Source organism: Nicotiana tabacum, chromosome 23 (assembly GCF_000715075.1).
Source record: "Nicotiana tabacum cultivar K326 chromosome 23, ASM71507v2, whole genome shotgun sequence".
NCBI lineage: Eukaryota > Viridiplantae > Streptophyta > Magnoliopsida > Solanales > Solanaceae > Nicotiana > Nicotiana tabacum.
In genome coordinates this window covers 15,663,981-15,736,069 of record NC_134102.1, presented here as the reverse complement: position 1 = coordinate 15,736,069, position 72,089 = coordinate 15,663,981, and the positions used below count along the sequence as shown (strand labels likewise).

At 39.4% G+C, this 72,089-nt stretch overlaps 2 protein-coding genes across 2 annotated transcripts; both read left to right on the top strand.

Annotated features, from left to right (window-relative positions):
• Nucleotides 1–21,927: 21,927 nt before the first annotated feature.
• Nucleotides 21,928–43,548, top strand: LOC107770294 (MAP3K epsilon protein kinase 1). Its single transcript, XM_016589588.2, has 24 exons — nt 21,928–22,350; nt 23,410–23,544; nt 25,651–25,671; nt 25,826–25,899; nt 25,986–26,076; nt 26,158–26,241; nt 26,791–26,892; nt 28,122–28,253; nt 28,432–28,503; nt 29,038–29,141; nt 29,484–29,574; nt 29,649–30,038; nt 30,826–31,152; nt 31,257–31,301; nt 33,622–33,801; nt 33,914–33,997; nt 34,500–34,591; nt 34,673–34,756; nt 38,505–39,301; nt 39,481–39,869; nt 39,994–40,128; nt 41,266–41,672; nt 42,486–42,600; nt 43,071–43,548. The coding sequence occupies exons 1-24, from the start codon at nt 22,291–22,293 to the stop codon at nt 43,245–43,247; spliced, it is 4,188 nt and encodes a 1,395-aa protein (XP_016445074.2). The 5' UTR covers nt 21,928–22,290; the 3' UTR covers nt 43,248–43,548.
• A 1,674-nt stretch (nt 43,549–45,222) lies between these two features.
• Nucleotides 45,223–52,661, top strand: LOC107770285 (eukaryotic initiation factor 4A-3). Its single transcript, XM_016589579.2, has 8 exons — nt 45,223–45,632; nt 47,795–48,035; nt 48,155–48,235; nt 48,896–49,003; nt 49,146–49,265; nt 50,096–50,263; nt 51,095–51,181; nt 52,201–52,661. Exons 1-8 carry the CDS (start codon nt 45,322–45,324, stop codon nt 52,312–52,314), a joined length of 1,230 nt encoding a protein of 409 aa, XP_016445065.1. The 5' UTR covers nt 45,223–45,321; the 3' UTR covers nt 52,315–52,661.
• Nucleotides 52,662–72,089: the final 19,428 nt, after the last annotated feature.

Genomic DNA, 72,089 nt, shown 5'->3' with positions numbered 1-72,089 from the left:
ATCTATTTTAGTATTAATTTGAAAGTTGCGTGTTTGTTTTCTTACTCCTTTTACTTTCTTTTCTTTATTTCTCGAAAAAATAAATAAAGGTCGAGTTTACGGGCTTGGAGTACAATCATCCTCCAGTCGTCCAGCAATATTATTCGCTAGTGCATCAGTTTCCCAAGAAGACATGGAAGCCATGCATCAAAGAATGGATCAAATGTCGCAAGAATGGGACGCAACTCAGGCTTTGATCCAAACATTGCTAAAAATGAAAAGCAAGAAAGGCAGTCAATCCACAATGGAGTCTGAGTCTGATGAGGAGACTGAGTCTAACTAGGATTAGCTATTTGAATGTGCATGTTATATTTTAGAGTTGAAGTTAGAGACATGTTTAATTTATGAATTTGAATTAGCATTTTGATAATTCGTTGATTATAATTAAATTTGTTTGATTAGTTGGTTGGATTGTCATAAATATTACTATTCGATTGGATTGTTATTAATATTGAATTTGAATTTTTATACTAGGTGTTTGGTTGGTTGTTAGGTGTTTGGTTATCTGTTTTATTTGGCACGTGGTGTAATTGAAAATACAACAGAATTCTGCTAAAAATTTGCACATTAAGGACTGATTTGCAACCAAATCAGTCACAAATATCACCAAATATTACCCACATTTGCGACTGATTCAGTCACAAATCTTGAATTTCTGATTTTTTTTTAATTAATTTTTACTCAATACGTACGATTGTTTCGGTCGGAATATTTAATTAAATATTAATTTTATTGTTTAAATTTTTGACTGAATCAGTCAATTATTTTTTATTAGCAACAGAATCAGTCGCAAATTTACCGACCAATTCGGTCGCAAGATTTTAAATTCAAATGCGTCCTTATTTTTCAGTTTGCGACTACGTGTTTTCCAATCGACCTTTTTCGGTCGGAAATCCCTCGGAAAAACTCAATTTTTGACTGATTTTTCGACCGATTTGACGGTCGGAAGTTAGCCTTTTTATAGTAGTGGATTTTTAGATAACATATATGCCATCTATGATTTCACTGGGATCTCACTTTATAAAAGATTAATCCTGAAAATAACTAATAGGCGATCAATCTGAGATCACTTGAGCTATCATAAATAATACATGGACAATTTCTAGGTAATATATATGTGATATATGATTTTATCTCTCACTTTATATAAAAATGATAATGGTAAATACTAATAAGCGATCAACCGGAGATATCTTAGACTATCATAATTAGTACATGAGAGACTTATAGATAACGCATAGGCTGTAACGACCCCATCGGTCATTTTGAAAATTAGCATCCCATTTGGTGGCTTAAGGTCTCGAGTAACTTCGTATTATGTACTATGACTTGCGTGTGTGGTTGAATTTAGATTTCAGATGATTTGGGATCAATTTGGAAGAAGGATTCTCGGTTTAGAAGCTTAAGCGGTAAGAATTGACTGGAGTTTGACTTTTGTGTAGATGATTCCGAAATGGCATTTTGACATTCCAATAATCTTGTATGGTGATTTTGGACTTAGGCGTGCATCCGGATTTGGATTTGGAGGTTCGTAGGATAATTTGAAGCATTTTGGCAAAAATTGAAAAGTTGAAGTTTGGGAGGTTGAGAGGTTTGACGGGAGTTGATTTGGTTTATATCGGGATCGGATTTTGATTCGGAGAGTTGGATTAGCTCTGTTAGGTCATTTTCGAATTGCATGCAAAATTTGAGATTATTCCGGATTGATTTGATATGTTTCGACGCGAGTATAGGATTTAAAAATTCATAGGTTCTTTAAGTTCGATTCGAGGTGCGATTCGTAGTTTCATTGTTGTTTAATGTGATTTAAGACCTCGAGTAGGTCCGTGTTATGTTATAGGACTTGTTGATATGTCAAGACCCAATTTCACCTATAGGTCGTGATGTCGCCCAACACTACAGCTAGGCAAGCCAAATTAATAAATTAAGCATATATTGACAAAATTTAAAACCAAGAAAAATAAAAAAAATCCAAATTCTACCAATGTGTGTGCCAAGACCTGGTGTCACAAGTGTATGAGCATCGAGTAGATTATACAAAACCTCAAATACTGTCTGAAATAAAAATAGACAGAATGAAAAAAAATACAAAATGAGACACTAGTAGCTGCAGAACGGATCAGAGAAGCAGCTCACCACTATGCCCCTGGATAACGTGGGTGTAAGACGATAGGTCCCCCACTAGTACTCGCCTCAGTTCCTGCACAAAAAGTACAGCAAGTGTAGTATGAGTACGTAAACAACGTGTAGCCAGTAAGTATTAAGCCTAAACTCGAAGTGGTAGAGACAAGATGGCCGACTTTGACACTCACTATGGGTCAATAATAATAATTGAAATACAACTAGGATATTTAAATCAGCATGATTTACAGAATTTAAAATAATTTATTTAATCAACGAAAATAATCAAATTCCTTCAAATCCAACAATTCTCAATATATTAATTAAATTCCTTCAATTCAAATAATTTTCAATTTATCAATTAATCTCATTTACATGAATAACAATTAATTCCTCGACAAGCAGGCATAATAATTTATTAATTTCCAAGGATTTTTCAATTTATCCATTAACTTCGCAAGCTGAAATAAATTATTAAAGTATCGTGTGATTATTATTATTAAGCACGATTTCTGCCGAGGACGTACGGCCCGATCCAGAGTGTCGTATACACTGCCGAGGGACGTGCGGCGCAATCCATAGATGCATCTATCCTGCCGAGGCATTCGGCCCGCTCCACAAGAAAGGAGGATATTTTTCTTATGTACCTCCAGAAGGAGAGTATATTTATTATAAGATAAATTCGGGAGAAAGAAAAATTTCTTTTAACAATTAATTAATTTAAACAGAAAATCAAGTATATGAGATTTTCATCCTTTAATATTTTTATCTAACAATTCACAATATATGTATATATCAAATAATATTAATTAAATAAAGAATATAATTTACATAAGTAATTCATGCTTTGAGTTCTAAACTACCCGAATTTTAGCATTAATAGTAGCTACACACGGACTCTCGTCACCTCGTGCGTACGTAGCCCCCACAATTAGCAATAATTATTAAATTTTAATCACTTTTGAGGTAATTTCCTCCTCACAAGATTAGACAAGTGACTTACCTCGTCTTGCTCCAATTTAATCCACTATAAGGCCTTTTTCACGATTATCCAACTCTGTATGGCTCGAATCTAGCCAAAATAATTCGATACAATCACTAAAAATTATAGGATCAATTCTATAAGAAAATACTACATTTTAAATAAAAATTCCGAAATTAATTAAAAATTCATTCATGGGGCCCACGTCTCGGAATCCGGCAAAAGTTATGAAATCCGACAACCCATTCAATTATGAGTCCAACCATACCAGTTTCACTCAAATCTGACTACGAATCGATACTGAAATCTCAAAAATTCGTTTCTATGAGATTTCTAAAATTTTTCAAATTTCAATCTCAAAACACTAATTAAATGATGAGAACAATGATATATTTATATTTCTAGACCAAATACAAGTTAGAATCATTTACCCCAATGTTTTTTCCTTGAAAATCTATCAAAATCGCCTCTGCTCAAGCTCCAATTTGTTAAAAATAGCGAATGGGACGAATGCCCTCTGTTTTTATAACTTACAGATCTGTCCAGTTCGATCAAGGAGCTCGATCAGGGGAGCTCAATCTCGGGAGCTCGATCTCAGGGAGCTTGATCTCAGGGAGCTCGATCTTGGGAGCTCGATCATGGGAGCTTGATCTTGGGAGCTCGATCTTAGGGACCTCGATCTTGGGAGCTCGATCATGGGAGCTCGATCTCGGGAGCTCGATCAGGGGAGCTCGATCTCAGGAGCTCGATCTCGGGAGCTCGATCTCAGGGAGCTCGATTCTCCGGTATCAAAAAGTCAACTCATCGGTTAAACTTGCAAACTTAAATTCTTATTTTTAGCCATTTCAAGCCTAATTTAACTACGGACTTCCAAATAAAATTCCGAACACGCTCCTAAGTCCAAAATCACCATATGGAGCTGTTGGAATCATCAAAATTCTATTTTGGGGTCGTTTTCTCAAAATGTTGACCGAAGTCAAATTAGCACTTTAAGGCCAACTTAAGGAACCAAGTGTTCTGGTTTCACCCCAAACACTTCCAAATCCCAAACCAACCATCCCTGCAAGTCATAAATCATTACAAATACATACGGAAAGTTTTATTTTAGGAAACGGGGTTTTAAAAGTTAAAATGACTGGTTGGGTCATTACATGGTATATTCAGAAGGGGTCCTGAGGAGCTCGGGTGAGTTTCGGATGTGGTTCAGATAATTTTTGGTTATGTTGGCTGTTCTGGTGTTGGTTCTTCGCACTTGTGCAAATTAGGCCGCAGATGCTGACGCGCTTATGCGATAGATACTTCGCTTATACGAAGGGGAGGTGTTGTGGCTAGTTCCACTTTTGCGGAGGGAGATGCGCAAGCGCTCCTGCGGGGACTCGATCGCTTCTGCGAGTCTGAGTGCGAAATGTGCATCCGTTTCTACGGTGGGGCAGGCGCTTCTGCGGAGTTGCAAGTGCGACAAATGCTCTGTAGGTGCGGTCATTGGTCCTTTGTGTGATAGTTGCAAATGCGACTTTTGGGCTCGCAAAAGCGAGGCCGCAAGTGCGCCATTTTGTCCACAAATGCGAAGAATGCTGGGCAGAAAGGTTATAATCGAGGGTTTTCCATTTTTACCATATTTTGAGTTATAGACATCGGATTCGAGCAATTTTTGAGAGGTTCTTCACATGTTCGATTGGGGGAAGTGTTCTATATCCAAAATTGAATACATTTCAGGATTTAATACTTATTTATATCATTAAATTAGTGAATTGAATGAAAAAAAATGGGAAATTTTGTAAAAATCTTTCAAAATGTAAAATGAGGATTTGAAGGGCGATTCGATGTCGGAAATTGATAAATTTGGTATGGTTGAACTCGTATCGGAATGGGTGTACGGATTTTGTGAGTTTTATTGGGTTCTGAGGTGTGGGCTCGGGGTTGACTTTTGGGTTGACTTTTTAGTTTTTGTTAAAGATTGAAGATTTACTATCCATGATTGTTTCCTATGAGTTTTATTTATGATTTGAAGTTATTTTGGCTAGATTTGAGCCGTACGGAGGCTGTTTCACTCGAGAAGGTCATTTTAGAGTAACGATCTAGCTTCTTTGAGATAAGTATCTTGCCTAACTTTGTAGGGGGAAGGGGAACTACCCCTTAGGATTTGAGTCATTTGTGCTAATTGTGTCAAGGGAAGGCCGTGTACATGAGGCGACGAGTACGTACTCGGGATTATTTGTAGAAATTTGACCATTTAGGGCTTTTAGGTTCTTATGTTCATTAGATGTGAAGTTGTTTTAGCATGTTAAATTCTCCATTTACTAAATCCACCCTTTCGTGTATTATTTGGAATTGATTGATTCATGTTCTAGCCTTGTTGCCAATTAAAATATTATGTGCCTTAATTGAAGTTGTTGCTTCTTTATTGCCTTGTTGTCTTTTCCGTAATTGTTTAACCTTAATTGAAGTTAATATTATGTCTTTCGTAATTGCTTAAAATTAATTGAAGTTATTATTATTTCTTTCGTAGTTACCTAACCTTAATTAAAGTTATTACTATTCCTTTCACAGTTGCTTAGCCTTAATTGAAGTTTTGTTATCCCGTTGACATATTCTTAATTGGGGTCATGACAAATTGGTATCAGAGCTCTAGGTTCATAGGTGCTACGGGTCATAAGCGAGTTTAGTAGAGTCTTGCGGATCGGTACAGAGACATCTGTACTTATCTTCGATAGGCTACAGAACTATTAGGATAGTTTCACTTCTTTCATTCCTATTGTGTGAGTTTATTGATCTCGGAGTTTGAGCCTTTGTCATTCTATTCCCTCACAGATGGTGAGGACACGAGCTGCAGTTACAGAAGACGCTGCCTCCAGAGCCGATATTGCTAGGGGACGGGGTAGAGGTAGAGGCAGATGAGGAGCACGTGCGATAGCTAGAGCACATGTCAAAGCAGCAGTTGAGAAGCCGCCAGTAGCTCCGGTTGGGGGACAGGTACCGGAGGCGCCTGTTGCTATCCCGGGACTTCAGGAGACTTTAGCATAGTTCCCGAGCATGTTTGACATATTGACTCAGGAGGGATTGATTCTGGTTGCGCTAGCTACTTCACAGACCGGGAGATGATCTCAAATTCCCGCTGCCCGTACTCCAGATCAGTGAGTCCATATTGGTCAGGTTCCAGGTGTCATGCCAACACAACCTATTGTTCCAGTTCAACCCATGGTTAGGGCAGCAACATATGAGGAAGAATAGCTTATACTTATGAAGTTCAAGAAATAATACCCTCCTACCTTCAGTGGTTTGGCTTCAGAGGATGCACATGGGTTCCTAGAAGAGTATCACCATATTATCTGCACTATGGGTATTGTGGAGATGAGTGGGGTTGCTTTTACTACATTCCAGCTTAACGGAGCGGCATATCAGTGGTGGCGAGCGTACGAGTTGGGTAGCCCGGCCAACGCAGCTTCACTTTCATGGACTCAATTCTCAGCTATGTTCTTGAGAGAGTTTGTTCCCCAGACTCTTGGGTATGCATGGTACGCAGAGTTTGAGCAGTTGCGTCAGGGCACTATGTCAGTGTCAGAGTATGCCGTTAGATTCCGTGATTTGTCCAGAGATGCACCTGCTTTGGTTTCTACAGTTAGAGAGCGAGTCTGTAGGTTTATCGAGGGGGTCAGTCATGATATCCGGTTCAGCATGGCTTGGGAGTTGGAGGCGAATGTTCCATTTCAGCAGGTGGTAGAGATGGCTCGCCAATTAGAGGGCATCCGGGACCAGGAAAGAGTGGAAATGCGGGGCCAGAAGAGAGAGGACAGGGAGGCCAAGGAGACTCGTGGACCGGAAGGATATACTAGTCCCTATTTTGGAGGCAAGGTACGCCATGGTAGAGGTTTTATGGGTTAGCCTATTTAGTTTGCACTTCAGGCTTCGCGCGATGCTTCAGATATACATGGGTCTCAAAGTGCCCATGTCCGACAGCTTCCACAACCACGATAGTGGAGAGGTTACTTTGAGTGTGGAGATACCAGCCACGTGGTGAGAGATTATCCTAGACTCCGGACAGATGTGTCATAGCGGGGTATTTAAGCTATGAGTTCTGCTCCAGTTGTTGATATCCCTACACTGCCAGCTTGGGGCGCATGTCAGGCGAGTAGAGGGGGCCCAAGAAGGGGAGACCCTACTCGTTGATGTGCTTTCCACGGTAGGTTGAGGCAGTTGCACTAGATGGTGTCGTTACAGGTATGGTTTCGACTGTTATAGAGGAGCATTATTTTTATTTTGACTTGGTTCTGCTTATCAAGGTGATTCCTCTTACCTTGCTTCATATATGTGTGAGTTTAGTGATTGGTACTCTGCTTATGTGTTTGTCCATGTTGGAAGATTCTATAGTGGTAGCCCGTATCTATCGTGTTGTTTTAATTCATTATTAAGAGCTTTGAGACTATAAGTGACTTCTTGTTACCCATTACGGTAGGTTTTGATGTGATTTCTGGATAGTTGGTTACGATTTGTGATTTAGATGCTCTACCGGTGTGGGGGTTTAGTATGTGTTGTGAGTTCGATAGCGGAATTGAATTAGTGGAAGGTTCGGTTCGTATGATGTGTATACTACTTGTGATTTAGAGCTGAGGATGGGGTCCTCGCATTTACATGCAGTTTGATATGTTTGAACCAGGTTGCGGGCCGCGATGGAGTCAAATTAGGATGGGATTCTTGTGATTAATTCATAATCCTTAATCCTCCCTTGTGGAATTGATTCGTAGTATGGTACTGATAGGGAGTTATGCATGTCGGGCTTGTTCGATAGTTCTCTCATGTGTTTCACTTTGCATACTCAGTCATTTTCGCGTTGTGCTTATTGGGTTTAGCTTGCGAGGTGTGTGCCCAGGCGACATCGGGTGTGACTTGTTAATTTGAGTGAGTAGTCATGGTATCTTCATGTTTCTTGCATCGTTGTCAGTGTCGTGGAGGTTTGGAATAGGGCTCTAGCCAATATGGGGTTAATTGCCAATGCTAGATTTAATTAGGGGCAGATCTTGTGACTAGAGATGTTGTTATGGGCATATGTGTGATGTGTTACGTTGAGTGGTTGTACCTGGTGGGTATAGGCATGAGTTCTATAACGGTTTGAGGCTGATACCTTGTGTTGATGTGGGGATCGGGACTTTTAGAAATGATCGGATGGTGAGAAATTAGGTTCTAAGGTTTATCAGTGTGGATGGTAGGAATAATCTTCAATGGATATGGTGTTGTCGGGCTTATTTTGATTGGGGTAACGTGGGATCAACCGTGGTTGTATGCATGGTAAGTTCACTCAGTAATTTGATGACTTCGGAATGGTTCTTGGCACGTTCGAGGATGAACATTTGTTTAAGAAGGGGAGAATGTAATGACCCGACCGATCGTTTTGAGAATTAGCGTCACGTTCGGTGGTTTAAAGTCTTGAGCAGCTTCGTATTATGTGTTATGACTTGCGTGTGTGGTCGAGTTCGGATTTCGGATGATTTGGGATCAATTTGGAAGAAGGATTCTCGTTTTAGAAGCTTAAGCGGTAAGAGTTGACCGGAGTTTAACTTTTAGGTAGACTACTCCGAAAATGGCGTGTTGATGATTCCAATAGTTTTGTATGGTGATTTTGGACTTAGGCGTGCGTCCGGATTTGGCGGTCCGTAGGATAATTTGAAGCATTTTGGCAAAAACTAGAAAGTTAAAGTTTGGGAGGTTGAGAGGTTTGACCGAGAGTTGACTTGGTTGGTATCAGGATTGGATTTCGATTCCCAGAGTTGGATTAGCTCCGTTAGGTCATTTGGGATTTGCATGCAAAATTTGAGATTATTCCGGATTGATTTGATATGTTTCGACGCGAGTTATAGGATTTGAAAATTCATAAGTTCTTTAAGTTTGATTCAAGGTATGATTCATAGATTCGATATTGTTTGATGTGATTTGAGGCCTCGAGTAGGTACGTGTTATATTATAGGACATGTTGGTATATTTGGAATGAGTCCCGAGGGGCTCGGGTGAGTTTCGGACGTGGTTCAGATCATTTTTGGTCATGTTGGCAGTTCTAGTGCTAGTTCTTTGCACCTGCACAAATTTGGCCACGGGTGCGGATGCGCTTATGCGATGGATGCTTCGCTTCTACGAAGGGGAGGTGTTGTGGCGAGTTCCGCTTCTGCGGAGGGAGGTGCGCAGATGTGCAAGCGCTCGTGCGGGGACTCGATCGCTTCTGCGAGTCTGAGAGCGAACTGTGCGTCCGTTTCTGCGGTGGGGGCAAGCGCTTCTGCGGTGTCGCATGTGCGGAAGATGCTCCGCAGATGCGGTCTTCGGTCCTTTGAGTGATAGTCACAGATGTGACATTTAGATCGCAAATTCGAGGCCGCAGGTTCGGCATTTTGTCCACAAATGTGAAGTATGCTGGGCAGAAAGGTTATATTCGAGGGTTTGCCATTTTTACCTTATTTTGATTTGTAGACCTCGGATTTGAGCGATTTTTCAGGGGTTCTTCACGTGTTCGCTTTGGGTAAGTGTTCTATATCCAAAATTGATTACATTATGATTTTATACTTATTTATATCATTAAATTAGTGAATTGAATAGAAGAAAATGGGTAATTTTGTAAAAATCTTTCAAAATGTAAAATGAGGATTTGAATGGCGATTCGATGTCGGAAATTGATAATTTTGGAATGGTTGAACTCGTATCGTAATTGGTGTCCGGATTTTGTGAATTTTTTCGGATTCCGAGGTGCGGGCCCGGGGTTGACTTTTTAGTTTTTTAAAGATTGAAGCTTTATTATCCGAAATTGTTTCCTATGAGTTTTATTTATGATTCAAAGTTATTTTGGCTAGATTTGAGTAGTCCGAAGGTTTTTTCACTCGAGAAGGTAATTTTAGAGTAACGGTCTAGCTTTTTTGAGGTAAGTATCTTGCCTAACTTTGTGTGAGGGAACTACCCCTTAGGATTTGAGTCATTTGTGCTAATTGTGTCATGGAAGGTCGTGTACGTGAGGTGACGAGTACGTACCCGGGCTTATTTGCAAAAATTTGACCAGTTAGGGCTCTTAGGTTCTTATGTTCATTAGATTTGAAGTTGTTTTAGCATGTTAAATCCTCCATTTACTAAATTCACCCTTACGTGTCTTATTTGGAATTAATTGATTCATGTTCTACCCTTGTTGCCAATTAAACTCTTATGTACCTTAATTGATGTTGTTGCTTCTTTATTGCCTTGTTTTCTTTCCCGTAATTGCTTAACCTTAATTGAAGTTATTATTATTTATTCTGTAATTTCTTAACCTTAATTGAATTTATTATTATTATTTCACTTAACCTTAATTGAAGTTATTATTATTCCTTCCGTAATTGCTTAGCCTTAATTGAAGTTTTGTTATCCCGTTTATTGTTGACATATTCTTAATTGGGGTCGTGACTATATACGAGTGAAACCGGATCCATGAGACGACTCGGTTTCCGATAAAATAAATTGAGTAAGGGACGTGATGACATGGAGCCAGAGTAGAGGTAAGGGACTCATCGATACAGGTTCCGGGGGCAGGACGCTCACCCTCGAGAATATCAGGGGAGTGACCCCTGTATCGGTCCAAATCTTAGAAGACTTCAGAGAGCATTATCGGGCAACCGAACATGATTAACAAGAGGCCGTGATATCCGTGACTGGCCAGATATCGCGGCGTGGATCTCGACACGTACCAGCGGAATCCGGTGATTAGTTAAACGGAAGATTTTTTACCTTTTATAGAATTGTACCTAGAGTAGGACTCCCCTACTATATAAATGGGGGTCTCATTATTCATTGAGTACATTGTAACACGCATACAAAGGCAATATACTATTATCTTTCTGTTATTCAGAGCTCTTACGTTTGTTGATAAGTGTTTCATTATTATAAGCCCGGGATCAAAGACATATACCTCATCGAGGCTGCCCTCGAGTCCAGAATCACCCCCATTTATTTTCAAGCGGTTTGATAATTTATTACATCTCTTATCTATTCATTCTAGCAATCTTTATCGTTTGTATTAAATAAATTCACGTATCCTTAAAACCATTTACAAATTTAATTGTTACCCATTTTTTAGGGTAAACAGTTTGGTGCCCACAGTGGGGCTAAGGATAATAGTGGCAATTTGATACAAATTTCCATAACATACCCTATTTTACACTTGTTCTTGAAGTGTTTTTAATTTCAGGTCAAAGTTTAAAATGTCGAACTCCCAATATGCCCCTCTAAATGTAGATGCTGAGTCCCGTCACCATGGCGAGAACAACAATATGGCACCCAGTAACGAGGTGCCCCCTTTCGATCCCAATGGAGTTCCGGCCGCGGACCTAATCGACACCAACTCACATGTGGCCATCAATGCGAATTTTGCCTGCCGATCCTGAGAACAACATTTGCGGGGGAGTCCGATCGCTAACCCAAAATACACACGATGGTGAAAGAGATGGTATTAACTTGCGAGTGATCTTCGATATGTTATAGGCTCAACATGCAATGATAGCCCAGCCGCAGAACCAAAGTCGCGCCCCCAACAGAGTTGAGCCCGAGCCGTCCCGAAAAATCACTCGCATAATTGAATTGGTCACGGAGAGGGCAAGTGAAGCTGAACCCGGGATTAACTCCGAGATTATAAAATGCTCGAGGAACTGACAAAATGGGTAGAATCGGGAGAAAAGAAAATCGAAGCCAATGACAAAAAACTGGAACCTATAATTCCAGGGTCGGCTAAATCCCAGGAGCACCGCCGATATTGAAGGGCCTGGATTCCAAGAAGTTTGTTCAAAAACCTTTTCCTCCGAGCGCAGCTCCAAAGCCAATCCCAAAGAAGTTACACATGCCCGAGATTCCTAAGTACAATGGAACAACTGACCTAATGAGCACGTGACCTCCTACATGTGCGCTATCAAAAGGAACGACTTGGAGGATGATGAGATCGAGTCCGTCCTGCTAAAAATGTTTGGGGAAACTTTGTCAAAGGGAGCTATGATATGCTATGCTTGTAGACTCCTTCGTGAAAGTACACGCCGGGGCCATCAAGGTCGAAACCAGGAAGTCAAACCTTTTCAAAGTGAAATAGAGAGATAATGAGATGCTTAGGGAATTCGTGTCCAGTTTCCAAATAGAAAGAATGGACTTGCCTCCGGTGGCGGGCGATTGGGCTGTTCAGGCCTTCACCCAAGGACTTAATACTCGAAGCTCGTTCGCTTCACAGCAGTTGAAGCAAAATCTAATAGAATATCCGGTTGTAACTTGGGCCGACGTACATAACCGATATCAATCAAAAATTAGGGTCAAAGATGATTAGCTTGGAGCCCCTTGCGGGTCCATTTATCCCGTCAGATATATTGACAGATCCAAAAGAGACTTTGATCATGAACCAAGATCAAATAGGGACCGATATCAACCATACAATAGAGACCAAATAGGTAATGGGTCGGGGTGAAAACCTGTGAGAAGTGAAAGGGGAAGCGATCGAGGACAAATAATCGGGGACTCATGAGCAAAAACGGTTTTGATAGGCCCATCGGGCCTAAGGAAAAACCGAATTTATCAGAGTACAACTTCAATGCCAATGCTGATGCCATCGTATCTACCATCGGACGCATCAAAGACACCAAGTGGCATCAGCCTTTACAGTCCGATCCAGCCCAAAGGGAACCCAATATAATGTGTATATATCATGGCACACGCGACCACATAATTGAAGATTGCCGACAATTGAGAGAGGAAATAGCTCGACTATTCAACAACGGACATCTCCAAGAATTCCTGAGCGATCGAGCCAAAAACCATTTCAAAAATAGGGACTCTACTAAGCAGATCGAGCAGGGAGAACCTCAGCACGTCATTAACATGATCATCGGTGGAGTCGACTTCCCCTAGGGTTCGATATTAAAGCGCACCAAAGTTTCCATAACATGGGAAATATGGACTCGAGATTATGTGCCAGAAGGGAACCTTATCTTTCAAAGATGAGTATGTTGAAGGCATCGTATAGCTACATAACGATGCACTGGTAATATCTGTACTCATAAATACATGTCGAGTTAAACGTGTGTTTATTAATTCAGGTAGCTCGGCCAATTTCATCAAATCGAAAGTCGTAGAGCAGTTGGGTCTACAAGACCAAATTATGCATGCAGTTCGAGTCCTAAACGGATTCAACATGGCATGTGAGACTACTAAAGGAGAGATAACACTGCCGGTGAACATCGCAAGAACCATTCAGGAAGTAAATTTCTATGTGATTGAAAGAGATATGTGATATAATGCTCTGTTTGGGAGGCCGTGAATTCACAACATGAGGGAAGTGCCCTCGACACTGCACCAGGTGTTGAAATTACCAATTCCAAGAGGAATTAAAACAATTTACGGAGAACAACCGGACGCGAATGTTCGCGATCGATGAGGTGATCCTGATATCCACACTTTCGACACTAAAGGATCTGAATTCGGTCACCAAGGAAGAGACCAAATAGCAATCACCGACGTCGGTCCCGACCGAACCAAAAAGACAGGGGACATGTGAGGATGACGACTACGGAGTTCCCATGTATTTCATAGCCCCCGACGATTTTGACGCCACCAAATCAACGGTCGAGGAACTGGATCAAGTCATATTGATCGAGCACCTGCCCGATTGCAAGGTATATCTGGGCACGAGGTTAAGTCCCAAGCTCAGGAAAAAACTCATTAGGTTCCTTATAGCTAACATAGATTATTTCGCTTGGTCCCACCTTGACATGACAGGGATCCCGTCGGAAATAACTACTCACAAGTTGAGCTTGGATCCGAAGTTCCACCCTGTCAAATAGAAAAGGAGGCCTCAATCCAAAGTCAAGCATGCATTCATCAAAGACGAGGTATCGAAACTCCTTAAAATAGGATCCATTCGGGAGATTAAATACCCGGATTGGTTAGCAAATGTAGTGGTGGTCCCTAAAAAGGGGAATAAATTAAAAATGTGTGTAGAATACAAAGACTTGAATAAGGCATGTCCCAAGGACTCTTTCCCTCTGCCCAACATCGATCACATGATCGATGCCACAGTCGGCCACAAGATCCTCAGTTTTCTCGATGCCTATTCCAGGCACAACCAAATTCGGATGAACCCGTGCGACCAGGAATAAACATCCTCCATCACTAAGTACGACACCTATTGTTATAACGTAATGTCATTCTGACTAAAATAAATATCGGTGCCACTTACCAACACCTAGAAAATCAGATGTTAGAAGAGCAAATAGGAAAATCAATGGAGGTTTACATTGACGGTATGTTAGTTAAGTTCTTGTGAGCAGAGGACCATTTGAAACATTTGCAGGAAACCTTCGGCATATTAAAGAAATATAATATGAAATTGAACCCGAAGAAATGCGCATTCAGAGTCGGGTCCGGGAGATTTTTCGGATTCATGATGTCTAGTCGGGGAATCGAGATCAATCCCGATAAAATCAAGGCCATAAAGGACATTACCATGGTGGAAAATGTCAAGGCCGTCCAAAGGTTAACCGAGTGCATAGTCGCTTTGGACCGATTCATTTCAAGGTTCCCCGACAAGAGCCATCGGTTCTTCTCGTTATTGAAGAAGAAGAATAATTTCTCATGGACCCCGAAGTGTCAACAAGCCTTGGAAGAACTCAAGCGGTTCCTTTCGAGCCCACATTTTCTTCATACTTCGAAGGAAAATGAACAATTGTACTATACTTAGCGGTATCCGAGATAGCAGTAAGTGGAGTCCTAATCCGGGAAAAGGGAGGTACGCAATTTCCTATCTACTATGTTAGCAGGACTCTAGGCGAGGCCGAAACAAGGTATCCTCACCTGGAAAAATTGGCACTCGCCTTGCTAAGCGCCTCTAGGAAGTTAAAACTGTATTTTTAATGCCATCCCATATGTGTCATGACTACTTACCCATTGAGGAACATAATGCATAAGCCTGAGCCCTCGAGACGATTGGCCAAATGTGCTGTGGAAATCAACGGGTACGATATCAAATATCGACCCTGAACCGCCATCAAATCTCAAATTTTGGCGTACTTTGTGGCCAACTTCACGCCGGCCCTAATACCTGAGGTTGAGAAGGAATTGTTGTTAAACTCAGGGACCTCCTACGTAATTTGGACCCTCTTTACGGATGGTGCCTCGAACGTAAAGGGGTCCGGACTTGGCATTGTGTTAAAGCCACCGACGGGTAATATAGTTAGGCAATCTATTAGAACTGTAAAATTGATTAACAACGAGGCCGAGTACGAGGCCATGATTGTAGGTCTTGAACTGGCTAAAAGCCAGGGGGCGAGGTAATTGAAGCTAAGTGCGATTCCCTCATTGTGGTGAACTAAGTCAATGGAACGTTCAAATTCAAAGAAGAACGAATGCGAAGGTACCTGGATAAACTACATATGATGTTACATCGGTTCAAAGAATGGACTTTGCAAGATGTACCTCAGGATTAAAACAGTGAAGCCGATGCTCTTGCTAACTTAGGATCGTCGGTTGATGACGATGAATTCAACTCGGAAACGGTCGTACAACTAATGAAAATGGCAGTGGAAGAAGGCCATGTCGAGATTAACTCAACAAGCTTAACATGGGACTAGAGAAACAAGTATATAGATTACCTGAAGACATGAAAACTGCCTTCAGATCCTAAAGAATCGAGAGCTCTGCGCACAAAGGCAGCCAAGTTCAGCTTGTCTGAGGACAACACCTTATTCAGGAGAACGTTCAATGGCCCGCTCGCTATATGTTTGGGACCAGAAGATACCAAATATGTTTTGAGGAACCATTCGGGGGCCGAATCGTTGGTACGTAAGATAATCAGAGTTGGCTACTACTGGATCGACATTGAGAAAGACACAAAAGAGTTCGTGCGAAAATGCAACGGATGTCAGAGGCATGCACCGATGATTCATTAGCCCGGGGAGCTACTACATTCGGTCCTGTCACCCTGGACATTCATGAAATAGGGAATGGACATCATTGATCCCTTGCCACGGGCACTTGTAAGGCTCAATTTATATTATTTATGACTGACTATTTTTCTAAATGGGTGGAATCCCAGGCATTTGACAAAGTCAGGCAGAAAGAAGTTATTGATTTCATTTGGGACCACATAATATGCCGGTTCAAAATGCCGGCCGAGATCGTGTGCGACAATGGGAAGCAGTTCATCAGCAGTAAAGTGAGTAATATTTTTGAGGACCATAAGATCAAAAGGTTCCTATAGACACCCTATCACCCTAGGGGGAAAGGGCAGGCGAAATCTACGAACAAAACCATACTCCAAAATCTCAAGAAGAGATTGACCAACGCCAAAGGAAAATGGAAAGAAATTTTGCCCGAAGTACCGTGGGCATATCGTACAACCTCAAAATCTAGTACATAGGCCACCCTGTTCTCGTTGGTCTATGGTGTCGAAGCGGTAATACCGATCGATGTAGGATAACTGAGTACCGGGTTCTAATATGCGACCAAAGAGTCAAACGGTGAGTCCATGAGCACGAGCCTTGAATTGTTGGACGAGAGGCGCAAGGCCGCCCTCGTCCGGTTGGCCGCACAAAAACAACGGATCGAAAGGTATTACAACCGAAGAGCCAACCTCCGATACTTTAATATCGGGGAGTTGATGTTAATAAAAATGACACTAAATACCCAAAACCCGAACGAAGGTAAGCTGGGACCGAATTGGGAAGGTCCGTATCGAATTATCGCGATCCCCGGCAAATGATCATACAAACTCAAAGCAGGAAACAATGAGCGATTACTGAACAACTGGAACGTGACCAACTTAAGATGGTACTACTGGTAAGGTATGGCCCAATTCATTATTTTCTCTACATATATTACGAATCGAACTAACACTTGCAGGCAACGGCCAAAGAATGATGCAGTCATTAGGCTTGAAAGCACGCGTTGCACTTTTTTCCCTTGAACCGGTTTTGTCCCAAATAGGTTTTTCGGCAAGGTTTTTAATGAGCCAACAGTAAATCGTGCTAACTTAGAATTAAGACCGGCAATGAACCGAAGTCGAGGGTCACATTAACAGCATCCGATCCCTCTCTACAATCGGACTCGAATACTGGGGGCCATCACCCTTGGACTCGAATCCGATCCCTCTTAAAAACTACTACATTTTGTTCCTTAAAGACATCGAGCCTAAGGGCCATCTCTATCCAGATCCAAGAGAACACCCCCACTCGGGGACTGTCGTCCATGGTAAACTCGGATGGCTCGGACTGTCAAAGCCCGGGGGCACAAGAACCTATTAGGTAGTGTCCGAATTTTAAAGGCTATAGCCACCCCCACTTGGGGATTGTCGTCCTGGGCAAGACCGGATAGCTCGGGTATCGAAGCCCGGGGTAATAAGCCTATTGGTCAATACCCGAACTTATAAGGCTATGTCCATCCTAGAAACGGCTCGGAGACGTCCGAAACCCGTAACCAAAACATAAAGCCTTCAAAAATTCCAAACTAGTTCAAAGGCTACCCTCGGCAAAATTATAATCTGAAAATTTCTAAGTAAGCACTTTGGGGAAAGCTTCCGGTCATACAAAGCCCCCACGAGTTTTAAGCAAAATTACATGGAGAACAAGCCTTGTTCGAACCTCCGAACAAGACCCTATTACTACGTGTTAAGGCATTTGAAATCTTTGCAATTGTAAAGAAAAAGCCAATAGAAACAAACTTGAAAATTGCCAAAGGGAAAAACGAAAAGCCTTGTATATATATAAAGATCTTTACAAAGGCCAAACGGCTTCGCCGGAGCCCGCCTCTTCACGGGGACCATCAGGGTCTTCTCTGACCTCGGATTCACCAGAACCCTCGGAGCCTTCCTCGTCCTCGGGATCTGCCAACTTCTTAGCCTCAGACTCGAGCCTCTTATCATTTTCGATCTCGGCCGAAAGGTCAAAACCCCGGGCATGAACTTCCTCGAGAGCCTCTCTTCGAGACTGCCACTTCACGTATTCGACAGTGTCTTTCAGGTGGTCCTGGGCTCCCTCAGCATTGGCTCTGTACTGGGCCACCATCTCTTCAGCATCGACCCTGGTTATTCCCGTCGCTGACTTGGCCATTTTAAGATCCTTGCCAAGGGTATCCCGTTCAGCAATGGCCGAGCCCAATTGAGACTAGAGGTCTTCGATTTTTTGGGATCGAGCCTTAACTTTCTCCCTCGCCACTCGAAGTTGGACCTCCGGCGAGGCTAAATGCCCGGGCAGTCTCCTTTTCCGAAGCCAATTGGTCTATTTTGCCCTTCTACTCTTCGGCTATGGCCTTGACCTCGTCCATCTTGACTCGTAGTTGGTCGATCCGATCAAGATTCTGTTGGACCTGCGGGTTTTGACCGTTAGTCGCCAAGCATAACTCATCATCACTACCTTCGAAGATTTTTACTTGTTCTACCAGGTCAGCATGTTCTTTCTGAGTTGCGTCCAATACTTGACTTCTCCTTCGCGTTGCTCGCTGAGACACTTATACATGTCCCTCTTCTCAACAAGTTCTTTGACCTCGACCTCGAGTTGGCTAAGCTCATCCCGGTATCGGATAAAGGTTTCATGGTGGAGCACCGAGGCATGCAAAAGGTGAAAAAGAAAAGGCATTGAAGTCACCAAAAACTGAATTCGAAGATACAAGAGTGTAATAGCACTTTACCCAGTTCAGCGCCTGTTGTGCTTCATTGAACAAGCATGGTACATCCACCTCGTTCATTTTCGCCTGGTCTTCTTTGGTTACCAGGCATCGGAGGTAGCTAGCTACCCCGATAGGAGAGGAAAGAACCTGTGCATCCTCCAAGACGGTGATAACAACTGATCGCTTCCAGCCAGGATCCATGCTTGGAGCGGGGAACCGGTTGACCAACCTCGGACTCGAGCTTGGCCCACCAACCTCTTCTTCGTCACCTATAGGTCACCCAACCCTGAGAAGTTTTCCAGGGAGGTTGAGTCGGCTGTCATTCGTTCCTCGGGGACAGACGACTAATAGGCCACAAAAAGTTCTTCCTCCTCCGGCTCGTCCCTGAGCCGATAGAGTAATTCCGAGTCAAGCACTCGGGAGCTGTAGCTTTCATTTGGCTTACGAGCAAACCTTCTCCTCGGGCTCGTCCCTCTTCCTTTACTTCTCTCTTGTTGCGGCTCCGGGATGCCCCAAAGCAGAAGGACCAGCAGGCAGATCTTTGCCCCCTACCAAGGGCCTAAAGCTCTATGGTCTTAGACCGACCTGCAAAAAAGAAGAGAAGCAATGAGGACATAGTATTGAAAAAGAAAGTCTAGTGATACATTCTCGGAGAGAGGAATTTTACCGTGAGAACGGGCCTCCCAGCGGCCCTTCGAGAGGTCACTCCACGAGTGTTCGACATAAGGAATCTACGAACAAATGCATCCTATCTACTCCTTGAGCCGAGGAATGGCGTTTGGGACTCGAGCGAGGGGCTGCACCACAACAAGCACCGATGAGAAAAGAGAAGATAAACATAAAATCATTATTTTAAATTAGTTATACTTACGCAATACGTTCCACTTCTCAGGGAACGACCTCCACTCGGCAGGTATCAGGTCAGCGGTCCTCACTCGGACAAAGCGTCCTTGCCAAACCCGATCTCGATTCTCGTCGGTACTTGAAAATAGGGCTTTGCTGGCCCGACGAACAAGCTTTATTAGCCCACCCTCCCCCAAAAAATTCGGAGATTGTACAAGCATAGTAGATGATTGATGGTGAGTGTACGTGAGTCAATTTTGTTCACAAAGAATCGGTAGAGGATCACGATCCTCCACATCGATGGGTCGATTTGGTCGAGGCATACGTCGTACCTCCTGCAAAAGTTCAAGATGACCAGGTCCATTGGGCTCAATGTAAAGGGATAAGTGTAAACACTCAAATATCCCTCAACATGGGCAGTGATGTAGTCGTCGGGCCCGGGAATCACTACATCCTTATCCGCCCAGCCTTAGTCCTTTTGAACTGTAGGAAGAATGGCCTCAGTAATGGAGCAGATATACCGTGACATCGCCTCGCATTGGCCTTGAACCAAATAGGGCTTTTCGACCTTAAAGTCATCGTTAATCGAACACCTCCCAGGGACGAACATTTTCAAGGGGGGCTCGGCTGCAGGTTCATTAGTGGCCGCGCCCGGAGCGGACCTCTCGAGAGCGACCACATCAGGGGGGGTCTCCTCGACTTTAGTGGTCGGCTGCGAAGAAGAAGGAGCATCTTGCTGGGGAATGGCCTTGGAAGTCTTTGCCATTTTATTTGGATAAGAAGGTTTGAAAGTATGAAGGAGAATGAGGAGATAAAGAGTGAGAACTGGCTAATAAAATCAAGCACATTGGCTTTAAATAATGGGTAAAAGAAAGGTTGCAATGTGAAGAACGAAGGTAAGAATATTGAAGGATGAATGAAAGTAGTGATATCTTGAAGGATCGAAGGTAGAAACTTGGTCAAAAGTAGAAAATGAACGAAATAAGGGGTATTTATAGGGGCTTCACGCCGTTTCGCATCCAGAAGCGGCATGCCGACGACTGACACGCGTTGGGGATCATTATGACATGACTGACTGAACGTTTTAGTTTCTTTGTCATTTTATGTCACATCGTGTTGGAGAAGAGATCGAAGAACTCATGTCGTTCCTCGTCGTGTGTGTAAAACTTACTCTCCAAGAAACGAGGGAACTATCTGTATACGGGTGAAACTAGACCCATGAGACGATCCAGTTTCCGATAAAATAAATTGAGTAAGGGACGTGATGACAAGGAGCCGAAATCGAGGTAAGGGACTCATTGACACAGGTTCTGGGAGCACGATGCCCGCCCTCAAGAATATCGGGGCCGTGACCCTGGTATCGGTCCAAATCTTAAAAGAATTCAGAGAGCATTATTGGGCAACCGAACATGATTAACAGGAGGCCGTGATATCCGTGACCAGTCGGATATCGCGGCGTGGATCTCGACCCGTACCGGCGAAAATCCGGTGATTAGTTAAACAAAAGATTTTTTACCTTTTATAAAATTGTACCTAGAGTAGGACTCCCTACTATATAAAGGGTGGGGGGGGTCTGATTATTCATTGAGGATATTGTAACACGCATACCAATGCAATGTACTATTATCTTTCTTTTATTCAGAGCTCTTACGTTTGTTGATCAATGTTTCATTATTATAAGCCCAGGATCGAATATGGATACCTTATTGAGGCTGCCCTCGAGTCCAGAATCATCCCCCCTTTATTTTCAAGCGGTTTGATAATTTATTACATCTCTTATCTATTCATTCTAGCAATCTTTGCCGTTTGTATTGAATAAATCCACGTATCCTTAAAACCACTTATAAATTTAATTGTTGTCCGTTTTTAGGGTAAACAGTGACATATGCGATATATGATTTTGCCGAGATCTCCCGCTTTGTAAAAGACGATCATGGTAATAACTGTTAAGCTGTTAAGTGATTAACCGGATATCACTTAGGCGATCATAAATAGTATATAAACAATTTCTAGGTAAAATATAAGCGATCCATGATTTTGCCACAATATCTAACTTTATAAAAGAACGATCCTAGAAATAACTCATAAGCGGTCAACTAGAGATCACTTAGGCTAACAAAAAATAATACATGATAGATCTTGAATATGCTAAGTGAAAAATTACTGATCAAATAGCTATTTGGAGTTAGAGCTTCTCGTAAGGCTCGGAGGACCTAAAATTGGAATAAAGCCATAACTCGAAGACAAAACATCATTTTCCCCGATAAAAAAGAAAATTCCATAAAGGGAAATATTCAAAAGTTCCAACCGAGACATAACTGTCCTCCAAAATCCAAATACTAATATTTATAGTCTATCGAGTTGTACTTTTTATCAGTCATCGCCGGTCATTTGAACAAACGTACCAATTCATTTTCGGCCCATTCGGGCCTTCCACAGCCCGGCTCAAAACCTTTTTCCCTTTCTCTCTTTCTTTACGCAGGGCCCGTCGGAGCTCTTCAATTCTCAAACTTCCGATCGATTCACCGCCGCCGGAGATCTTATCTTTCTGTTTCCTTCGATTTCATGAAGCAATTATAGAACTTCGAGAACCCATTCCCTCATTCATTGAAAAAACGCATTTGAGGGGGGTGGGTGGGGGAAGAAAGGAGAAGAGATAAATTCGAACAGAAATGTCTAGGCAAATGGCAAATGCTGCGTTCCACAAATCCAAAACCCTCGATAACAAATATGTAATGATTTATTCACCTTATGTATTTGACATACATATTGAGAATTTAGTGTTAGTTGTTATATACATAAACATTTTAATTTTTGTTCATATGTATATGTTTACCTCTGTCTCTATTTTTCAGGTTTTTCTTATACAGAGAACTTCTAATACTGTTTATCATTTGTATTTGCATAATATTGGCATGAGATTGCGTATGTTGGCATGAGATGAGTTTAAATAGAATGACATGGTCAGTGAAGATCCATATAGTCGGCCTCAACTTGTTTGTGACCAAATCATAATTGTTGTTGTTGCTGTTGTTATTCATTTAGTTGCTATATTTCGAGTACTTGTATAAAGGGCAGCTCGGTGCACAAAGCATCCCGCACTTATGCAGGGTCCGGGAAAGGGCCGCACCCCAAGAGGTGTGATGTAGACATCCTACCCTAATGCAAGCATTAGTGGCTACTTCTACGGCTCGAAACCGTAACCTATAGTTAACACAGAGATAACTTTACCGTTGCTCCAAGGCTCCTCTTCATTTCGAGTACTAGTATGCTCTGAAGAAACGCAAACTAGAATTAAAGTTTCAATCTTTTTAAGCTTCCTTGCATTTTCTAATTAAGTGAGATTATGCCACCCAACCAGCGGAGGCAAAGAACACTCGGTGATTTCTTCTCATCTGTCTAAGCCAAAGTGGGAGAGTTTACCCGATACTTGTGCTGGTGGGAGTAGCAGATACTCGGTGAAATAGTCGAAGTGTGTGCAAGTTGGTTGGACGCCTCTGTCATCAAACAACAAAAAATGAGATTATGGGTTGAAATATTTAGTGGTATGGATTATTAGGGGAAAATTTTGTTGCTTTTTGTCTCGGGCATGTCAGGGTTTTGGAATTTTTCTGCTGAGCTATTAATGCTCAAAAATTGTGAAGGTCTAAACAAAGTAGTATATATCTTAGTTTAATATATGTGTTCTATGTTTGTCTATATTTGAGTTCAAAGCAAATTTTGTTGCTCTTTTCGGAATTGAGGCATAGCTGTTCGATTGACTGATTGATAATTGTCTTTGTGGATTGAAGATGCTTGGAGATGAGATTGGGAAGGGAGCTTATGGTCGAGTCTATAAAGGTCTGGATTTGGAAAATGGAGACTTTGTTGCAATTAAGCAAGTCTCTTTAGAGAATATTGCTCAGGAGGATCTCAACATCATTATGGTACATCGTCACTTCTTAGCTAATTGTTTACTAAAGAGGAAAAAAATAGAAGTCCTGATTTTTTTCAACTTCGTGTGTTAACACATGTACATTGTGTCTGCAAATATGCATCTATGGGAATCAATTTGCTCAGTTTTCTTGATAACCCAGCTTTTGCTACTGATATCCTTTGATATAAAGTTGGAATTACAGCCAGTTGCATAAATATTTACAATCAGGGTTACTGTTAGTAGTTAGTACTATAATTATTTTGTTGGGGCTCCTGTCTTTCTTCGTGTTACTGCAAGCGCGCACCCACAATCTGGGAAATTTGTTCCTAAATCCAGCTGGCTAGGAAGAAGATTATGTGTTGTTTATACTAAGACAAACACAACAATGGCTATGTGGTTGCTGATCTAAAGCGAAAAATCGAACCTTGAAATAGATTTAATCCTCTTGGACAGTACTTTAACTATTGTACTTGTGTATTTCCGTCATTGATGAATTGATGTTAGGATGACTACCTTTTCTTTTCTGAACAATGATTGCTTGCAAGTGCAGATGGACTTGGTTAGTGTTGAGCTTCCTTTTCCTTGCTCTGGCACCACTCCCAGCCCCCAGACCTGTTGGCCGTTCTAATCAATTGGCAACTCGGTTCTGATGATTTTTTGTAGTTGTTATTGCTACCAATTCCCACATCTGATTCCTTGCTATGGTTCCTATTGGTCCCGTAGAAGATTTCCTGCAGTTGTGGTGACAATTGCAGCTGCTGATTTCCTAATTCAGATTCAGTTGGCGTGATTCACTTCTCCCTCCTGGATGTAAATTATGCCACTCTTGCTTTGTTAATGCCGGCACTTCCTGAAACAGATCCCTAAACTCCTCTTTGTGTTGGAATTGCCGATAGTGATTGGTTGTGGGACCAAGTTGTCAGGTCTCCCGGTTAGGGGTCGAATCACAGGGATATTTTCTTCTCCTGTTCTCCAACCTTATTCTTCCTGGCTTCTGCCTCTTGAAGAGACTGAGGAATGGCAATGGAACTCACATTTACTTTACAATAATATTATTTAAATAGATAAATTATTTTAATATTTATTATGAATCATCCTAATTAAGTTTTCAATTTTATTTAATTAAATGTAGAAGACAAAATCACAAAGTACATCAGGATTTTTAATCAATATAAATATTGTTAAACCAAAGTAATAGTAGTGGACATGTTAGAACCCGGTTGAGCCCTATGTTAAAGCATTTATTTCTTCATCAGAAGTAATAATAGTCCACATCTTATATAACTTCTTAATTTTTGGTACATATAGTTTGAGAAACAAATGGTTAAATTGATAAGAGGTAATTTGGTAAATATGAAGTTTCCTAAATATATTTTTGTCTTGAAAAAATTACTTTTTCTACTTTTCCTTTTACTTTTAAGGAGAAATTACAAAGTTCTACTTCTTCCTGTACTAGAAGAACTGCCTGTGCTAATACGTAGAATTGCTTATTATTTTTCTAAGATGATTAATACCTTTAACCACCCAAAAAGATTCTTTTTTTTTTTTGAAAAAATAAGTACTTTAAAATTTTTGGCTATTAAACCTTTGTATTGTTTGATAGAAATAATGCTTGACTTTTATTTCCTCCGAACATTCTCTTAAGTAGATATCACATGGGAAAAATAGGAAAGCTACAGTTAAGGATTAAAATTAAAATCTTCTTTCATAGTGAAAATACTTAGAAAAATAGAATCTCTTATTAGAAACAAAATTACTAGTTAATGACTCTTAGAAGAATGGAATCTCTTATTGGAAACAAAATTACAAGTTAATGACTCTTACTATACTGAAAATGCTTGCCAAAATAGAATTTCTTACCAGAAACGAAGTTACTATAATGAAAATACTTGCCAAAAATAGGATCTCCCAATTAGTGTTGGTCTTCCTTATTGTCTCCAGTATGTTTTTCTGACAAATCATCCGTAACATTTGGTTGTGTTAAATTAATGTATGATAATTACTGATATGTGCATTGTGTCATTTGATGAATTGTATTATGTTCTTGACTTAATGTGACTTACGAGTTGTTCTTTTCTTTGGATGCTATACTTGGTCGGATGCATTAATGTCACAGCAAGAGATTGATTTGCTTAAGGTAAAGATCTCTTACCTCTTTTGTCCTGATCATAGCATTCCCCAACCCTCCCAAGGGGGAGAAAGAAACAAAAGGAAAATAGAATGCACCTGAAGGTATACTTTTCAGTAAGGACAATTAAACCTGTGTGATCATATTTTCTTTTGTTCTCCAGAATTTGAACCACAAAAACATTGTGAAGTATCTTGGATCCTTAAAGACAAAGACTCATCTTTTCATAATTCTTGAGTGAGTGAGCTGAAACATATTTTCATATTTTTTTGCTTTATTTCTGAAAGAGACTAACTAATTGAAATTCTGATACTTCTTTAAAGGTATGTAGAGAATGGTTCACTTGCCAACATTGTCAAGCCAAACAAATTTGGGCCTTTTCCAGAATCTTTGGTTGCTGTTTACATCTCTCAGGTTTCATATTGAGTGCCAAATTAGGTGTCTCTCAGATTAGATGTGGAAGTTTCAGTTTTTGATGGCTCTGTTCTGTCGTAGGTATTGGAAGGGTTGGTTTATCTACATGAGCAAGGTGTAATTCATAGGGATATCAAGGGTGCAAATATATTGACAACTAAAGAGGTTTTTAATCGCACCCCCTTTTCTGATTTTGCTACATTCATGCAGGGAAATTCCTACTCTCTTTGTTCCATTTTTTGTGGCTTTATTACTATTTGGGTCGTCAGAGAAAGGTTTTGTTGTTTCTTTGACCACAATTTTCTAATTTTTTTAAATAAATATTTCGATTTATTAACTATAGGGACTAGTAGTTCTTTTTACGTAGTTCCACAATTCGAAATTTTTTACTTAAAAAACTCAAAGAATCTATATCCGAATTCAGACTGAAAATTAAGTAGTTTGACCTTCGTATTCCGAACCCCACCACATAAAATGAGATGACTGGAGTAACTAGTTATTTTCTCATTGTGCTATTATCTGATTTCTTTTGTCCCTTGTTTAGGAGAAAGAAGTTTCATGAGTTCTATAACTGCATGGCTAATTACTTGCATTTCCAATCTCATTGTTACCATCCATTCTCATTTAGATTATAAATTCAGCTCAAGTAAACTTTTGCTGATGTGTGTGTTTGCCTTTCCTAATATTTTTTTTCTTGATAATTTTTGTTTGCAGGGTTTAGTGAAACTTGCTGATTTTGGCGTTGCAACAAAATTGACAGAGGCAGATGTTAATACACACTCAGTTGTTGGAACACCATATTGGATGGCACCTGAGGTGTTGAAAACTTATTTTGCGTGGTGTCTATATTTGGATTGACATTTTGTTTTTCTTTCTTGCCTGTTATTCACCTCTGAAAGGGAAGAGAACTTTCTTTGAATTAGTTATCGACTAGCTGTTGCTTAGCTGAGATTTCTATCTTGTATATTATCATGCACATGTTGTTCCTTAGAAGGAAATCAAGTACAACTAAAAGCTTTGAGTATCTTAGCTTGACTTATTTTACCGTTGTAAGAAGCCACCTTTTAAAAGGCATAATTCAGCATGTCAATGTGATGTGTTGAAAGTAGACTTTTCTTTTGAAATGGTAAGGTTTTACTCTTAGGCATCACTGAGAATGTGCTGGAATTGAAATGGTAAGTTTTTACTCATAAACAGTACTAAGAGGGATTGCACAAGAAATCGCAGAAGACTTGGAATACCATTCCTCAAGCCATTTGGTGGACTGTTTGGCTTGAAAGAAATAGAAGAATTTTTGAAGGCAACAGGAGAAACATACATAGCCTTAAACAAAGATGTATATGTTTGCAAGCTTTTTGGTTCAACCTGCTTATTGTACTTGATGAAGTTGGATTTCTAGATACAATAGTGGAACTGCACATTTTGTAATTATGTCTTTTAGCACTGGCTTACTGCAAGTATTTATAAATCTTCGATCACTTATTAAAAAAAAAGACTCTGCTGGAATTATGTACGTTGTGCCAAAAGTAAGAAGACAAAAGTATAGCCCTGTCTAAATGTATAGGGATTCTAGGAGCTGTAGAATAGATTCAGCTTCATTTGCCAGTTCCATTCTACACCAACAGTAAAACAAAAAGTGCCGCTGACCTCTATCCTCCGGATGTGATTGTGCTCATCTTCAAAGCATCTCAAGTTCCTCTTTTTCCAAACAGTCCACCAGATTCAAGCTGGTATAGTGTTCCACCATGTTATCTTTCTTCTCTCTGAACCTGCCCTGATCCAGCTTTTCAATAAATCAGCATTGTTGTTTGACATGGGCCATTTAACTCCCAGTGAGTTCCAAAATAATTAAAAAATCTGAAAGTAGACTTTCTTCTTCTGGAAAAGAATGCTAAACCACCCAAAAAGCAAATAGTTTGAATGGACAGTTTTCTGGTTAGAAAAAGGAAGAGAATGGGATTTGTTGAAATATTCTGCTGGTTATATTAGTGATAGCAGAAACTTGCACCTAGAAGATCTTTCCTTAATGCTTTCTGGTGTTTCAGGTGATTGAAATGTCGGGAGTATGTGCTGCATCTGACATCTGGAGTGTTGGCTGTACAGTTATAGAACTTCTTACTTGTGTACCTCCGTACTATGATCTTCAGCCCATGCCTGCTCTCTTTCGGATTGTACAGGTGAGTTTTAGTTATGCTATGTCTTTTTGTCTTTACGTATGAGGAAGATGAGGATAATATTTTGAATTAAGGTAGTGGTGATATTCCTTATTCCACTAGCTCGAATAAAATGCTACTGAGTGGTTAAGGGCTGCTTTTACGATCTTCATCGATTTAATGGATCCTTATCTATTTCCAGGATGATAATCCCCCAATTCCAGACAGCCTTTCTCCTGCTATCACTGATTTTCTTCGCCAGTGTTTTAAGAAGGTAATAGAATATATTAATCCTGCATCAATTAAGTCTTGGTACTTGATATTTTCTAGTTTATTGGTTTAATGAGGCAAAAGGGAGACTGCTGTGCGTTTGGATTGGGAAGATATGAGAAGTTACAGGTGACATGACCTAAGTTGTTTACTCTCACATTTATAATGCTCAAAGGATGAAAATAGTCTGATATTGGACGTGGATCTAATAGAACTACAAGTTCACCGGCCTCTATATAATTGGCATTTTTAAAGTAATGGAGTTCTATAATATTGTCAAAATTTGGAGGCGGGCAGGATGAACAATATGAGGCTTTTTTGGCAGGCATGGTTGATGTTGTAAAGTAATGAGGAGAATCTTCAACTACATTTTCTGACATTAATGTAGTTGCAGAAATCCATCCAAACATTTTGTTAAATGGAAATTTGAAGCTTTAGATACCTTGGAGATTGATAATTTTTATGATTTTGTCTTCTCGCTAGTTTAGCCCTTGACTACTCCAATAGATTTTGGTAACTATAGATTAGCGTGTTTCAGGATGCTAGACAAAGGCCTGATGCTAAGACACTACTTTCACATCCATGGATACAAAACTCAAGGCGTGCTTTGCAGTCCTCACTCCGTCATAGTGGGACGATAAGGTAGATTTTGTAATGTACTCTTAGTTTTTCTTTGATAACTGAGAAATCTCCGAGGGTCAGTGGCACACAGTTCGAGACACAGTGGATAATGGGCCCGCCCCTCTACTCTTTACACTTAAACACCAGGTTCTTATCTGTGTTAGGGTTAGAACCCATGACTTGCGTTCAATCCACACATCGGGGGCTGCGATCGGGCCACTAGACCGAGCCCCGGGGATTGTAAAACACTCCTAGTCATCATTAGTCTAGTACTTTTCCTCTGGGTTTCCCCCTAAATATCCGTTCTTGACGGTATAGTTTTTTGATCCACACCATATTTTTCTTGCATTTATTATCTTTTAGAAATATAGAAGAAGATGGATCGGCTGATACAGATGCATCGAATGAAGATGATAAGGGTGCTGCTGGAAGCTCTTCTTCGGACAAAGCAAAAGTATTTTTCTTTGGAGTTTCTTTAATATGATGAAAATATCAATTAAGCAATATAGTGATACTCTCCGAATCCAGGAATCTTGTTCAGTGTTGGCATCACCTGAAGTCTCGGAGATTAGCAAGTCAGAAGAGGTTGATGGCTCAACTAGTAATCACTTAGAAGGAAGAACTGATAATATTGAAGATCAATTTACGTCAGATCAAGTTCCAACTTTAGCAATCCATGAGAAGTTTCCTATTCAAAGCTGTGCTGATGGATTGGCTGTGAATAATGAATCAATGCTTCAAAGTTCAACAGACTTGGTTGAGCCTGAGAAAGTTCTTGCAAACGGTGAGCTTGAATCTAGTCAATCCAAGGGTGGAAATAATGTAGGTAAGAAGGTTGAAGAAAAAGGACGTGGCATTAATGCTTATTCTGCATCATCCAGTTCTGGACAAAAGAACCCAGATCATAGTCCTAGAAAGGTAAAGTTTATGCTTATAATTCTTATTTTTGATTTCTCAATGTCATTGCCAAAGAAATCACTACAGGATTCCTAATGTTTTTTGCTTGAAATGTACTTTTGATGAGGTGTTCTTTTTTGCATCTATTGAATGCATATCAATAAATTCACTTCTTTGAGAAAAAATGTAGAGGATATGCTTATAATTCCTATTTTCTTTTTGCTGCTTGCTGAACAAGATCCTTCTTTTTCAATGTTAGAAAATTAGTAAACAAGTCTTTAGTATTTAGCTGTCATAAGCTGGAGATGATAACTTTTACACAGCCTCTTGTGTTGTAGGTTTAATCCAATTATGACCTTTTCTTTTGTTGTATGTTATCTATGCAAATGGGATGATTTTGATGTCAGTTATCAAGTCTAATTGGTGGAACTGTGTTGGTGTGACTAACTTTTATGAATAGTAGTTTATAGGAAGAGGTCGGTAAGTACATGTCCTGCCTGAGCTCAGAGTTCTAATTTAGAAAAGAATATTTATCTCTGGTGTCGGGGTATTCACTTGTTTTTGTTTCTATAATTTCATCCATGTTATGTACGTTTATCTCACGCTTGTTACTATTAGTGGATTGATTTTTTTTCCCAAGATCATCTCTGATCTATTTTGAAGCTCAACCCTGCTTGTGTTTCTTTGCTCCTTTATGTCTTTTGCGCTGCATCAAACGTTACTCAATGTTCTTGTGTCGTCTATTTAACTGCTTGTTATTTTATGCTGAATCATATTCGTATCTATTCTTATCTGAAAATTCGTGAAGGCTGTGAAGACATCAGTAGTTCCGCGAGGAAATGAACTGAGCAGATTTAGTGACCCCCCTGGTGATGCTTCTTTGGATGATCTGTTTCATCCATTGGAGAAAAACCTGGAGAATCGCGCTGCTGAAGTTTCTCTTTCTTCATCATCTTCACAAATCGCTCAAAGCAATGCAGTTTCCGAAACTGGAAAGAATGATTTGGCAACAAAGTTGAGGGCCACAATTGCTAAGAAACAAATGGAGAGTGAATCAGGACCAGCAAATGGTGGTGATTTACTCAGCATCATGATGGGTGTGTTGAAGGAGGATGTAATAGACATGGATGGTTTAGTATGTGTGCTTATTCTTTTTGCTTGGTTTATGCATATTCTTTATACCTGACTGTCTTTCTCCTCTCATTATCTTAATTCTTTATTTTTTGGATGCTTTTTCAGGGCTTTGATGATAAATTGCCGACAGAAAATCTTTTTCACCTTCAGGTACTCGTAGACATGTTTTCTTGACTTATTTGTGTGTGGACGCCTTGACCTTTGTCTTTTTGAAAAGTTAAGGTAAACCTGTAGCACTATTTCAGCCTCATTTACATATTCCAGTCTACAGCAAAAGCAAAAAGAAAATGTACAGTTTGCCGTTATCTTGTGAATGGAGTTGACACTATCTTTAAAGCATCTTCTATTTCTCTAGTTCCATATAGTCCACCATATGCAAGCAGGTATAGTATCCCACCAAAGAAGCTTCCTCTTCCTAGCTCCCTTTCTGTCCATCTCCTCAAAAGGTCATCTGTTGTCCTTGGCATAGCCCACTGCAGCCCAATCATATTCATATACAAATGCCATAATTGTGCAGTAACATGACAATGCAAAAGCAAATGACAGGTACTCTCTGCTTGACTTCCACAGAGAACACATTTCCTAGTTAGGACTCCCCCTCTTTTGCAGATTCGCATGTGTGAGACGAGCTTCATTGCTCACTATCCATGTGAAGCAAGCAAACCTTGATTGGAGCTTTGGACCTCCAAATTTTTTTCCATAGCCAAGGCTTCGCTAAATAGTCCACCTTTATCGGATCCTTGTACAGAGAACACTCCTTTGCAACTGGGCCTCCATGTAATGCTATCTTTTGTTTCTAATAGCTGCAGAACCATGCTCAACAGATTAATAAATTGAGCAGTCCTCGTTACCTCCCAATCATTAAAATTCCTTCTGAAGTTTATGCTCCAAACCCCATTGATTCTGTAATCAGGTAGTGATGAAGTTTTGTTTACTGCTAAGGGAAACAAATCAGAGAATAAGTTCATCAAAGGGCCATTACCAGCCCAATCATCTATCCAAATGGCAATGCTTCTACCATTGCCAACTTTAAATCCAATTTTGGCCGTAAAGCAAGGCCAAAGTGATCCGATGGCCATCCAAACAGAAACTTCAAAGGGTGTTCTAACATACTGGACCGCCATTATCCGTCAACACCATACTTGTTTTTAATTACATTCACCCACAGTGAGTCCATCTCTTCATTAAACCTCCAAAGTTACTTCATTTACAAGCATCTTTTTTGTTGTCTGAGATCTTTAATGTCCAAACCATCTTCTTTCTTGTCTTTAGTTACAGTCTTCCATTTCACCAAGTTGAAGGTTCTCCTCTCCTTGTTGCGTTGCCACAGGAAATTCCTCCCAAGCTTATCAATTCTTTTCTCAATCTTGACAGGCAAACAGAACAAAGAGACATCACATATGTAGGAAGAGAATCAAAAACACTATTTAAAAAATGGTTTTTATGTCTCTACATCATTCAAGTAATATTTTGTCCTCAAACTCTTTGACAGCATTGTATTGTAAAACAGTTGATAAAATCTTATCCTGGAGTACTGATACCATAAAAATCTGCATGTTATTTATGAGCTGATTCTGAAGCAATAATTATACAATCTCTTCCCTTTTATCTCTTCTGAAAGCAAAATTGAGAACCCATCTGCTTGATAAATTCCTTGGTTGCTACCGTTTTTCTATGTTTTTCTTTGACGAAGAAAATCAACTGTTAAGATTATGGAGGTTTATAAAAAAAATTTAAAAAATATCTCTTTCTTTATTAAAAATGGAGGTTTATAAGTATATTTTCAACACAGCAAAATATCCTTTCTTTAGCAGCACTGTGCCAATTGTTTTATTTTCCATCTCACCGGGGTCTCTTTGTTAGATGCACAATGATTGCAAATAAAGTTTTCTTTGGTTGCTAAAGTTTTAGGTTTGACAAACCAGTACCAGGCACAATCTACATTAGAGCATACATATAACACTTTTCTTCCACATTCTTGAAAATTATGTTTTCTGATTTGCTAATGTATAGAGTTCGTCTCATTTCCTTCTTTTGCAATGAATGAATCATCTTGTGAGATTGTCTTTCTTTCCAATTGAAAAAAGAATATTTACGTTGCTGGAAGGTTTTATCTGGAAGTTTTATTCATCTTACCATTTAATAACTCATAATCAGATCTTAGTAACTAACTATTTGCAACCAAAGCTACGATAACAGGGGAAGAGAAGGGAGGGGGTATGGGGAGCTTACACTCAAAAGAGAGTGCAGCCAATAGCCTGTAATAGGGATTTTTAGCTTGTGCCAGAGAAGTATAAGATAATTTTCCTCTGTGTATAATCCTGTAATCTCTAGTTTATATACCTTTTCTATATGCTTTATTTGCACTGACCGTTACGTAAGTTCTATCTCCGTTAAGTGACATGAATTTCTAGACAAGATAAATGAAAAACCTGACTCACGGATATTTTGGAACGTATCATATTGGCAGGCTGTAGAATTCAGCAAGTTGGTATCATCTTTAAGAACAGATGAATCAGAAGATGTTATTGTATCAGCTTGTCAGAAGTTAATAGCATTCTTTCATCAACGGCCAGACCAGAAGCTTGTCTTTGTCACCCAGCACGGTTTGCTTCCTCTAATGGAGTTACTTGAGGTTCCCAAAACTCGTGTATGTCTTTATGGTGTGATCGCATTAGTACTTCAATCTCTATGCACATTCAACAAGCTGTAGCAGATTTATTTCCGGTTAATCCGTGGACTAATGTGCTTTCATTTTTCAGGTCATCTGTTCAGTGCTGCAAGTACTAAACCTGATTATTCAAGATAACACGGATTCCCAAGAAAATGCTTGTCTCGTTGGCCTTGTAAGTGTTACTAGCATTTATTCTTCTGATTGTACTTTGAATATTTGTAAATAAATGTCTTTTGTTAAGAAATGGGGGTGTATACAAGCCATATACCAAAAAATAGAGAACCTACACCAAAACTTGGTTCTCGACAACATAAACCCAATCTTCTAAACTAATAGGAAACTCATGGGTACACCAAAAAGAAACTAGAAACAAAAGAAATTTGTAAGTAAATTTTAATAATTTTGAAAAGTAAAGACTGCAAACAATGGTTTTATTGATACTGGGGCTAAACCATTTTTCTCAACTTGTATTTATGTTAAAGATAACACATATTCCCAATAAAATGCTCGTCTTGTTGGCCTTGTAAGTGTTACTTACAGTTAAACTTCTGGTTCTACTTTAAATATTGATAAAATAAATGTTTAGTAATTCTGAAAGTAAATGCTGCAAACAATAGTTTTCTTGATACTGGGGCATAACTTTTCTCAACTTGTATTGTTTAATTGTCTCGTAGATCCCTGTCGTAATGAGTTTTGCTGCCCCCGATCGTCCTCGAGAAATTCGTATGGAAGCAGCTTGCTTCTTTCAGCAGCTTTGTCAGTCGAGGTATAGAGATTATGGCTCTGGGTTTTTGTGTTGATGACATGAAAAATTGCACACCTTAACTGATGATTGCTTTGTTTACAGCTCCTTGACGTTGCAAATGTTTATTGCTAACCGTGGAATACCTGTTCTTGTGGGCTTTTTAGAAGCTGATTATGCCAAATATAGGTTTGTCTTCTATATCTTTTGATTAGAGCATTTCATTAACGGACGAGATGTCGTAGCTCATGTTTTCTTCACTTCAAATATTTGACTTTAAATGAATGTAGTTTCTCTTGTACAATTATTTTGGTCTGCAAGAGTGCCATCTAATGCATATATTGGAACTTTGCCTATTGTGGAGTGTGGAAATCTACATTTCGATTTTGTTCATTGTTGGAAGAGAATTTTGTTAATTACAAATGAGTTTGGAGTTAATCGAAGTGTTAAAGCATTTAACTGCAGATATAATTGTGTTGGAGATTTTAGTAATTCACCTTCAAGAATTGCAAAATTGCTTTTGAGGCTACACAAAACTATTTATTTTTAAAAGAAAGAAATTCTTTAAGAAGTGTCATGACCTGGATATTTTCAATCAGGGACCGAGATAGTAGGTAGTTGAAAAAGACCTGAGTTCAGATAGCAGCGTCACCCTGATTTAAGTGTGGTTGGCATTTAATATAGTGACTCCAATAAATAGTCCTATTTCAATTTTTTCTATGGGTGGATGTGATTCAACAGGGTAAGAGCGTTTGCAATGTTCTTGAAGTATGAGCAGATCATACAATTGTTTGATGAGATATCGATAACCAGTGTTATCTCTGAGAGTGACCTTGCTACTTTTGGGGCAATATTAGGCTCCAGACAGACTTGGGTAAAATTTATATTTTGGGGGGGAGGGGGGGAGTTGGACCAAGAAAATAGTTAGTATGGCAAGCATACTGGAGTGTGAGATTGGGTTTCTACCAACCACTCCCTGGACTTTTTACAATTTGAAGCAAATATAGACAAAAGTCAGTTTGAGATGTGGCTCAAACACATAGAGAAACAATTGGCATCATGAACAGACATCTGTCTTTTGGAGGTTTTATCAGCACAACCCATTTTTCTAATAATCGCCACTAAAAATATAGCTTAAGTACTGTTAGTAATGTCTTTTGGAGGTTTGTCAAACGAGTGACAAACAGTTTGACTTCATGTGGTTAATACTGTGGTTAGTAACATCTTTACCTATTTTTTGTTAATGTACCCTTTCTGGTGTAAGTGGAAAAGTATTTAGACATGCATGGGAGGTTTCATGAATAATGCAGCTACTACCTTCTCAAGGTCTTGAAAACCTAAGACAATAATGCGATGCTTTACTATGGCTGGGAGAAAATAACGGAAAGTTCACAACCACTGGAGTGTGAGATTGGGTTTCTACCAACCACTCCCTGGACTTTTTACAATTTGAAGCAAATATAGAGAAAAGTCAGTTTGAGATGTGGCTCAAACACATAGAGAAACAATTGGCATCATGAACAGACATCTGTCTTTTGGAGGTTTTATCAGCACAACCCATTTTTCTAATAATCGCCACTAAAAATATAGCTTAAGTACTGTTAGTAATGTCTTTTGGAGGTTTGTCAAACGAGTGACAAACAGTTTGACTTCATGTGGTTAATACTGTGGTTAGTAACATCTTTACCTATTTTTTGTTAATGTACCCTTTCTGGTGTAAGTGGAAAAGTATTTAGACATGCATGGGAGGTTTCATGAATAATGCAGCTACTACCTTCTCAAGGTCTTGAAAACCTAAGACAATAATGCGATGCTTTACTATGGCTGGGAGAAAATAACGGAAAGTTCACACCGAGACCTTTCTATTCCCGTTGGTAATGAAAGTAGAAGAAGGCATCTGCAATCTATGTGGATATATGTGGAAAGCAAAGCTCCTCTCAAAGTTGCTGTCCTTAGCTTGACAGCAGCACATGAGGCTGTTTGCCCAATGGACCGTTTGCAGAAGATATGGAAAGTACTATGCAGCATCTGTTACCTTATCTGAGGAAGAAGTTGATTCTGTAGACCATTTCATCGTGCATTGTAAAAGGAATACAGATGCTTGTAGTATGTTCCTGCTACTAGTCGGGGTTGAATTGGTGATACAACATTCTGTCTTTGAGCTCCTACCAGTATGGAGTGTAAGATAGAATGATTTTATGTATTTTTGGGACATTTGGAAGGAAAGAAATTGGAGGTGTTTCAAAGGAGAGAAAGTCGACCATGCACAAGCAGAAAGCCAAATGTTTTAGAAAACTTTTGCAATCAATTAGAAAGAAATGATTTAGGAAGCTTTATGAAACTTTTTGGCAAAGTTGAAAATGTAACTTCAGTTCGCGTAGTTTTATAGCATTGACTCAGAGCATCATATTACGTAACTGGTATTACCAATTACTTATAAAAAAAGACAAAAAAGAAAAAGGTATGCTCCAGAGTAAGAAACTTCACCACTGGTTTCATATCCTACTATCCTCAGAATCAAAAGAATATCAGATTGTTTGCAGGTTCATGTTGGACACCAGAAATCAAGGATATCTTGCTGATGTTGCCCTTCGATTTCCTTTGATGGAGCATCTCGTAGGTTCTCAATGCTCTCAGATGATAGGGCTGCAAAAGAAACCGAGTCAGTCAGTCCAAAAGCATGAAGAATATCAATCAACTAAATGAGACTTTTGCCTTTCCTGTTTCACCCCCTCCCCCTGTTGTTCCTTTTCGTCAACAGATACATATTATTCAGAATTGGACAAAGTGTGTTCATGCTTTTGACTGATAGAAGCTCTGAAAGAGGAATGCTAACAATCTTCAAGTAGAGCTCTTATGGGGTAAAAGAAAAATCTTTATTCATTTTACGTGCATTTTTAACCTGGGACCGTATGGAACTGGCCTAGCTTGCACCTTTGGTTATATTATGCGAGTCATAAAATCAGCTGACATTCACAAACTGACGGGTGGAGAATATATAAGATATATTTGGAATCAGGAGCATTCCTACACTTTTTTGGATATTATAAAGGGTTTGTTTAGTGCCAAGTTTCAGTTTCTGGGATTAACTTGGGTCTTTCTCAGTCGTGAGTGTTTGTAAAATCTGACAGTGGCTTGTTTTTTCAGTGAATTGATTAAGAGGGGCCATTACAATTTTTTTTGTTTCCATATCAAGCTGGCTTTGATAAATATTGGTCTGCTATGAGCTTACATGGAGTGGAATGCACAGTGCAGATTCATAGCTGACTCCAACTTCTTGGGATTGAGGCATAGTTGTAGTAGTTGTAGTATCAGGCCATCTTTAACCTGCATTGCATTTTATGGTTCTTTCGGTCATTGAGTGCTTCCTAAATGAATTTTGGTTCTACCAGAGATAATATTGGGGCTAGGTGTAACTGTTTTTCTTTAAAATAAATGGCTGTGCTTAAACATTTGGATTGCCGAATTCTCTCTATTTCTAGTGTCTTTGTTTAAAATAAAAGATGTGGGGTTTATGTAAAACAAAACTTGAATTTTTTTTTGAAAGCTAGTTACTTCCCATTTTGTGTAACTATGCATGTTGATACACAAATGGGAAGTAACTAACTTGCATTCAAAGAAATTCCCAAGTTATGCTTTACCTAAACCTCACATCTTATATCTTACAAAGACACTAGAACTTTTATGAATTTGGCCATCCAGATGCTGATAGGATGGGAATGCTATAAATAATGGATAATCTCTATGAACCCCATCCTATCTTCTCCTTTTCCACTTTGCCTTTTTTCTTTCTCTTTAGCTTTTCTTTAGTTTAGATAGAAAACAGGAAGACCTAAATTACTAGGCGTGATTAATTAGCATCTTAAAATCAACTAGCTTCATTTAACTGTTATGCAAATAATATTTGCTAAAGTCTCCCCTCCCAAAATGCATGCAGGGAAATGGTTCACATGGCTATAGATGGCATGTGGCAGGTGTTTAAGCTTCAGCGATCTACTCCTAGAAATGATTTTTGCCGCATAGCTGCTAAAAATGGAATTCTTCTCAGGCTCATCAACACTCTCTACAGCTTGAATGAAGCAGCTCGTTTAGCTTCTGCATCTGGTGGAGGTGGGTTCCCTCCTGATGGATTGGCACCCCGACCACGGTCCGGGCCACTTGACCCTGGCAATTCTTCATTTATGCAGACTGAAATGCCCCCTTATGGAACTGATCAGCCAGATATGCTTAAGATTAAGAATGGAGAGCGTGTTTTGCCAGCTGGAATGCAGGAACCTTCACGTACTTCAGCTTCACATTCACCAGATTCTCCATTTTTTCGACAGGATTTTGAGAGGCCTCGGTCAAGTAATGCTACAGTGGAAGCTTCAGGTCCATCAAGATTTCCAGATGGAACATCTGTTTCTAGAGATCGAGAAAGCCTAGACAGATACAAAAATGATCTCTCTCGAGCTGAGATTGACCTTAGGCAGCAAAGAGGTGGCAATACAAGTAGAATATCGACTGACAGGGCATCATATGGATTTCCTGCTTCAACAGCTACTCCGCAAGAGAATGTACGGCCCCTTCTTAGTTTGTTGGAGAAGGAACCCCCATCTCGCCATTTTTCGGGTCAGCTTGAATATGTTCACAATCTTCCTGGACTGGAGAAGCATGAGAGCATACTCCCTCTTCTGCATGCATCTAATGAAAAGAAAACAAATGGTTTGGACTTTTTGATGGCTGAATTTGCAGGTAATGATTCAGCTGCTTGTTTCATTTGTTGCCTTTGCTTTTTAAATTGCAAACTTTCCTGCCTCCTATTGGAATTTGGTAAGAATTGAAGTGTTTGTAATACTCCTTTTTTTACAAGGCATTGTCTTTTGATTACCATCCAGCACTCTTATTTTCATCTTCTCTAAATGGCTGAACAGAGGTTTCTGGACGTGGAAGGGAAAATACTAACCTGGAGTCATTGCCTAGAAGTCCACATAAAGCTGCCACTAAGAAAGTTGGAGGGGCAGCTTCTACTGATGGAATTGCTTCAACTTCTGGACTTGCATCACAGACTGCGTCAGGTGTATTGTCCGGCTCTGGAGTGTTAAATGCTAGACCAGGAAGTGCAGCATCATCTGGAATACTTTCACACATGGTGTCGCCCTGGAATGCTGATGCTGCTAGGGAATACTTGGAAAAGGTAGCAGACCTTCTGCTTGAGTTTTCTGCAGCAGACACAACTGTAAAATCCTTCATGTGCAGCCAAAGTTTGCTCAGCCGTCTTTTTCAGATGTTTAATAAGATAGAGCCCCCTATTCTTCTTAAGGTACTTTTCTAGTAAAAATTTCTGCCCAGCAATGCTTTTTTTTTAAAATTATTATGACATAACTATGCTCATGACGACAACTATGCTCATGACGGTTCCTTTTTTTCCTTTTTTTTTTTTGCAGCTATTGAAATGCATTAATCACCTTTCAACAGACCCACACTGCTTAGAACATCTCCAGAGAGCAGATGCAATCAAGTATTTGATACCCAATCTTGATCTCAAAGAGGGTCCTCTTGTGTCCCAAATACATCATGAGGTAATTTAAGCATTTAATTCATCGGTTAACCAGAGAGCATGGTGATGCATATGTTTTTACAACGAAACCAAATTACGAATTGGATGCATCATTCATGTACATGATAAATTAGGATTTGGAGTGCTAAGTTTATTGTTTCGCAGTTCACTGCTCTTTACTTCTGTGATCCTTAGCAAAATATTGTGCTCACTCAGTGAAATATAAACAACAAAACTAGAACTCCGTATTATCTCAATATTTTTTCCTATAATCTTTGTGAAAATTCTCTTTGATCCATAAAATGCCTATTGCTGTAATTAAGGTTTGTTACGAAGTGCGAATAATTCAATTTGAGAAGCTTATTTGTATAAATTTCACTCTGTTTAGTCTATGTTTGCAATTGAGGGTGTGAACTTTATTATTTGGTTTTTTCTTGAAGAGGGACCATGTTATACGCCTGGCCTTGTCACTTCTTGTTATCATTTGGTTGGAGATTGTCCGCTTGTTCGTCAGTTGTAAATGGCTGTTCTGATGGAACTTCGAATGCTCTGATCTCTTATAACAGAACAAAATCATTTAGTGGAAGTGCAGGATTTTGAGAGTTTCTGCAGTTTGCACTAGCAGTTGCTTTTCTTTACAACTTTTTAGTTTTGATATTGTGTCTTGCCTTAGTCCTTGGAATATAATAAACTATCTATCAACAAAATAAGACTCCAATCCCAAACTAATTGGGGTCAGCAACATTAAACCTCTGTATAGTCCACTCTATTTGGTCCCCTTACATTTCAATGCTAGCAAGTAACCTGTCTTTTAATGCAAATTATGTCTCTAAAACTAGATTTTCTCTAAATCTCCCACTTATTCATACGGGAACCTAATGTTAGTGTAACAACAAGAAGTAAATTACCCCAATGGTGGTTCTTGTATAATATCGAATATGACGGTGCCTTGATTCTTTATTTGCCTTGACCCCCACCCCTCTCAAACCCACCGCGGTCAAGTGACAATAATATAGGTATATTCTTAGTATTTTTTTCTTTTTTAATAACTAATTAAAGCTTACACATTCACTGTAAGGTAACTGCTCAGCGTATATTCCTAGTTGTGATATCTAAGTCTATGCTCATGGACTTTTTCTTGCTTTTTTCCTTGCTGCAGGTTCTCCATGCATTGTTCAACCTCTGCAAGATCAATAAGAGAAGACAGGAGCAAGCTGCGGAAAATGGAATTATTCCACACTTGATGCATTTTATCATGACCAGTTCTCCGTTGAAACAATATGCATTACCTCTTCTATGTGATATGGCTCATGCGTCACGTAATTCAAGAGAGCAACTTCGTGCTCATGGTGGACTTGATGTATACCTGAGCTTACTTGAAGATGAACTCTGGTCTGTCACAGCATTAGATTCCATTGCTGTTTGTTTGGCACATGACAACGAAAGCAGGAAAGTGGAACAAGCTTTGCTCAAAAAGGATGCTATACAGAAAATGGTCAAGTTCTTCGAATGCTGTCCAGAACAGCATTTTCTGCACATACTGGAACCTTTCTTGAAAATTATCACGTATGTCATTTTTCGAGTTTTCACTTTGCCTGTTTGCTGCTTGCATATGTTCAGTGGCTCCGCCAGAATTTTCCCTAAGGGGAGTCAAAATATAAATAAGCATATGAAAAAATGAAGGGGAGTCAACACATAGTATATATGCATAAAAATATAATATTTAACCTATCTACGCGGTATAATTTCCCGACGAAGGGGTGTCAATTGACTCCCCTTGCCAATGAGTGGCTCCGCCACTGCATATGTTGCGTGTTTGTCTTTTTTAAACTTGCGTTAATGAATCTGCCTACAATTGAATGACTTCTGGAAACATGGTTGCTTGGAACAAAGGCAAAAATAGTGGTAAGTTTGACCATTTTGGCTTGGCAGTAGTTTAGCTGGCAAGATGCACCTATCAAAAGAGAAGGAAAATAGTGCTGCTGCCTAGATACATTTATCCAGATCCTGGTAGATGAACTCTTATGTAATAGAGCTAATACATCTAATATCATTTCATAGCTTATTTGGCTGTGAGGCTGTTTTTGATTAGTTAGTCTCTAAATGGATTCTATCCTACTAGATGAGCAATACTCTTAATGCCTCTTTTTGCCCTTTCTCAACATTGTAACACTAGTTTGAATTCCTAATTGTGTTTTTTCATATGATATGAGTAATTAATAAGCCCATACAGTATAACAGAGGTTGTCCACTCTAGTCCTGCATGCTGAATTTGCGTTGTTGGCCTTTTTTTTTTTTTTTTTTTTTTTAATAATAGTTTTTCATGGAATTTAATTATGAGTTTATTCTTATGTTGATCTCTGGTTAATTTTGATGCAGGAAATCGTCTCGAATAAATACAACTCTCGCTGTCAATGGATTAACACCATTGCTTGTCTCTAGGCTTGACCACCGAGATGCTATAGCTCGACTGAATTTGCTCAAGTTGATAAAGGTGTGAAATTATTGCTTTTGAGTGGTTCTATTATGGTATTTGCGACTTTCTAGAGTGTCTCAGTGGATTGAATGGTCTCCGCTGGTTTCCTGGTTGGAAACTTTCTGGTCACTGATTCTGCCTCTCGCGACCAGTTCTATTTTATAGAGGGGGCTCTATGTTGCAATAGCAACAAGTGACATATGATATACTTGATGAACATCCTTCTACCTAGTCACTCTGCGACTGGGCAACCTCCTTCAGATGACATGCTATTGTCCTCTCAAGATTCAATTTTCAAGAAATTCTGTGTTGAATCCTGCGTAGCCATTTTACCTCACACATGTTTACTGTTTATTCTATGTAACTTAAAAGTCGCATCACCACTGGGCTAATTTGATACTCTTTCTGTTTACTGTCACTGCCTGAATGGTACTTAGTGTTAGGTAAAGCACTTGCTAATGAATTGCTCAAAACTGTTTTGGTGCCAGGCTGTGTATGAGCACCATCCCCGACCAAAACAACTTATTGTGGAGAATGATCTTCCTCAAAAACTTCAGAATTTGATTGAAGAGCGCAGAGATGGACAGAGTTCCGGTGGCCAAGTTTTGGTGAAACAGATGGCGACTTCTCTGCTTAAAGCACTCCACATAAATACAGTTTTGTAAATTACCAGATGGCTACCTCTCTGCTAATTGTCTTGCAAGCTGTATATTTTCTTGGTTTCATGTCTGTAATTAGTCCTTTTTCTTAGTTTGCATTATTCGGTGTGCTTCGGGTGTTTTTTAAGCCCTCAGTTCTCTTTCCAATGTAATTATATCCTGAGTGTCTAAAAAGTGAGATGGCTATATCGAGTTTGTAAGCAAGTCTGATTCTTTTCTGAGCTATTGACTTGTGCAAGTAGTTTTATTTTCTATTCTAATAACTATTAACGGCAAAGTGCCAAATATACTCCTGTACTTTTGAAAATGGTTTAAGAATACCCTTCGTTATTCTATTGGGTTATCTATACCCTTGCCGTCATACTTAGGGTTCAAATATACCCCTTATTTAAACGGAGGGACACGTGTTATCGTCCTGTCAGCCAATTCTAAATATCTCCTAATTAATTAAAAAGACCTATTACCCATACTCGGAAAGCAATTTTCTAAAACAATATTTTTTTGTAAAAACTGAAAAAAACGAAAATATTTTTTTTCCCAGTTTTAACAAAAAATTTCTTTAAAAAAACTGAAAAATATTTTTTAAAATAATGTTTTTGTAAAAATTGAAAAAAAGCTGAAAAGCAATTTTCTAAAGCAATGTTCTTGAAAAAAACTGAAAAAATCGAAAATATTTTTTTCAGTTTTTTGAAAAATATTGCTTTAAAAAAATTGAAAAATAATTTTAAAGCAATATTTTTTGTAAAAACTAAAAAAACAAAAGCTGAAAAGTAATTTTCTAAAGCAATATTTTTGTAAAAACTGTAAAAACAAATATTTTCTTTCTTTTTTTCCAGTTTTTAGTTTTAAAAAATCCAGTTTTTTTCAGTTTTTAATTGCTTTAGAAAATTGCTTTTCAGTTTTTTTTTTCCAGTTTTTACAAAAATATTGTTTTAGAAAATATTTTTCAGTTTTTGCAGTTTGTTTTTGTAAAAACTGGAAAAAAAAATATTTTCGTTTTTTTTTCTTTCAGTTTTTAGTAAAAAATTCATTTTTTTCTAGTTTTTACAAAAAATAATTGCTTTAGAAAATTATTTTTTGGATATGGGTAATGAGTCTTTTTAATTAATTAGGAGATATTTAGAATTGAACAACAGAACGATGACACGTGTCCTTCTGTTTATATGAGGGGTGTATTTGAACCCAAAATATGACTGCAGGGGTATAGATAACCCAATAGTATAACAAGGGATATTCTTAGACCATTTAAAAAAATCTAGGGGTATATTTGGACCTTCGCCGAATCGAAAATATATGAAGCAGGAGTAGCAACAACGGGTAAAATGAAGTTTGCCAAAATTGGTTCAAACATATTTATACTCTTAAATTTTGTTAAAGTAAATACATAGCAATGTTTTACTTGTAATTTTAATTTGTTTTTAGTAATTATATTTTTAATATAAATACTTACAAATATAACTTCTTTGAGTCGAGAGTCTACTGCGGACAAATTCTCAATCTTCTCAAGGATAAAGATAAGATCTATATTGTATACTTACATATATAATTTCTTTTTTTAAAATTAAACATTTAACACCTTAGTAAAATAAACATATTATTCAAGCTAATATTTATGTAGGACTTTCTTAGTATAAGAAATTAGATATGTAAGAGTTTGATTTTAAAACATAAAACGTGTATTTTATTTATTATAGAATTTCTTACATTATTATTCACATAATAATAATATTATTCATTATCAGATGATTCAAAAAAAGCATAGCACAATCTGTTACCGACTTAAACCAAATGATTACTAATCACTTTATCCTTTAGTCTCCAAGCTATGACTTAGTTGTCAATTAATTATACTTAGTGTAAATTATTAAAGAGAAGCTCTCAATCGGGTCGGGCTTGTACAAACATCTCTTCATACAGTACAATCAAGTCACTTCTCTCAGCCCGTTTACATAAAATTCACACGAAATACGTTTATTAGGGCTTCTCCGTCTCCCTCTCTCTATTTCTCCCCCTTAAAGCTACAAACTTTTCAACACAGCGATACACGTTCTGTTTTCTCTAAAGCATTCCATCAAACACCATGGATGCGGCGGCGACTGGCTCTGTTATTCCGGCGAACAGGAGGCGGCCGCCGATGGAGGAAGACAGATTAGTCTTCGAGACATCTAAGGGCGTGGAACCCATCGCTAGTTTCGCTGAGATGGGAATTAAAGATGACCTTCTTAGAGGGGTTTATCAATACGGGTTTGAAAAGCCGTCCGCCATCCAACAACGGGCCGTGCTGCCTATTATATCGGGCCGTGACGTCATCGCTCAGGCCCAATCCGGTACCGGAAAAACCTCCATGATTGCACTCACCGTTTGCCAAATTGTGGATACCAAATCTTCAGAGTATGTGTTCTCATTCCCTTACATTTTCCTCACTAAGGTATAGTTTAGAAAAATATTTTTTTTAATGGATGGTTCAATTTGAATGAAGCATGTAGTAAGATGGATATACCTCAGCTAGTTTGGGATTTAGGGTTAGTAGTAGTTGATGATAGTTGTGGTGGGTGGTCAGTATCCGTCCATCCGTAACGGAGTTGTGGTGAGAATGGAGTTGCCTTTGGTAGGTACCATGTTCCTCCAAAAAGCGGGACTATGGGAATATGAGGGTATTGACATTGGGTGGGAAACCAAAAAAAAAGTTTTGTGCACATAAATATAGTTCTTTTTTTTATAAGGTAAGATAATGTTTGCACATAAATATGCAAGGAATTTCTTCATAATGAGTCCATTTTGACTGCAACATTAGGCTCCCTATCAAACTCAAATTCTAACTACATATTTTGGATTACCTATCTCAGTGCCCGAATAAAGGGGAAATTATCCTATTTTGTAGGATTAATATCAAAGAGCATTGTGGACTATTGGTCTCGAGGGTTTTGGTCTAGTGGTTAGAACACAACTCGATTTGTGGATTAGGCGCGCGTCAAGGATTCAAACTCCCCATACAAAGCTTGATATTTATGTGCATAATGGATTAATGGTAGAGGGATTGGCCCGCTACCCATTGAGTTTCAAACCGTGCGCCGTTGGCCCTCGGTTATTAAAAAAACATTTTAGATTATTACTAAACCATCTACAACAATTACAATTGCCTCATTCTAGAACTAGGTGGAGATGTGGAGTTGGCAATATGAAGTTTGGGCTTGTTTTGCTCCAATACAACAACTATGTGTCAATCTAAAAGTTGTTGTAGTTTGCTATATGAATCCTCACGAATCATGTAGTTCTATTTTGGGATTGTTTTGCTCCAATGCAACAACTATGAGTCAATACAAAAGTAGTTGTAGTTTGCTATATGAATCCTCACTAATCACACCGTTGTATTTTGGGATTGTTTTGCTCCATTACTTAAATGATTTGTCTTATAAGACATTTTGGGGCTTCTTTAAAATTATAGATTCTGTGTCTAAACAACAACTATGCCGCAGTCCCAAACAAGTTGGGTTCGACGATTAAAGGGCAACCCGGTGCACAAAGCATCTACACCTCTGTCCCAAACAAGTTAGGTACTAAATCAAAAAAATTCCTAGCAAGCCCGGACATAATGTAAGCTAAGTTGCTCGGACATGGGTGCGGATCTAGAGGTCGGATCCTCCGAGTAGTAAATTCTAAGATTGGGGGATACTGATCTTGATATGGATACGGATGCGGGGATCCGGCTAAAAATAATTCGAAAAAATAAAAATCTAAGAATATCTCAAAATTTTGAGGCATTTTGTGGAATACTTATTTATAGCTTGGAAAGTGTGAATTTATTTTTTATTCTCAAGTTGTAGATAAGTAAAAGATTGATTTCCTAGATAAGGTATGTTATTTTCTTCAAATTTTACCCATACTAGTGTTGTGTCGACACGGGTGTGGTACCTAAACTGCTGGAGCAACTTAGAATGTAAGTCTAGAATTAATGGTTAAATCCTTATCTCAACTAGATATTGTTGCTTATATGAATATTTCGCTTGCATTGTGTAGTTCACATGAATTTTGAGAAGTTGTAGATATTTTTGATACCTCTCTCACGTGATTTAGGTCTACATATATAGATGATATGTATGTGTATTTGAAAATTTTGAAATTAGACTCATTATCTAGGTTTACACTTGTTGCTTCAAAAAGAGTACTTTCCCACCTCCTTAAAATCCTGAAGCCACATGCTATTTGTATAAATGAAATTATGATTTGTGATGGTGAGATGTTTATATTTTCATTCCTATGACTTTTAAGTTTATCGAAATGCAGATATGATTGACATGTTTAGTTATAACAACTTATGACCAGTAAGGTGATTTTGCTTTCTGGTATAATTCAGAATTAGATTAAACATGATTGCCTTTGCTCCTGGATTTCTAGATTATTTGATCAAGTGAAGGAAAAATAATAAGGAAATGGGGCTATTGAATTAAAAGTAGTTATTTCCTTTTGGCCACTTATAAAGTTATGAATTTATATGCAGTTTGCTCTTTAATGAAGTCTAAGAATTTTGGGTGAACTGCCATGTATTTCCTTAGGGTACAAGCATTAATTTTGTCGCCTACGCGGGAGCTTGCAGCTCAAACAGAAAAGGTGATTTTGGCTATTGGAGATTACATTAACGTTCAGGCACATGCATGTATTGGAGGCAAAAGCGTAGGTGAAGATATCAGAAAACTAGAGCATGGAGTACAAGTAGTCTCTGGAACTCCTGGAAGAGTCTGTGACATGATTAAAAGGAGAACTTTACGAACTAGGGGTATAAAATTATTGATTCTTGTAAGTTTATGGCTTTCTACTTACCTTCATATTTTAATTTGCTTGCTGAATTCTTTTTTGTCTGATTACTTACTCCATTAAAATCATTTAGGTCTTACTCTGCTTCTGATGTTTGATAGGACGAATCTGATGAGATGTTGAGCCGTGGTTTTAAGGATCAGATATATGATGTTTACAGATATCTTCCACCGGAGCTTCAGGTGAGTTGTCTGTTTCTCTAAACGCATACAAAGACTTTCGTTCTTGCTTATTGGGTTTGATTGTTTTTACAAAAGTTTATTGTTCAAGTTGATCAAGTCATATTACAAATCTTCATCTAGAACTGTATGTACGCTGTTAATTTAGGCATGTGGCTGCCCACCACTGAATCCTATTGATTGTGCAGCTCCTTATTGATCCGTCATTGATCATTATCTGTCGATAGTGTTTCTTGAATGCAATTCTCGTGCATGCTGTTGGTGTCTACGTGATGTCTAGAGGTTTACTTTATATTCTTTACATTTTGATTTGCTATTTCTGTTTTCAACTGTGTGATTCTGTAGTTTAGAAAATCAAGAATCCAGTTTGCTTTGCATGTTTTCCTTGCTTTGAGGGAAAGAAATGGGAATGAAAATTGTCTGGGTGTTCCACTTTCTTGGCAGAGTCCTCTTTATTGTTTGTTATGTATGATACTTTGTTGTATAGAGGAAGAGACGGTCTGTGCCCTTCTCACCAACTAAAAAATGGAACTGAAAATTTTCATTAGATTCTCCAACTGTGCTTTTATGTACTTACATGTGTGTGTATCCGTCTCTTTTTTTTTCTTTTTGGACTGGGGGATAAGTATATTAACACTTGACATATGTATATTAACTTTGCAGGTTGTACTGATTTCTGCCACTCTTCCAAATGAAATTCTGGAGATAACAAGCAAATTTATGACAGATCCTGTTCGGATTCTTGTAAAACGTGATGAGTTGACTCTAGAGGCAAGTGATGATTTGAATTTTTCTATGTTCACACACATGCCCACACAGGAAATGCAGATGCACTGTCACAATGATACTGACGTACTAACTTTCAACTTGAATATGTTTTCCTCATGTTGGTTTTTGTTTTGTGTTGTTGCAGGGCATCAAACAGTTCTTTGTCGCGGTTGAGAAAGAAGAGTGGAAATTTGATACACTTTGTGATCTTTATGATACACTCACCATCACCCAGGCTGTTATTTTCTGCAACACAAAACGAAAGGTAACATTGTCACCTGTTTATTTTGCTCTCAAGTGAATCACATTAGATTTCCTTTTTGACAAGTCAAGTGAATTATAGTGGACTATTGCCTTAACTAAGAGATGCTGGATTATTGTGAGCTTTTAGGGGTTTGATTGGTTTTTTTTTGTGGGGTGGGGTGGGGTGTGGGTGTGGGTGTTCTCATTCAGGATAGATTTATGTTTTGTATGTGAGTAATTGGATAGCGTTTGAAATCATTCCGATATATGTTGAGCGTCCATTTCGGTGAATGGTGTTCTCTGTAGTAATCAGTGGAGAAACCAAAAGAAATTATTGTACTTTAATGTATGTTGGAGGTGGACTAATGCAATAAGTCTTTGACAATGAGTCTGTAATGCACATTGCTTCAGATCTAATGTTCCATGAAAAAACAAAGCATATAGAAGTAGAGTACTAGAGTGCCATTTCATCCGACAAAAGATTGAATCGGGGTGCATTTGACAGGTTTTGTCAACTCGAACGATTAGCTAGCAGATACTTTTAAAGTCAACCCGTGGCTCCAAATCGAGTATATTTGCGGCAAATTAGGAGCATACAGCATGTATACTCCAACTTGAGAGGGAGTTTTAAGAATGTCAATGTTAGGAAATTGTGAATATGGCTAAGGTTTACCTGTAATTGTGTTATTAAGAACGGGAATCGCCATTTTCCCCATTTTTTATTTACTTGCAAACACTATTTAAAATCCAACATGCTTGAGGGAATGTCAAGAATCTCCTTTCTTTTTCCGCAAATAGATGCATTTGTTTTTGTAATATGCCTTTCTAAATGAAGTGCGATTAATGTGACAGGTTGATTGGCTGACTAGCAAGATGCGTGAAAATAATTTTACAGTCTCATCTATGCATGGAGATATGCCACAGAAGGAGAGAGATGCTATTATGGCAGAGTTCCGAGGTGGCACGACTCGTGTTCTAATCACCACAGATGTTTGGGCAAGGGGATTGGATGTTCAACAGGCAAGCTCTATGTCCTTTTCTGTTACACAGCCTCCATGCCCTAATTCAGTTCTTTAATTTGTGATATCAAATTTTTAATTGGTTGTAAGCTACTATTACTAGTTTTGACAGTCTTGATAATCCAAGTGTACCTAAGCAATCCCAAGACTGTACTTGTCCTTGAGATCTATGTATAGATGAGGTGGTTTTTGCCGGTAGAGTTTGTTCAGGAAGTTGGAACATGTCCATTTTGATCAAGTACAAAAGCTCTAGATACTGACTTTTTAGTGATGGAAATTGTTTGCTACCTTAAGGATACAACGATAGACTATTACAGGGACTGATCTGGTGCTTGCATTTTTTGAAGTTTTCTAGGTTTTTCCTTTGTAAACATTTCAGTTAATATTACTTGGTTCATTTGGAATGTATAATTTCATTTCTTACCTTGCGGCAAAAGTCAATTAATATAGATGAGAAAACGTCATTTGTTACTTGTGTGCAAATACATTTTGTGATTTTTGGTAGGCTTGTGTACAATCAAGAAGTTGTTTTCCTACAGAAAATGCATTTCGACATACCTGATGGTATCCCTATCTAGGATAAGAATGGAGTGACAAATGATTTACAAATGCAACAATAGCTAGAATGTTGACTTAGTTCATACTTGATATTCGGACCTACAGTGGCAAACACATTCTTGTCTGAGCATCCTTGTCTGTTCACCTCTTTAGACTGCCACATCTAGGAGAATCTTTCTGCTATACCATCTTTGTTTATAAAGATGTTGCTGTATTATTCTTCTTAGATGTTGCTGTATTATTCTTCTTGCTTTGCTTACTATTTCTATTTCAGGTGTCTCTGGTGATTAATTATGACCTTCCAAACAATAGAGAGCTGTACATTCATCGCATTGGTCGCTCTGGTCGTTTTGGTCGAAAGGTATATTTCTTGTCTTCCTCGTAAATTAATCTTTTTTTTTATTCGTTGTCTTCTGTTGTTCTTGCTCGCTATGCCTGATAATTGTGCCCATGTGCTGCAACTTAAGCTCATCATACGATTACGAAAAGCTTGTAGAAATTTCTAGTACAATGTGTAGCATTTAGCAGATGAATATAACTATTCAATACAAGATTACAACTAAACAAGGACGTCTCCATAGATATATTTGTTTTACAGCCAAAGACCTACTTACGGGAGTGGTATGCCAAATGCCTCATACTCCAAACAATCCCTTGCAGTGCCCTTTAGAACTTCAACAGAGCGCTCTGACAACTGGTTCCACAGAGCTAAAAGAGGACATCTCCTTGGATGTTTTTGTTTTACGGACCAAGACCACTTACTGAAAAGTGGTGTAACAAAGGCCTCATATTCCAAGCTATCTCTTGCAGTGCCCTTTGCTGAAGGAAGTTTAATCTAAAGAAATTCCATAGCACTCTTGACAACTGCTTCATTTGCTCAGCTATTGATCACGACTCAGTAGTGCAGAAACAGATACTTATTTTACAATAGCTAACTTATCATACTTACAAACAACAAACCAGTATAATCCCACTAGTGGGGTCTGGGGAGGGTAGTGTGTACGCAGATCTTACCCCTACCCTTGGGTAGAGAGGCCGTTTCCGATAGACCCTCGGCTCCTTCCTCTAAGAACTCCCCACCTTGCTCTTGGGGTGACTTGGACTCACAACCTCTTGGTTGGAAGTGGAGGGTGCTCACCACTAGAGCAACCCACTCTTGTCCAAACTTATCATACTTGCTTTAAATTTTAATATACCGTCGAGAATGTTGCTTCATTGCAGCGTTCCCATTGTCCCAAACGTTAGAGAACTACGAAATCATTTATTTGCTTGGGAACCTTTTAGACATTTCCCTCCTTTTTCACAAATTTCTCTGAAAAGAACTACTTTTATACTCATTCATGTGATATGACTTATGAATTTTTCCTTCATGGGGTGCAGGGTGTTGCCATAAATTTTGTGAAGAGTGATGACATTAAAATTCTGAGAGACATAGAGCAATACTATAGTACCCAGATTGATGAAATGCCCATGAACGTGGCTGATTTGATATGAAACACTGGAGCTTCCAATCTTCTGAATATGGTTCTGGTGTGGCTGCATTCGTTTGCCTTATGAGTGGTTTGTACCAAGGATTCATGTTTTTGATGGCGAGAAATTGGTGGATGTTCTATTTATTGGTATTGTGCGACACTTTGGCTTTCTTGTGCGTCATATTTTGTTGCATAGTGTAGTTCTGGATGACTGGATGATCTCTTTTAACATAGGCTTGATAATTTTGTTCCGACGTTCTGAATTGCATGTTTTGTGTTAGTTTCGTCTGTTAAGATGTACAATTGTCTGAAACTCATGATGTGTATATTTTTCCGTTCTATTTCAAACTATGGGTTGAAAAGTTGCTAGATTTTTGTCGATCCAGGTAACTTAATATCAAAGTTTCAGGCTGCCCTTGTATTAGTGGAGCAATCAGGCACTTGGTAAAATTAGAACTCGTGGGGCAGGGGCAGCTGGAGTCTGCAGCATTTTTTTTCCGAAAACAATACTGCTGAAAACTTTTCATCTGTTTGTTCGAGCTATGTTATTGGCAATTTTAAAGCGTTAATTTTTGCCTGTTTATCATCATCTCGCAATTTATGGATGATCTGTAGAGATTAATGTCACTACAGTGACTTCTTTTCGAAGAGACATTTCCCTCTACTGATTTGATGAGGATTGATAAGAGAAGTTGCTCAGATGGTCAGCACCCCTCACCTACAACAATAGTCTATTGCTTTGTCATGATTGTTGGTTGTTTTTTTGGCGTTTTAGGGCCATAAAAAAAGAATTTAACACGATTTTCAAGTTTTTGTGTACTATATCAACGCCATTTATATGAAACCAGGCGATTGGCGCTAAATCGCCCAAAATTTTACCGGCCCATAAAAAATGACCCAAGGAATAATAGTCATTGCTTCGCTAAGAACGTTCCTAATTTATTGGCGTTTTAGGGCCATAAAACAAAAATTCAACACGATTTTCCAAATTTTCGTGTAGTATATCTAGGGTTGTGCATTATTTGGGTCAACTCGAAAATCCGAACCGATCCGTGTTATTCAGATTGGTTTGGATTGGATTTTAGCTCTTTGGATCGGATTTCGAATCTTTAATTTAATTATTTTGGATATTGGATCGGATATGGTTCGGCTCAATTTACATCCAAACCGATCAGAAACCCGAAATTTATATTTTACATATAAAATGAGGAGTGTCCTTTTAAAAATTCTAAGGTTTCTTTGTTATTTGCCTTTTCTTTCCTATTAATAACCTATTAATATTAAAAGTAAAAGATAGGGAAACGAGTGAGTTTTGCTACTGAAATGGTAGGAGATGGCATATTAAAATTCTTTATTTGAGCATCTTAATAAAGCATACAATCCGAACCGAAATGCGAAAAATTTATCCGATCCAAATATTAAAATTTGAGCCAATCCAAGTTTAATTTGGTTCGGATTCGGACTGCAATTTACAAAATTCGAAATCCAAAATTATGATCGGAAAGGTGCTAAATTCGATCCGATCCGATACATGAACATGCCTAGCTATATCCCACGCTATCTGCATGAATCTAGTCGACCGGCTCCGAATCGCCTAAAATTTTGACGGCACATCGAAAATGACCTAAGGAACAATAGTAATCGCTTCGCCATGACCGTTCCTCATTTTTTCGCATTTTAGGGCCATAAAACAGGAATTCAGCATGATTCCTAGATTTTCGTATAATTTCGGGCGACCGGCTTCGAATTGCTTAAAATTTTGCCGCCCCATCCAAAACGACCTAATGAATAATACTCATTGCTTCGCCATGACCGTTCCTCATTTTTTGGCGTGTTAGGGCCATAAAACAAGAATTCAACACGATTTTTAGATTTTCGTGTGCTATACCTCATGCCATGTGCATGAATACGGGAGACCAATACCAAATCGCCTAAAATTTTGTCGGCCCATCAAAACGACGCAAGAAACAATAGTCATCGCTTCGCCATGACCGTTCCTCGCTTTTTGGCATTTTAGGGCCATAAAACAGGAAGTCAACACGATTCTTAGATTTTTGTGTAACCCATGCCATGTGCATGAATCCGGGTGACCAGCTCCGAATCGCCTAAAATTTTGTCAGTCCATCAGAAACGACCTAAGGATCAATTGTCATCACCTCGCCATGACCTTACTCGTTTTTTGGCGTTTTAGGGGCATAAAACTGGAATTATGCCCGATTTCCAGAATTACGTGTGCTATAGCCCATGCCGTCTGCATGGGTCTGAGTGGCCGGGCCCGAATTGCCTAAAATTTTACTGGCCCATAAAAAAAGACCTAAGAAAAAATAGTCATTGCTTCGCCATGACCATTCCTCATTATTCGTTGGTTTAGGGCCATAAAACAAGAATTCATCATGATTTCAAAATTTTTGTGTGCTACAGCTCACGCCTTTTGCATGAATCCCGGCGATCGACTCCGAATCGCCTAAATTTTGTCGGCCCACAAAAAATGACCTAAGGAACAATAGTCATCGTTTCGCCATGACCGTTCCTCATTTTTTGGCGCTTTAGGGCCATAAAATAGCAATTCATCACGATTAAACGATTTTCGTTTGCTATAGCCCACGCCATCTGCATGAATCGGGGCAACCAGCTCCGAATCACCTAAAATCTTTTTCTGCCCACAAAAATTGACCTAAGGAACAATAGTTATTGCTTCTCCATGACTATTCCTAATTTTTGGCGTTTTAGGGACATAAAATAGGAATTCAGCACGATTGCCTGATTTTCGTGTGCTCTAGCTCGCACCATCTGTATGAATTCGGGAGACCAACTCCGAATCGTCTAAAATTTTGCCGGCCCATAAAAAATGGCCTAAGGAACAATATTGATCATTTCGCCATGAACGTTCCTTATTTTTCGGTATTTTAGGTACTTAAACAGGAATTTAGCACGATTCTTAGATTTTCGTATGCTATAGACCAGACCATCTGCATGAATTCAGGCGACCGACTTTGAATTGCCTAAATTTTTTGCGAACCATCAAAAACAACCTAAAGAACAATAGTCATCGCTTCTCCATGACAGTTCCTCAATATTTGGTGTTTTAGGGCTGTAAAACAGGAATTCAGCACGATTCCCAAATTTTCGTGTGCTATAACCCACACCATCTGCATGAATTCGGGTGACCGGCTCCGAATCACCTAACATTTAGTCTGCCTATCAAAAATGACCTAAGGAACAATAGTCATCGATTCTCCATGACCGTTGCTCATTTTTTGGCGTTTTAGGGCCATAAAACATGAATTTAGCACGATTCCAGATTTTCGCGTGCTATAGCCTACGCCATCTGCATGAATCCAGGGGACCGATTTTGAATCGCCTAAAATTTTGCCGGCCCATAAAAAATGACTTAAGGTACAATAGTCATCACTTCGCCATGACCGTTCCTTATTATTTTGGTATTTCAGGGTCTTAAAACAGGAATTCAAAACGATTCCTAGATTTTTGTTTGCTATAGCCTACACCATCTGTATGACTCTGCGCGACCGGCTCTGATTCGCCTTAAATTTTGCGGGCCCATAAAAAATAATGTAAGGAACAATAGTCACCGCTTCTCCAAGACCGTTCCTTCTTTTTTGGCATTTTAGGGCCATAAAATATGAATTCAACACTATTGCCAGAGTTTCGTGTGTGGCATCTACATGAATACTGACGAACAGCTCCGAAACGCCTAAAATTTTTCCGGCCCATAAAAAATGACCTGAGAACCAATAGTCATTTTTTCACCATGACCGTTCCTCATTTTTTGGCGTTTTAGGGCCATAAAACATGAATTCAACACGATTCTCGGATTTTCGTGTGCTATAACCCACGCCATCTGCATGAATTCGGGCGACCGGCTCCGAATTGCTTAAAATTATGTCAGCCCATAAAAAACGACCTAAGAAACAATAGTCATCACTTCTCCATGACTGTTACTCATTTTTTGGCATTTTAGGGCCATAAAATAGGTATTCAGCACGATTCCCATATTTTTATGTGCTATAGTCCATGCCATCTGCATGAATCTGAGCGACCAGCTCCGAGTCGCCTAACATTTTACCAGCCAATAAAAAATAACCTAAGGAACATTATTCATTGTTTTGCTATGTCCGTTCCTCATTTTTTGGTGTTTTAGAACCATTAAACAGGAATTCAACACGATTCCTAGATTTTCGTGTGCTATAGCCCACGCCATGTGCATGAATTCGTGCGGCCGGCTCCTAATCGCCTATAATTTTGTCACCCCATCAAAAATGACCTAACTAACAATATTCATCGCTTCACCATGACCGTTCACATTTTTTGGCGCTTTAGGGCTATAAAACAGAAGATCAATACGATTCCCAGATTTTCGTGTGTTGTAGCCCACGTCATCTGCATGAATCGTGCCGACCAACTCCAAATCGCCTAAAATTTTGCCGGCCCATAAAAATGTCCTAAGTAAAAATATTCACCGCTTCTACATGATCTTTCCTCGTATTTTGGCCTTTTAGGGGTCATAAAACAGGAATTCAGCACGATTCCTGTGTTTTTGTGTGCATAGCCCACGCCATCTGCATGAATCCGGGTGACCGTCTCCGAATCGCCTAAAATTTTATCAGCCCATCACAAATGACCCAAGGAACAATATCATTAATTCTCTATGACTGATCCTCGTTTTTGTCATGTTAGGGCCATAAAACAGGAATTCAACACGATTCTCAGTTTTTCATGTGTTATAGCTCACGCCATTTGTAGGAATTCGGGCGACCGATTCCGTATTGCCTAAAATTTTCTGGTCCATAAACAATGAGCTAAGGAATAATATTCATCGCTTCGCCATGACCGTTCCTCATTTTTTGGCATTTTAGGGCTATAAAACAGGAATTCAGCACGATTCTTAGATTTTCTTGAGCTATAGCCCACGCCATCAACATGATTCCCCGACGAATGGCTCCGTATTGCCTAAAATTTTGTCGATCCAAAAAAATGACCTAAGGAACAATAGACATCGCTACGCCATGATCATTATTGGCATTTTAGAGCCATAAAATAGGAATTCAGCACGATTCTCAGATTTTCGTGTGCTATAGCCCACGCCATCTGCATGAATTCAAGCGACCGACTCCGAATCGCCTAGAATTTTGCTGGTCCATCAAAATAACCTAAGGAACAATACTCATCGCTTCTCCATGACCGTTCCTCATTTTTTGGCATTGCAGGGCCATAAAACAGAATTTAGGATGATTTTCAGATTTTCCTATGCTATAATTCACGCCCTCTGCATGAATCAGGAGAACAGACTCCGAATCGCCTAAAAAGTTTTCGACCCATAAAAAATACCCAAGGATCAATTGTCATTGATTCACCATGACCATTCCTATTTTTTGGCATTTTAGGGCCATAAAATAGGAATTCAACACGATTCCCTAATTGTCGTGTGCTATAGCCCACGCCATCTGCATAAATCTGGGCGACCAGCTCCGAATCGCCTAAAATTTTGCCGGCTCATCAAAAATGACCTAAAGAACAATAGTCAACACATCGTCATGATCATTCCTCGTATTTTGGCATTTTAAGGACATAAAATAGGAATTCAGCATGATTCCCAGATTTTTGTGTGCTATAGCCCACGCCATCTGCATGATTACGGGTGACCGGCTCCGAATTGCCTTAAATTTTGTTCTGTCCATAAAAAATTACCTAAGGAACAATAATCATCGATTTTTCATGAGCATTCCTCATTTTTAGCATTTTAGGGCCATAAAACAGTAATTTAACACGATTCCGAAATTTTCGTTTGCTATAACCCACGCCATCTGCATGAATTCGAGAGAAGTGATGACTATTGTTCCTTAGGTCATTTTTTATGGGCTGCCAAAATTTCAGGCGATTCGAACCCGGTAGCCTGGATTCATGCAGATGGTGTGGGCTATAGCACATGAAAATCTGGGTATCATGTTGAATTCATGTTTTACGATCCTAAAAGGCAAAAAAATGAGAGACGGTCATGGAGAAACAATGACTATATTTCCTTAGGTAATTTTTTATAAGACGCCAAAATTTTAGGCGATGTGGAGCCAGTCGCTCGAATTCATGCAAATGGCATGGGCTATAACATACGAAAATATAAACATTATGTTGAATTCCTATTTTACGGTCCTAAAACGCCAAAAAAGAGGAACGGTCATGGCGAAACGATGACTATTGTTCCTTAGGTCTTTTTTTCCGCCAAATATTTAGGCGATTTAGAGTCGGTTACCTGAATTCATGCATATGGCGTGGGCTATAGCACACAAAAATTTTGAAATCGTACTGAATTAATGTTTTACGATCCTAAATTACCAAAACACGAGGAACGGTCACGATGAAGTGATGACTATTGTTCCTTAGGTCATTTTTGATAGGCCAAAATTTTTTTAGGCGATTTGGAGTTGGTCGCATGAATTCATGTACATGGCATGGGCTATAGCACACAAAAATCTGTGAATCGTGCTGAATTCCTGTTTTACGACCTTAAAATGCCAAAAAATGAGGAATGTTAATGGAGAAGAGATGACTATTGTTCTTTAGGTAGTTTATTATTAGCCGCCAAAATTTTAGACGATTCATAGCTGATCGCCTGAATTCATGCAGATGGTGTGGGCTATAGCACAAGAAAATCTGGGAATTGTGCTGAATTCCTATTTTATGGCCCTAAAACACCAAAAAACGAGGAACGATTATGGCGAAACGATGACTATTATTCCTTAGGTCATTTTTAATGGACCGAACTTTTTTTAGGAGGTTCAGAGCAGGTCGCCCGAATTCATGCAGATAGCATGGGCTATAGTACACGAAAATATGAGAATCGGGCTGAATTCCTGTTTCACGGCCCTAAAACGCCAAAAAATGAGTAGCGATCATGGAAAAGCGACGACTATTGTTCCTTCGGTCAATATTTATGGGCCGTCAAAATTTTAATCGATTCGAAGCTGGTCGCCCGAATTTATGCAGATGGCGTGGGATATAGCACATTAAAATTTGGCAATCGTGCTGAATCCTGTTTTACGGCCCTAAAATACCAAAAATTGAGGAGCGGTCATAGAGAAGCGATGACTATTGTTCCTTAGGTTATTTTTTATGGGCCGGCAAAATCTTAGGCGATTCAAGGCGACTGGGAATCGAAAAACAAATGTGACGATGATTGTATGTTTTGGAGTCTGCCTTATGAGTTACTCGATATTTACATCAAAACAATATCTATTAACATGATAAATGAATTAACATTGAATAAACCATGGTTAAATGATAGATGAGTGTATGTGGAATTTTCCCCTAAATTTTATGTCACTGTTAACTCTTGTGAAAAAGAAAATTTGAAGTCTTCAATCCCTCTCCTCTTTTGCTTCATCCCTCTGTGTAACGATTGGACCGGTCATTTTACTTTCTAGATCCCCTTTCCCCTAAATAAGACTCCCTGTATGTGCTTTTATTGTTTTATGATTTGCGGGGATGATTAGTTCGGAATTTGGAAGGGTTCGGGTTGAAATCGGAATACTTGATTCCTTAGTTTGGCTTTAAAGGTCTAAGTTTGACTTTGGTCAACATTTTGAGTAAATGACCTCGAAATCCGGATTTGACGAGTCCAATAGGTTTGTATGAAGATTTTGGACTTGGGCGTATGTTCGGATCAGATTTTAGATGACCCGGGAGCGTTTCATCGCTTAATGTTGAAAGTTGGCTTATTGAAGGTTTAAAAGTTCTTCAAATTTGGTTTAGAGTAGGTTTTGGTGTTATCGAGGTCTGTTTGGGATTCCGAGCCTGAGAGCAGTTCCGTATGGTAATTTAAGACTTGCACGCACAATTTGGTGTCATTCCGAGTAGTTTAAGTATGAATCGGCGTTCGAAGTAAGTAAGAAGAATTCGAAGTTCATAAGTTGATCCTATTGGTTTTGGATTGTAATTCTTAGTTTTAATGTCGTTTTCCGCGTTCCGATGGTGCGAGCGAGTACGTTTTATGTTTACAAACTTGTTGGTATATTTGGACGGGTCCTCGGGTGCCCCGGATGCCATTCGGACGATGCGCGAAAGCCGTTTGATCTTGGGTGATCAGCTGAGGCATCCAGCTTCTGGTGCAATCGCACCTGCGGAGGGCCAGCCGCAGGTGCGAGCTCGCAGAAGCGAGCCAGTAGCTATAGAAGCAGCCCAACACAGGCAGCCCAGAAATTGCAGATGCGGCCAAGGTGGGCGGAGATGCGCGACCGCAAAAGCGAGGAAGGGCGCAGGTGCGGATCGCGCGCCGCAGGAGCAGGATCGCAGAAGCGAGCCATTCTTCCGCAGATGCTGATTTAGGCAAGCCAAGAGAGGACCGCATCTGCGATGAACATTCTGCAGATGCGGTCCATTGACCACATATGCGAAAGTCCTGGAGGCAGTGAGGTCCATTTATTTCTGACTTAGGTCATTTTTTATTCATTTATTTCACTTCTTGGGGAGATTTTGGAGCTTGCTAGAGAGATATTTCCACCTAGATATTGGAGGTAAGTAATTTCTATCGAATGTAAGTTAAATACATAGATTATGGGTAAATTTTAACATGTAAATTGTAAAAATTAAGGGTTTAAATTAATAACCCTAGGTTTTGATAAAAATGGAATTTACCCACGAAAATGGTTATGTGATTGAGTGAAAAGTATATATTTGAGTTCGTGAGGTGGGTAATAACTTTCTTCAAAAAAATTCTGAATCCGGGCACGTGGGCCCGGGGGTAAATTTTAAGAATCTTTCAATTTGGGTTGGGTAATTACTCTAATAGCTAAATCATTAACTTTTGAGCGTATATTGATTAATTTATACAACATTTGATTAGTTTCGGATTGTTCGGCACCGAGTTGAAGCTTTAGGGTGAATTTGAGGCCGGAAAACGAGCTTTGAGACAAGGTAGTAGACTTTATGGTTTCAGAGTAGATTTATATATATGATTGAACTCAGTTGCTTCCGTTTTATTTATTAAACTTTATACTTCTTAAATCTCTTAATAAATGGAATTTAATTACTTGAAAACCTACTAAAAGGGGTAATTACATAGTTAGTTTACTGTTGGCTTGCCTAGCAGAGACGTTGGGCGCCATCACGGCTTATAGGAAAAATTGGGTCGTGACAACGTGGTATCGGAGCAGTAGGTTCACGTAGGTTTCATAAGTTATGAGCAGGCCTAATAGAGTCTTGCGGATCGGTGCAGAGACATCCGTACTTATCTTCGAGAGGCTATAGGGTGTTAGGAAACTACTCTTTTCTTCATCTCCTATCGTGCAATTGATGTTGTGCTAAATGTCATTCTTTTATTCTCTCACAGATGGTGAGAACGCGCGCGACAGATGTACCCAATCATGGAAGAGCTTCTCCCCCTATTGCTAGAGGCCGAGGTAGAGGCCGAGGGAGGGCTCCAGCTCATGGTAGAGGACGAAGGCGTCTTAGAGTTGTTACAGTTATGCCACCAGTGGATCCAGTAGAGGATCTTATTATTGAGGAGCAGGGTGAGGTGCCTGCAGTAGATCCATCCCCGGTGGATTTCATTTCCGCACCGGGATTCCAGGAGGTCATGGGCCGTATGCTACGGTTCATCGATTCTATGACTCAGGCTGGTTTATTTCCAGCAGACCCAGCCACATCTCAGGTGGAAGGGGGAGCACAGAACCCTACTGCTCAGGCTCCAGGGCATGCATCTGCCATATATCACACCCCGGGCTCACTACCCGTGGGCGGAGCTCAGCCAGTTGCAGCAGCTATACCTGAGCCCAGACCAGCTGCGACCGGTGATCCACAGAAGCTAGTGGACAGATGGACCAGGCTTCATCCTCCTGTCTTTGGAGGTAAGCGACATGAGTGTTGATACCCAATTTTGCCCTCATATTTTTTAAATAATATAAATATCATTTTTTTACTTAATCTACAAGAGTTATACAAGTATTTTTATAATTGTTTTAGGCTTTAAAATTGATTTTCTTATATTTAAATTACTTTGATGACTTAATCATCCAAAGTTTTCATTTGCATACAAAAATATATCTCATAATATTTTACTTTGTTTTAATATAATTATAGTTGTATTTTAAAGCTATATCATACAATTTTGCAATGATAGCCTATACCTTACAATTAATTGCATTTATCATTTTGTTCAGGATCAAAAAATAATCTTTTATATTTTTGTAATATTCAACTATTATTTTAAAATATTAAGTCTCACAAATAGTACTTTTTATATTTATTTAGTTATTTTATAAAATTGTTTTTCCCTAATTTCTTTTATTTAAAATCTTGCCCAAAACTAGACTAATTTTCGAACCAAAAGCTGGCCCAATACTCCCACAACCCAAACCAAGCGTCTCTTTAAGCCAACCCGGTCGGACCCTTTCAAATAACCCCCTGATTCCCCTTTGATCCTGGCTGTTGATCTCAAAGGATCAACGACCCATAATAAACTAACCCATTTCCTTATATCCCTCACCCAAACCCTAATCCCATTTCCCCCCTCAACAACCACTTCTATACTCTCTCAAACCCTCCCCTCACTTCATAAACCCTAGCCGCCTCACTCAAATCACAGCCCCAATCCGATATCACATGGAAATCTTTCATGTTTCCTTTCCTTTCTTGCATACACGAAGATTCTTACCATCTCTTAAGCATTACAATGTGTTTGGTACTAATTTATTTATGGAAGTTCATCAACAGGCGTTCATTCGACTCCGATTCTGTATTATAGCCATGTTCTTGACTGGATACATTCACCACCATGTTATATGGGAATGATTCACTGGAGATTTTTTTTAACTATTTGGTTCTCCATCTTGAGCTAGGGTTTACCTAATTTTTCTCCTAATCCGATTATAAATCGATTCTGCATGCTATTATTTCCTTTATTATGTTTGATCGACTGTGTTTCCTTATTTGTTCGTTTAATTTTATTACTATATAAACCCCTCCCCTAATCCCCTTCAACGGACTTTAATCACTGTTGTTCTCTCATACTCTCACTCACTCGATACTATTCTTAAGCAAGAATTGAGAGCAAAATAGCAAGCATTATTGCAAGCATTGCTCGGAGCTCATTTGAGGCTCATGTGAACTCTGACGCACTAGGATTTGGGTCTTCTGGTTGTTCTCTTTGCTGGTGATATTCGAGCTGTTTCCGACACTTAGCCTTCTCTTCTATTTGTTTGTTGAATCTGCAAACTGGTGAGTGTCTTGACTTTTGCAATTCTATCCTCTTTTGCTTGTTTCCAGTGCTTCGCATATCCATGTTGTTCGAACCAATATGACTCCAATATTGTGTTGTAATCATTGGCAGTTTTACCTGCATTATAGCTATTCTACAGTTCTGAATCTCCTAGTGTCACACCCTGCCTAATTCTTTAAATTTCTATGTGTTCAGCTTGAATGACTTTGTATCTTTAAGTTTGCTTTGTTGTTCTGCTTTTTATTATGAGTTTTTCTTACGCCTTGTTTTGGATTCTTGCATTGAGATTCCTAGGGAATCGTTTCTTACCCAGAATTTACCTTAATGAACTTCTATTGATAACTCCTTTATGTGAACTTTGTTTTTATATCTACTCACATGAACCATAATTGTTGTCGCAATGTTTAACCAAACATGTGGCTTTAAGAATTGTAATATGGTATTTAGCAAACTCTGTGCTCTTTAGTATTGCCTAGGTTCCTAGTTGAATCCTAATACACTTGTTTTTCTGTATTGTGCCTGGTTGACTGGTTTAAGTTCTGAAATCTGTCTGCTCTACTTGACCTTAAGTTGGCAATACCTTCTACCATTATATTTTTGAACTTGGGAACCTCTGTGTTACACTCATCACACTTAAGATTCTTATTAGCAACTGTAGACCATGCCTACTTGGTTATTTACTTGCCATTCTTTGATTATGATCGTGTTAGACCTTCATGCCTTAAATTCCTAGTTTTGAGTCTCTTTTAGGCTAATTCATGCTTTACTATAATCTTGTTGTTCTGAAAACTAAGCATGTATGCTTGCTTTGTTGACCTAAGTGATATACCTCCTCAACTCTGCTAATGTTGCATATGTTATATCCTTTTGCTTTTTATGAACATATATTGTCAGTCTTTATGCTAAAACGACTATATCAAGGCTGTTCTCTGTTGATCCTTCAGCTTTCACAATTAGATCCCCTTCTTGAAATTGCCTTGAGTTGTTTTTGACCATATTAATGTTTGAAACTTCTTTAGAGGTAGTCTGTTATCCTGTGATAATCAATCATCTCCCCTAAACTTGGAAAATGCAAGCATGAACTCATCTTGTGTATGTCTTGCCAACATGTCACATGAATTTTTCTATACGTCTTGGTGATAATTAGCTTTACAGTCCAAAGAAATAGGTGTGCAGACTTCGTTCCTTGTTTAGTTAGTTCAACATATAGTCTGTTGGTTGTAATCATGTGTGAATCCTTTATTTGGGCTTGGTGTCTGTTCTATGTGATGTTGGGCTTGGCAGTTGGATTCAGACTTACTGCTGGTCTTATGAGCTAGGTTTTGAGTCTACTGGAGCTGTCAAATGCCTAAGAAATGCACTGGGTTATCTGTACTAGGCCTATAGTTGTCTTCTTCCACAGCTATTCATATTTAATTTGTATTATTTCATTCGGGCTGTAATAATATGGGATAATGAATGATGGGGAAGTTAATGAAAGGGGCTGAGGTATTCTAATGCTTGCATAAAAGGGTAGAAAACATGCCTATAGGGTCTATGTGTTCTATTTGCTATTCAGCATGCCTTACATGTTATTTAGTTTAGTGTATTGTACATTAATAGAAAGCATGCCTATAGGAAATCACACACTCATTTAACTTGTCTAATATTTGTACACCATTCAAAGCATGTTAGTTTAAGCATTTGCTGTACTTGTTTCTCATTGTGCACGTTTAGACAACATGCCTATAGGATGCAATAGAATGTGCGTGGCTATTCTATACACCATGTCTATAAGGATCCAACTAATCAATCAATCAGTCGCCTCTATTGCTTTTAGTATACTGCTCGTCTAGATATCATGATTATAGGACCTTAATCAATCAATCGACTATTTTTGTTACTCTCACCACACTGCCCTGCATTAGATGACATGCCTCTAAGAATAAAGCATTATAAAATCAATTTCAATTGTCAATTGTTAGAAATCCTACCTATTGGATACTATCACCTGCCTAAGAAACATGTTTATAAAATCAGTGTCGTAAACTCTGAGTTTTCGAACAGCCTTACTGCCTCATCACACGAACATTATAGATGTCATGCCTATAGGTTTGTAATACCTTTAATTTGCAAATTTGTTAGTTTAAAGCTGCAACGCTGCCTGTACAACGCTGGAAATCAGAATCACATAGAAACTATGCCTATAGGACTTAATGACTCTAATGCGTCTGAAATTGTCTATTGCCTAACTGCCCGCGTGCATTTGTTGTTTATGTGTGGAGGTTAACTTGAGCCTTTAATTATACTTATGTGTAGTCCTACATGTTTTTGAATGTGCACCTAGTTTTATTATTTTGAGCATCTTAAGTAAAGTCTAGAACCACCAGGTCCAATACCTCCTGGACCATAGGTATGGGACGGGTAGTGCACGCATAGGGCACGACTTAGAATTGAATTAGAGTGCTTTAGGTAAACAACTTAAACATAGTAATCGGGTAGCAGGAGATGATAGTCTGTGCCCGCTGGATAATATGAGTAATTCCCTACCTCAAGGGAGTTGTGAAGTATTATTTATATTGCATGGGGTGATTCTTTAGGCTAAACAACTTAGGACCCCCCCCCTTTTCTTCTCTTTATTTACACTTAGTCATTTAATATAGATCAATGTAGTTGTATCTATGTAGTCATTAAGATTTGTACTGATTCTCACGTGCCCTAATAAGACTATTCGACTTCTAAATTTTCCTTTATTTATTTGATCACCTAGTCTAATTACATAATACACATAGTTTAAAGTTCGGCCGGGACCCAAAGTTGTGGACCTCGAGGAGTGCCTAACACCTTCTCTTTGAGGTAATTTGAGCCCTTACCCGATCTTTGTGACGCGGACTAGTTAAAATAGAGTTATTCGCAAATAGGTGCCCTGACGCACCTTAAAAATCATAAGTTGGTGACTCTTCTCTTTTAATACCCATTTAAAAGAGTTGTCACACATCGAAACCCGTTTTGGCGAGAAAACGTGGTGCGACAGAAAGTATGTGGATTACTTTTTTTGTCTTAAACTGCTATTACATGCACATCCCTTTCCCTATTCAACTTTATTTGTTTTAAAACGCTATTATATGCACATCCCTTCCCTTATTCTCCTTTATTTGCTATGACATGCATGATCTCTATCCATCTCATGCATCTTGTCTAAGACTGCTATATTATGACTCTCCCATCCCTATTTCCCTACCTGCTTCATTACGTTCTCGCACATTTTTTCATGAGCTAAACTGACTTCTCTCTTTTGTCTTTCTTTTCTTTTCTCCTCATGTTCACATTTACTATTCGCTGCTTTTACGTACTTTTATCATGCAAATACTTGGCAATGTGTTATTATTAAAGCATGCTCCGCATCATACTCCACTCGTGCCAATTATCAACATAGCGGCGTTTGATAAATGTCCGCGCTTTCCTATAATCACCTTCCTTAAATCGGAAAGGCTTATTTGTGTTAGACTAGTCGATCAGCGGTGCAGTCGACGGTCCCGTGGCTTTTCCTCTCAAGTTGTCCACTTAGGAGTACCGGTCTATACCCTTCTAGAAACCCTAATCCAATTTGAAATGTACATGCGTCACGCTTAACCTAGTACGGGTTGAAGTGTTGATAACGTAACAACCCGTTAAGATGAGCCTTGTCCAAATTCCGATGGGATTTCCACAATCCCAGTGGACACTATCATATTATGTGCATTACTTGGAGAAAATATGCCAACATGTTGATCATTATTGCGTAAGTAGTCAAATCTGGAGAGGGAAAGGGGTAACCTTTGTTAGTTTGCAGAAAATGAAGCACGAAATCCCCAGGTTCGATATGGTCTAGAATATCCCACCTTTGCTACTTGACTGGTGGAAAGACCTTGCGCCTTGTGACAAGAATCATGTGAGGAGAGTAATTGGTGACCTACCCTCTTTGTTGAACATTCAACCAAATAGGGAGTTGATCGAGGCCGCCACCATGTTCTGGGATGAGAAAAGAGTTGTTTTCCGATTTGGCAATATAGAAATGACTCCTCTCCTAGAAGAAATAGGAGGTTTTTCCAGGTTGCCATGGGATAGTCTGGGATTACTGGTACCAGAGAATCGTACTCCCTGCGATTTTCTAAAAATGTTGGGTTTTAAGAAGAATGACGAACTGCTGTCTAAAGAAATCATACATCCCTTTTGAATTTCTCTACGAGCGTTATGGGCATAGAAAGTCATATCGTCTTCACCATGATAAACTAGCCATTACTTCCTTAGGATGGGTGCACCGACGGGTTGATGTGTTCATTGTCTGCTTCTTGGGGTTGTTGATAATTCTAATGAAAGGAGGAAGGATTCATACTCGCTTAGCCATGGTCGGCAGGACCTTAATGGATGGCATCGAGGGACAAACCTACACTATCATCCCCATGATCTTAGCTGAGATGTACCGCGCTCTAGATCAGTGAAGCAGGGATTGAGACACTTTGAGGGTTGTAATCTATTGCTACAAGTCTGGCTGCCGGAACACTTTCAGAGAGGAGGGTACCGTCCAGAGCTTATGCGAAGTCCATTGAATGACTATATAGCTAACCATCACCCAAAGAAAATGACGTTTATTCCAGACAGGTTTGCAAAGCCTGCAAATTGCTGTAATTTAGGTGTGTTTCTTTAGCAATCTAATAGACGAGCAGGTACACTGGATGTTTGAATGGTTTCCTATTAGTGAGTTCATCATCAGATCGAAGGGGACTACACACTTGGTGTTGATTGGGTTGCGAGGTATCTACCCTTACGCTCCAATAAGGGTAATGAGACAAGCTAGAAGAAAACAAGTCATACCTCGGGTTTCCAATATGGTCCAGTTCAAGGCAAATTTCAAGGGAGATGTCATTCTGTTTATGTTCGAAGTGCAACACATGTGGAGCCAAAAGATCATTATGGAATAGGAAACTATTGAGCCAGACAAGTATCACGCCGGTTATGTGTACTACTATCTGTCATGGCTAGAAGACGACGTAGCGGGGGAAATCAAGCCATGAGTCAATATGAAGGATAGGATCATAGATGAAGTGGTTGAGGCACATGTTAAGTACAAGAGGCTACGCAAAAAGGGTGTTCAAGTCCGAAGCTAAACGTCTGGAGCAACACCAAGTAAACATGGAAGAAATAAGGGAATGGAAGGAGATTGCCACTAAGTCAACAGAAAGATTGGAATACCTGGAACAAGGACTAATGGAAGATGAGAAAGAGACTCTCGGATTGTCAAGGCATGGACGACGAGGAAGGAGGAAATATGGCAAAAGCTTACTTACTGTTGGATATGCGCGATCTGGGAAATCTGATTGATGGGATCAAAAGAGCCAAGCATGGAGAAGGTCCTTCAGGGACCCAGTAGATTAGGAGATGATGTTCTTTACTGCTAAATGCCATTAGTAACTTTATTATATTATTGTCAATTTAGTAAAAGTTTGTTTTGGCTCATTTTCGCATTAATAAAATGAAGCAAATGTTGGCACCCATTTTCTTCGAGTCTATGTGTCGCTTAGGACTACTTCAGGCACAATGAAGTCCCCAAATTAGGACGCGAATTATTGCATGACTTTGTGAAACATGTTTACATATTGCGAACACTCTTTTATTTTACCTTACTGCCTTGGTTTACCTTTTGCTTTTTCTTTCTTTTGATTACTCTCGTTCCCAAAAGTTGGTTTGTGCATACTGGCATCACCAACATACCACACTAGATAGAGAGGTCCTACACCTCCTCCTCCATATAGCGACCCGAAAAGCAAAAGGAAGGGCAAAGGGAAAATGGATGATATAAGCGGTATCAGGAAAGACAATGTTGTTGTGGCGGGAAACGTTGAAACTTCAGATGGTAGAAGTACTCTGGGACAGATTGAGTAGGTCTTACATTTGGAGCAGAAAATCCTGGAATTACAGGGCGAGCTTGAGCAGGTCCGAAATATGGTAAACCTCTCCCTTACCCTCAATGTTCCTGACATCAACCAACAAAACCTGACTACCCAGAATCAAACACCACCACAAAATGCACAAAATTAGAATCCACCACCCATAGTTCCGAACCCTCCCGCACAACACCAGTATCATAATCCCGCACCTCCCCAGAACCTTAACCCGCCACCAGTGCCAACCCCCCAACAACACCACCATCATCCAACTCAATACTCACAAACCACCACTTATCACACTCCCCAAAATACACCACAACCTACTCTTGATCCCCAAAACTCGACCAACGACCACCCGTATACCCAAGTTCCAAGAACTCATCAAAGCAATCCGATATATGTGGAAACCTTACCCCATCCCCCGCAGCAAATCCTTTACATACCCGAACCATCTGAGAAGGACCTGCTCATTAGAAACATGGAAGAGGAACTTAAGAAACTCACATGGAGAGTCCAGAGTGTTGAAGGTGGGAAAGGCGTTGAAGGTCTAAACTATGAGGACCTGTGTATTCAGCCGGATGTGGAACTGTCGGAGGGTTACAAACCTCCCAAGTTCGAAATATTCGATGGTACTGGTGATCCGTAGGTGCATTTGAGAACATAATGCGACAAGCTTGTAGGAGTGGGTAAGAATGAACAAATCCACATGAAACTATTCATGCGAAGCCTTACAAGAGACGCTTTATCTTGGTATATCAGTCAAAACCCAAAGAAGTGGGTTAATTGGGTGAATATGGCATCAGATTTCATGGATAAATTCAGGTTCAACACGAAAAATGCGCTGGATATTTTCTACATTCAGAACCTCAAGAAGAAGCTGAAAGAAACCTTCCGCGAGTATACTACTCATTGGAGATCAGAGGCCGCAAAGGTAAGGTCAGCACTTGAAGAAGAACAAACGAACAAGTTCTTTGTTAGGGCTCAAGATCCGCAGTATTATGAAAGGTTGATGGTCATTGAAAATCACAAGTTCTCCGACATCATCAAATTAGGGGAAAGAATAAAAGAAGGAATCAAGAATGGGATGGTAACTAATTTCGAGGCAATGCAAGCCACGAATAAAGCCTTGCAATCCGGAGGTATCTCAAAGAAGAAAGAAAGGGGTGCCGTGATAGTAGCCCAGGGCCCTAAGTCTCTCCTCACATGCCAAACACCTCCACCTATATATCAGCCCTCACCACCAAAATACCAATACCCCGCCACCACATACCATACCTACAACACTCAACTTGTATATTACCATTTATCTCTACCCGCCCGCTAAAACTACCTAAAGCCACGTCCAACTTCCGACTGCAAACCACCTACACAGTACACCCCAATTGCTGAACCCATAGCCCAACTGTATGAGAAACCGAAGGCCGCTGACTATGTCACCCCCATTCTTGTTGTTGTTATGGAAAATCCATCCCAATGGATCAACCCAAATAAAACATGTGCTTATCATTCAGGCATGAAGGGTCATACCATTGAGGAGTGTCGCACGTTGAAAGACAAGATTCAGACGATGATCGACACTAAGGTTATACAAGCAAAGGAAGTTGCGCCAAATGTTCGCAACAACCCTCTCCCCGATTATAGAGGTGAGGGAGTGAACGTGATAGAAGCTAATGAGGAGTGGTATTAGGAAGGGTCCATTGGACTCATTCGAGAGGGAGACGCTCCTAAAACATCTCCGATCACCCTCACGCAAGTTGTGGTACAAACCCAGGCGCTATTTGAAGTTGAGGTAGCTATAGTCTTCATTGTAATAGTATCTCCCATACCATCTTACAAGTCTGATGTCATCCTATGGGATTATGTTGCGGAATCAAGGAGAAAGGGAAAATCCAAAATGGAAGAAACAAGTGCCGCGCAAGGTGTGACTAGGATTAGTAGAGTTTACACACCTGAGAATCTGGGAGGAACGAGCAAGAAAGTTGCACCTAAGCCGCTTGTTGTTGAGACTGGCACTGATGATCTCTGGAAAAAGATACAAGCAAGGGAGTACTCCGTTGTTGACCACCTGAACAAGACTCCTGCTCAGATATCCATCTTATCACTGTTTCAAAACTCAAATGCGCACAAGAATACTTTGATGAAGGTGTTAAGTGAAGCTTATATACCTGCCGGCATCACTAGTAGAGAGATGGCTAACATGGTCGGATAGGAACTGGAGCGCCACAAAATCACTTTCCACGAAGATGAGTTACCACCAGAAGGACTGAGTCAAAACAGGGCGTTGCACATCACAGTGCAATTCGAGGACAAGTTCATCTCTAGGGTCTTGATAGATGGAGGTTTGAGTCTGAACATATGCCTACTGACCAGTCTAAAGAGATTGGGTAAAGGCCCGCACGAGATACGAATGAGAAGCATGGATGTGAAGGCGTTCGATGGATCTCATAGAGCCACTATCGGAGAAATCAACTTCGATTTACAAATGGGTCCAACTTGCTTTGAGGTTGAGTTCCAAGTGCAAGATATATCTGCTACTTACAATCTTTTGTTGGGACGACCATGGATACATGTAGCCGGGGCAGTGGCTTCAACTCTGCACCAGGCTGTGAAGTTTGAGTGGAATCATCAAGAGGTGATCATTCATGTAGATGGAAGTAACCCCAT

Bases quoted from the DNA above. Each gene is read 5' to 3' on its own strand.
- LOC107770294 (XM_016589588.2), top strand. From the start codon at position 22,291: ATGTCTAGGCAAATGGCAAATGCTGCGTTCCACAAATCCAAAACCCTC. The intron at 22,351-23,409 runs GTAATGATTTAT...TGTGGATTGAAG, and splicing joins AAACCCTCGATAACAAATAT to ATGCTTGGAGATGAGATTGG. The intron at 26,077-26,157 runs GTTTCATATTGA...GTTCTGTCGTAG, and splicing joins TTGCTGTTTACATCTCTCAG to GTATTGGAAGGGTTGGTTTA.
- LOC107770285 (XM_016589579.2), top strand. From the start codon at position 45,322: ATGGATGCGGCGGCGACTGGCTCTGTTATTCCGGCGAACAGGAGGCGG. The intron at 49,266-50,095 runs GTAACATTGTCA...TTAATGTGACAG, and splicing joins TCTGCAACACAAAACGAAAG to GTTGATTGGCTGACTAGCAA. The intron at 50,264-51,094 runs GCAAGCTCTATG...TTTCTATTTCAG, and splicing joins GGGGATTGGATGTTCAACAG to GTGTCTCTGGTGATTAATTA.